At 34.6% G+C, this 72,089-nt stretch overlaps 4 protein-coding genes and 1 pseudogene across 4 annotated transcripts; 3 read left to right on the forward strand and 2 right to left on the reverse strand.

Annotated features, from left to right (window-relative positions):
* Positions 1-5,471: 5,471 nt before the first annotated feature.
* Positions 5,472-6,641, reverse strand: LOC125186753 (F-box protein At5g49610-like). The gene has a single exon (XM_089058243.1). It carries the CDS (start codon positions 6,639-6,641, stop codon positions 5,472-5,474), a length of 1,170 nt encoding a protein of 389 aa, XP_088914369.1.
* A 2,607-nt stretch (positions 6,642-9,248) lies between these two features.
* On the forward strand, positions 9,249-39,566 carry LOC125186046 (DNA sliding clamp PCNA-like). The gene is made up of 5 exons (XM_089059733.1): positions 9,249-9,567; positions 10,375-10,450; position 11,043; positions 39,046-39,121; positions 39,200-39,566. The coding sequence occupies exons 1-5, from the start codon at positions 9,249-9,251 to the stop codon at positions 39,499-39,501; spliced, it is 774 nt and encodes a 257-aa protein (XP_088915859.1). The 3' UTR covers positions 39,502-39,566.
* On the forward strand, positions 31,678-32,805 carry LOC148924194 (putative F-box protein At5g38810). Its single transcript, XM_089059732.1, has one exon. It carries the CDS (start codon positions 31,678-31,680, stop codon positions 32,803-32,805), a length of 1,128 nt encoding a protein of 375 aa, XP_088915858.1.
* A 799-nt stretch (positions 39,567-40,365) lies between the features above and the next one.
* Positions 40,366-41,508, reverse strand: LOC148924195 (putative F-box protein At3g16210; annotated as a pseudogene).
* An 18,452-nt stretch (positions 41,509-59,960) lies between these two features.
* On the forward strand, positions 59,961-61,088 carry LOC148924196 (putative F-box protein At5g38810). The gene has a single exon (XM_089058171.1). The coding sequence runs from the start codon at positions 59,961-59,963 to the stop codon at positions 61,086-61,088; it is 1,128 nt and encodes a 375-aa protein (XP_088914297.1).
* Positions 61,089-72,089: the final 11,001 nt, after the last annotated feature.

The following is a 72,089-nucleotide window of genomic DNA, read 5'->3' on the forward strand; positions in this document are numbered from 1 at the left end:
TTCTATTCTTGGCGTAGCGGTGACGTATAAGAGCGTGATAGGGTTGAACCATCTACAAAAGGAGGAAAAGGAACAAGTCAGCACTGTCACAAAAAGGTGGAAAAGAATGGAAAGTGTGTGATCTCAAATGGTGCTGCGAAAGTGTATAAAAGTCAAAAGGTGATGGTTCAAAGCGTCGCGTCCAAGGTTCTAGTTCTTAAGATAACTATTCGTGCGTTTTCCATTCGCGTTTCGTCGAATCCCCACATACACTAACGGCCTTCTACTAGTCATTCCACGTTTCTATTGTTGATACAAGCGTTGTGATCGTATAGCTAAGTCATGCTAGGTTCCAAAAGTCCAAGTCTAAGCATCGCAACAGTTCAACATAATTTCACGCAATCACATTCGCATTTCAAAAATTTTCACAAGTTCTCATACAACACTCAACAAATCACCATTCAAGAAGCATCGCTTTACATTCATAATATCTCCACACTCCTAGGAATCATCATTTAAGAAGCATCGCTTCACGAGTATATTATTTCCAAACCCCTAGGGATCATCATTTAAGAAGCATCGCTTCACAAGCACAACAATATTCTCAACACTTAAGGCATGCTTTCCACAAAAGAAAAGTATAACACCTTCCACCAAAATTTCCAAGATCATAAAGTTTCAAACATGGCAATATTTTGTACCTCTTTCTTCGTGGTTGAACGAGACGAGTTGCGGTGTTGAGCCTTTCGTATTTAGTTCATTAACAAAAGATTACAAGGACAACTTAGATTTTCGAAAAGACTCTTGGGTTCAGAGCGGAAAGAAACTGAGGCTCTGATACCAACTGTAACAGCCCGCCCTCCTAGGTACAATAAATGCGGCGGCTGCTACCCAAACGGCTCTGATACCATCTGTAACAGCCCGCCCTCCTAGGGTTTCATTTAAAGAGTGTTGACCAAAAGATTTGAAAGAACTATCAGAGTATTTAAAGCAATAACTTAACCTAAAAGCTTAAATGAGAAAGAGCAAGGGGTATCTTAAATAACGATCAAAGTCTCAAGAGTACGACATAATATCCAAGATAAAAACCACATGAAAAGGGCTAAGGCCTCAAATCGAAGTCAAGATGCAAATATCCCAAAAACAAATCCTAAAATGTATCAAAATTCAGCGGAAGACTGAGAAGTACTAAAGGTGATAGCGAGCAGTGCAGGTGCGGTGTGATGTCACTCGATCTAACAGGTCCAAGGGATCGTTGGGTGCACTCTATTCTTCTCAAAACCTAGACGATCTTGAGACTATCAGAAAGGGGTCGTTGGGTGCACTCTATTCTTCTCAAAACCTCAACCCACTATACTACAACTAGTACAGGGAAGTAAATGATCGATCCCACGAGGACGAAAGTGCTACGAAACTGCATTTGCGGACATTTTGGAAATGAAGGGTTGGTTGCTGCCACGCAATTTTTGTGGGTTGAGAACTTAACCTACTGGGTCTAACAGAATTGAAACGTACAGAGCATGCATGACTGGAAGAAACTTAACTAGAAAGACTTTCCAAATTTGGGTAAACAAGCATAAAGCGAAAAGCAAAGCAAATTTCCTTAAACTACCAGGTACTGGAAAAACATGCAGAAAAGTAAAAGGACAATTCAGACTGTACTGACATGATCTGGAGGAAATGCAGAAAAAGTGAAGTACATGCAGAAAGTAGCTGACATAAAGCAGATCTGTTTCTAACTACCAACAACTTCATCTTCTTTGGAAATCAAATGAGGATAGCAGAGGAAAAAAAACAGAGTAATAAGCATCATGAAAACAGAGCAAACTTCCGATTCAAGTGTAAAACAAGAATTTAAAGCCTAAACTAACAGATCTACACTACTGGACCTAAAGGATGCATAAACAGAAAGCAAATAGCCATAATCATGCACAGATCGTAAACAGCAAACATCAATATGCGAAACTCCAACTCAGATGCGCTAAATCTCAACAGCTCCGAACATCTCCAAACACAAATCCTCAACCTCCATCAACAAACAATAGACTTTAATTCCGAAAATCCAACAACAAACCAAAAAACGAAAGCTAAACATGAAAGATTAACACAAGCTTAGAGATATCCAACCAAAAGCAAACATGAACTTCCATAATAACTGCTAATAAGTCTGAATCCAGCAGATCTAAGTGAAAACAAGAGTTGCGAAACTTAAAAACCAACAAAGTACTAAACGAAAGCAAATGAAATTGTTTCTTCGCCTCCACGAGGCGGTGTTACACAGCAAAATGACAACGGCGACGATGAGAACCACGGTGGCCAGAGCTTTCCATATCCAAGTGTGCAGTAGACGAGATGGAAAAGATTAAATGTGGAACTAGAGCTAGGAAAAGCATTGAAAAGTGGCTGTTCATGCATGCCTTGCTCTTCAAGGTTGAGCTCTTTATATAGGTGAGGTTCTGATCCCTAGGGTATCCCTTGGTGAATTTACGCTCTTGCCCTTGAGTAAGACTCTTTTAAAATGATCTGCTCTTCCTCCATTCTGCTCCTGTCGCCCACTTTTGATTCTCCCAGGTCCGAGCGACGACTTCTGATTTTTGCTTCAATCCATCTCTTTTGCATCTGCCAGGTCAGGTAACAGCAACTCCTAGGCCTGGTAGATTTACTACGCACCTGAACTCAATAACGCACATTAGTGCCCCAAATGCACAGAATTTTAACCCTAAACCGATGCATGAAACGAGCCTTATCAAAGACGACCAAGAGAAAGAATAGCTATGTATGAAGACACAACTATGCTTGAAGTTCATAACCACCATCTTAATTAATTAACAAGCTCAACACCCGCCACCACTCGCCATCGTTCAACCTGCACATAAGGAAAACACATGCAGGGCTGAGTATTTTGAAATACTCAGTGAGCTCATTGCCAAAACATTTTATAAGTTATGCCACCCTTACCAAGTGAACTCGAGTTTTAAGCAGTTATAAGAGAATATTACGAGTATCACAAAATATATTTTCCATAGACTGGCCAGTCAAAATAACTCCCCATTTTCCTCAACAAAATCAGCAATCACAATCATTCCATGGTGCGACGAAAGTGTGGCCACACTTTTCGCCCACGAGATCGGCCGACTAGCAAGGACGGCTCCCGATCCCCTCGTGTACACAGCCTGGTAGGGCTTACGGCCCATACTCAGACCCGAATTCGTATAATCACATCCATAACCATATAGCCCAATGGAGCGAACTCACAAACTAGGCATCAGGCGCGCAATATCACAATTAAACATACATAGGCATGGCATAACAGTTAAACCACCCTTATAGCACCAAACAATACTTTTGACAAAATAAAAGAGAGTTTTAAGAGTAAAGTCCACCTCGACTGCTTAGTTTTCAAGTAGTTTCGCTTTTCCGTTATCCGGCTTCGCAACCAAAGTTTCACCTTTTAATCACATAGGCACATATCACAAATTAGGTTCAATACTACTCTTACTCATGCATGTCTCAATACTTTTTCCCTTTTCCCATCGATTTATCTTATCATTACTAATTAATCAAGATCATGTTTATCACACAAGAATATTTAGCCATCAAACACACACTACACAACACAACAACACACACACATACACGACACACACACACACACACACACGCACATGAACATATTCCCACATCCCTTTTATCCCACTTTCACTCAACCAAGATGCATGAGGGTTCAAGAAGACCGATTAATCGGTTAGAAGAAGAAGAAGAAGAAGAAGAAGAAGAAGAAGAAGAAGAAGAAGAAGAAGAAGAAGAAGAAGAAGAAGAAGAAGAAGAAGAAGAAGAAGAACTCATAAACAAAATACCTTTTTAGAGAAAAACGATCGGTAGAAACAAAGTAGAGACTTGGTTCTTCAAGAATCTTGGCGTTCAAACTCTAATTCTTCTCAAAGGATGACAAAAATATTGGAGTATAGTAGAAGAAAATTGAGGGAGAATGGAAGATGAGAGGGGGCGGAAATTATGGGGTAGGGGGCAAAAATATGGGGGCTAGGGTTAGGGGTTATGGCTCTTATTTATAGAGTCCAATGAGATCTTTAGAATATTTGGTAAGATGTTATTCTCCACAATTAAATAAATAAATATTGTGAAGTAGGGAAGAAGAATTAACAAAAATAGACTCTAGGGCAAAATCTCATGATTTTCGAAAATTAGGCTACTTAATTAGCCAAGATTTGGTTTTGGTATATTTTACGGAGTAGAATAAAATATCACGGAGCAAAATAAAAATAAGAATTCTCCCAACTTGGGATGGAAATAGGCGTCCCTATGCCTTTTTAAATAAGGCATGGATTTTGAATATTAACTAAAATAAGATAAGGCAAGATCTCTTGAAGTATGGAAAGATTTGGTAGAATAATTAAATTCTAGGTATGGAAGGAAATCAAATAAGGGATTAACTAAAATAAAATAAATTCCTTCCTTCCCACAATAGGTGATTTTCGAAAATCACCAAGGCAACAAGGGGGCTCGATTTTTCCTCTTTAAAATAAGGAATAATTGGGTCTTGGATTTAATTTGGATAAATATCCCAAGAATTAAATTAAATCCGAAAAAATAGAATTATTCCTCTAAAATCAAGGGGGTTCGAAAATCACAAGAATTGGGTGGCTAGTATTTATGGAAATTTTCTCTAATATTCTCACTCACCCTTAAACAAATAATTCATCTCATAAATTAATAAATCACATGCCACATCATAAAATCAATAAGTTTGACTTTTCAAACTTTCAACGCAAACCCTAGACTCAACTCGGCCATAGCATCACGGGAAATAAAAGCATTCTCGACTCCACGTCATCAATAATAAATTTTAGGGCTCTAAAATTAGGGTTCTAAATTCCGAGATGTTACAGCAATAGTATAAACGTTAAACAGCAATCTACAACAATCTATAGATTGCAATCTATAGATGTACAAAAATGTTCATGATCTTGATTACATATAATTTGAATTTTTCATTGTTTTTTCTTTATTTTTGCTAAATATTATATTGGGATTTCAAAGGTCATATGTAAATGTTCATAAGAAAATAACGATACAATTGAACACTAAAAGTAAGATTTACATTGCAACTTTTTTCACCCATATTCTTTTGTATTTTCTAAAACACGTGCAATTTTGAACTAGTAACGGAATTATAAATGAAAGGAACATGAAATAAAGAATGATGTGTAAATAATTTTAAAATTGATATCAATAGAAAGTTTTTGATGAAGGCATTCTAATTGTAAATAAAGATTTACAACAAAGATTAGAAATGTATAAACTAAAGTGAGAATGCAGAAGAATAAATATATAAACACATTACATCCCTTATATACACTAAATAAAGAAAAACGGCTTATTTAACTAAACAATGAATTAAAAATAGTTAGATAAATAAAAACAGTTCGCATAAGTAAATTACAAGTCTGTGATGAGGATACAAAAAGTACAAACTAAAATGATTTTACATTCTTCATACCAAAGTGTCTTTTGAGTGAGAGAAAAGTTGGAGTGAGGAGAATGGAATTAATATTCAAAGAATCATCATCCATCTTACCAAACAAACCAATTCTTGTAAGACTTTTCTTCTTTTTAGAGTAGTATAGAAAGTGCTCCTCATTCCATAACATCAACATGTCTCCATTCTGGTACACATTGATAGGCAGAAGACGTTTGTGTAAACCCTGACCATAATGAGGATGATCGATGAGGACACATAATTCGGGTCCTTGCCTGATTTTGACACTTACCTTGCACCAACTTTTCTCAACTAATTGATCATATTCCTTCAACAACCAGATCACGTGATAATAGTCACTTTTAACTTCTGGTTTGTCATCACAAAAACACAGACAATCTCCTAAAGTACACAACATTCCCTGGTTAACTTTGTTTCTCTTGAGACATTCAATTGGTGGAGAGAAGGTGCTAAAACATTCTGTCTCAAGATCAAAGCAGCAAATGAAAGGGGGCAACCGAAATTTTGAAACAAACCAGTAGAGATTGCCACTAACAAATGCAGCAACGGAGCTGTGACAACAATCAAACGAGGGGATAACACCTTCAACGCGTCTCCATGAAGATCCTGATTCAAGAGTGTATACATGGCATCCGTCGTAGGTAGGGTTGAGATAGACAATCTTATGTTGTCCACTTATTCTGCTCACTCCAATTCCATAACAATCTTCTCGAGGGCGAGTAAGACGGCAGCGGAGCTCAACAAATTCACGGGTGATAGGATTACATACATAAAGATGATCACGAAAAGGATTTTTTAGAAGAAGCAAACCATTGGAAGAACCTTGTATTGTTGATGCTTGGGGGAAATCAAACTTGGTGATTGGATTCAGCTTGCGCTTGGGCTTCTCTTCCAATTTAAAAACACTGAACCAATTTGAATTTGTAGACGGTATCGAGACCACTAGGGAAGGGGAGGATTTAGAAAGATGGGACTTGTTAAAATAGTCATTCTCAATGAGATTGAGCCATAGTTTGCAAACACATTTGCAAGTTGCAATATCTTCAAGAGGGAGTCTCAATAGGATATCGGTGAGGATCTCTAATGGTAGGTATTTGAAGAAATTTTGCTTCATTCTTCGATGAATTGAGCCTTTGGAGATCATATTCTAACTTTAAACCTAAAGAATAAACTACACATAAGCCGCCTAGATTACTAAAAACTAACACAGTCTAGCAAGTATGAAAAAAAATCAGAGATTAAACAGATAAGCATGCCATAGATTACACACCAAAATAAGTAAAAGCATACAGTTTACTTTTCCATGAATTATAGTTGTAACACTACTCATATGAAATTGTTTCTTTCTGTATAAACTGCACACCACTTCTCTCTAAGAAATTCACACCACCTCTCTTTTTTTTATTACTCTAGAAAATTTCGACTGTCAAATTATTCTCTACACCAATTTCACACTACCTCGAATTTGGACACTCCTATGGTGCCCTATTTATAAGATTTATGACTTGCCTTATATATAAATAGGGTTTATGATTTCTCAAAGAGATTCCTAATCGCCCAATATAATCATTAATTAATATTGCTCACAAAAAATTTATCCTCAAAAAATGCAGACAGATTGACTAAAAAACCTTACACAAAAGTAACAATTAAGCTTTTCTATAATTCAAAACCAGAAGTGATTATCATAAAAATTGGATCTTGGAAATAAGTGTAGGCCATATAAGGTAATAAACGAGAGGAGATTACCTTGGGCGGGCAAGAGAGAGAGCTTGAATTGGGAGAGAGAACTAAACTTGAATTTGGGAGTGTTAGTGCCAAAAAAATAGATTGTGAAACAAGTATTTTCCAAGATTATATTATAGATTGCATCAAAATTAGGTGGCTAAGTGGAAACATCCCAAGTGAATATTTTTTTTTTTTAATTTCTTGCTTCTCCTTTGTTGAATCGCAACCACAATATGTTGTGTAGGCTGAGGAAACAAACTGGTTCACAAAGTGTAGTAGTGCTATGGTAATGAATGTGACTATGTCTATATGAAATGTGAGTTGCAAGTTGAGTGAGCCTCACATTAAATAGCAACAAGTCTCATCCCAGCAAACAAAGATGGTAGTATTTCCCAAATCACAGATTTTTTTACCAACCTTGTGCTTTTTGGACAATCACATACCGTATATCCTCTTATGTAAAAGATGTACCCATTTTTGCTATTTTTTTGTCTAATTACAAAAAAAAAATGTATGCGTTGGAATAAGGAAATTAACTAATTGGAGAACAAGAAGGCAAGGAAGGAAGTTATGGCAAGAATAAAGAAGGAAATCAATTAAAGATTATGGAAATTCAAATAAAAAAGATATTAGTATAATTAGAATATATTTTTCATATATAGCTACATTTAGAGCCTATTAAAGGTGATGTAGCCATGGAGAGAATTAAAAAAAAAAATCATTCACAATGTAGTCTTTAAAGTTCTTCCCGTCTATTAATTTCTGCAAAGTATTTTATTTTCCGCATTTTACTTTCAACAGTATGTAACAAAAATTACAAGTAAGATATAAGATATTAATTAGTTTAAATTAATACAACATATAACTTAAATAAAAAAATTAAGAAATCTCATAACGTAACTAATTGATTCTTCCCATATTGAACTTCATCTAACATGGTAAAAATATGTTGTTATTTTCTTATCAGCATTTAACATAAGCAGATCCACGGGAAAGGATGCTCTCGAAGGGATGGAAGCAAACATCCGTAACAGAAGCGCAGTGGCCAGGAGAACAATCACTGGATCGGGAGGATGCCACCTTGCTCATCTATTTTATTTGTACATAGTGGGAAAATATGTACATTCAAACACCCAAAAATATATGACTCCCTATAAAAAAAATGAAACTGACCATTGTACAAAGTAAATCATGAATAACAAAAGACCATCTGTTACGAACTTGAATCCTTCGAGTGGATTCTAACTCCAACAAAATAACTAAATTATGGAAATTTAGAAAACTTGATAAACTAAAGAAAATGAACTTAATAAACTAATGAAAATGGAAATATACTTTTTTATTCTTCTCTGCTAAATGCCAAAGGATTACAAATATTTATAGAGCACAATATGCAATAACTAATATATTTATAGAGAACATTATGCAATAACTAATTGATGAAATGCAACATTATGCCACTAAATATACCACTAATCCACGTGGAAACTAACTGACTCTAAACCAAAACACGTTGTCTTCAACATTCATGTTTATATTTTAATTTAAATAATAATATCTATTTTAAAAGAGTATTTTCATAAATATCTCAAAACTCCCCTCTCTATATATTGTATAGATAGATAGATTGACAGCCAAATTATGGTTTAAAGTTATACTCCACGTATATTTAAAACTGATAAATTAATATATATGGAAAATATCCTAGCATCGAGCCACTCTTATTGATCTCAAATCTACAATATATATTTGTAGATAATATTAGTTGTAGATTATTTTCTTCAATAAGATCTTTATTAAGATATCTCCTATAATTTAATATTGGAATATTATAGTTTGAAATTAATTGTTTCATAATATTTATTGTCAAAGTACATTTTTGTTAACAATTTTCACATAAAGATATTGATTATAATTTTATTTAATTAACTTGTATTCTAAAAATTAATATTTTAAAATTATTTTAGTCTGTGCATGCTTACTACTATAAAAATCAAGGTTAATTCTTTTAATTCCATCGAAGATGTTGGAGCTACGGTTGGTGCAGGGGAGTGTGTTGAAGAAGGTTGTGGAATCGATCAAGGAGCTTGTAACCGATGCCAAGTTCGACTGCTCCCCCACCGGTTTCTCGCTGCAGGCTTTCGATTCCAGCCACTTGGCGCTGGTGTCGCTGCTGCTCCGCTCGGAGGGATTCCACCACTACCGCTGCGACCGAAACATCTCCATGGGGATGCACCTCGGCACCGTGGCTAAAATGCTCAAGTTCGCCGGACATGACGATATCATCACTTTGAAGGCCGACGACGCCAGCGACTCTGTCACTTTCATGTTCGAAAGCCCCAGTACGTTTCGTTTTATGATAAGTGAAATCCGGTCAAAAATCAAAGCAAATTTTGGATCATTAGATTGGATGGTATGGTAGTGATAATAATATCCGAGCTACATTATTAAACTAAAAGCATTACATTATTAGCCAAGCTACATTACTAGACTACACAATCTGTTACATTATTAGACTAAAATGTGCTATATTATTAGCCGAGCTACATTATTAGATTACACATCCTACATTATTAGATGACACGTGGCATTCATCTAACGGTTACATCACAAGATCCCGTGACTGATATTTATTTTGATTTTTGAAAGAATTTCACTTATTGATCTGATCACGTCCCTTTCTACCTATTTATTATTGATGTGGTTTAATTGATTGATGATTTACCCTATCGCTTAGATTTGCATATATGAATTGGCACATGTACTAAAATTTAGTATTGGATGGTATGGTTGTGATAATATTATTCGAGCTACATTATTAAACTAAAAGCATTACATTATTAGCCGAGCTACATTATTAGACTACACAATTTGTTACATTATTAGACTACACAATTTGTTACATTATTAGATGACACGTGGCATTCATCTAATGGTTACATCACAAGATCCAATGACTGATATTTGCTTTGATTTTTTACGGATATTGAATCTTATCACATCTCTTTCTACCTATTTATTATTGATGTGATTCAATTGATGAATGATTATGTTGATGATTTACCCTATCACTTAGATTTGCATATATGAATTGGCACTAAAATTTAGTCTGGATTTGATATGTATAATAAAATTGTGATGTTTTACAGGACAAGATAAGAGCTCAAAATTTGAGATGAAGCTGATGGACATTGAGAGTGAGCATCTAGGAACGCCAGAAGCTGAGTACCATGCTATTGTTCGCATGCCATCTGTTGAAACTACTTTAAAAGTACTACTCATATCCCACCAACTTTTTCAACTCACTTTCCATTATATTTCTTGAAACTTGTCAAAATTTGGAGGATGGAGGTAGTAACCAGTATTAAAAAATAAGAGACTATACAGATAAATTACTCACCAAAAACATAAAAGCATACAGTTTACTTTCCATGAATTATAGTTGTAAAAGATACCACATGAAATTGTTTCTTTCTATATGAAACTTTACCGTGATTAAACTGCAAATTCACACCAACTCTCTCTTTCTTCTTCTCTCCAGCAAATTTTGACTGTCTGTTTGTTCTCCACAGCCAATTCACACCAACTCGAATTTGGGTTCTCCTATGGAATTGGTGTCCTATTACTGATGTAAATAGGATTTATGAGAGATTCCTAATCGCGATTTTATTATAGAGTTAATTTTGGTCACAAAAAATTAAATTGGGAGTGGGGTGACTAAAAAATCTTATACCTAAATTAAATAGAAGTACAATTAAGCTTTTGTATAGTTCAAAACTAAAAGTCATTGTCATAAAAATTGGATATTGGAAATAAGTGTAGGCTAGATAAGGTACTAATCTAATGAATATGTTTATGAAGAACATAGGCATGCATATCAACAAAATTAAAATAAGAGGAGTATTTTGCTATATAATAAAAATTGACAGATTATGCAACAAAAACACAATACACCACATGATTCCTCGATGAAAAAAGATGGTAGTATTTCCCAAATCACAGATTTTTTACCAATCTTGTGCTTTATTGATAATCACATACCGTATTTCCTCTTATGTAAATGATGTACCCATTTATGCTATTTTTTGTCTAATTACAAAAAAATAATGTATGTAACAAAAATTACAAGATATAAGACAAAATTGAAAATTAATGAAAACCAGCGTGTAATATTGTTATAGTCTTGTCATAACTCCCCCGTTTCCTAAAAATAAAAACTTCAAACAACAGCATGGTTTTATTATAAAATTGGTAAAGTAAGAAAGAGAAAGAGAAAGAGAAGAGAAAAAATTGTGAAAGAAAATGAAAATAGAGAACTAAGGTTAGTGGATTATAGGTCCATTTTTTAAAATAAAAATTTTCTATTTTTAGGACACATACCAAACATAAAAATAATTTCTATTTTTTTAAAATGGATCGATTATTTTTTAAACTCGTAATGTCGTCAATAGATCCAATGTTGAGTCGTTATAGCTCATTAATGATTTACGCATTTTTTTTCGTTATTGCTTATGGTTTGACCTATAGAAATTTAAATACGTGTCATTATTTGATGGTTTATTATAACAAGATGTGCCCATGATTCCTACAGCCTCAACTATTTCTGGATCTTTCTCAATGTCAATCTCAATCAAATGGACGTGCTGGTCGAATTCATCTATGATCTGCCATATCGAGAGGTTATAGAAGTTTAATTTGGTTCATACAGAGTCAAATGGGTTGATGAAATTAAAAAAACTTCCATCGTAGTGATAACTCCTAACCTCCTACTCACTCCACTTAATCACATGTTTTTAGACTTTAACAATATATTTTTAATTAATATAATTTTTAAAATTAAATGGGAATCTTGTAAATTTCTCCAAAACTGCCCTTTTATATATTGTATAGATGTTTATGACTATGCTTCTTGTTAATTTAATAATTTGAGATTCAAATTTTATGCAAGTAGTAGTAATGTTGCTGTGGTTTGTGAATTTAGAATGTATAAAAGAAATTAAAAAATCTTTTTTTCATGCTCTTATTTATGTTAGTATGTTTTGAATGATTTTGTTATTAAAGTTCAAATTATATATCTCTGCTTATCATAACTAAATTTAAGTTATTATGCTAAATTAATTACTCCTTAGTAAATTAATCAAGTTCAGTTTATAAATAATTTATTTTAATTACTAAAAATTATTTGTATATGAATTATTGAATATTATACTAATCGATAGTACAATAAAATTATCGTGTCTTTCTATTGCGTAAAATTATTGAGATCGAAAATGATCACATCTCACGGTTAAAAATTCAATTAAGTATCATTTCGTGTCCCTATTTTTCAAAAAAATTAATAAATGACAATCTAATTAAGTAAGCTTATGGCTGGGTCGATACGATATACCGTATCAAAAATTTTGTTTCGTTATCATACCGAAAATATTGATATGAAAGAATTTCATATCGTTATTGTTTCGAAAGTTTCGGTATACCGAAATTTCGGTATGGAAAAATACTATACTATTATCGTTTCAAAACTTTGGTATATCGTAACGAACTTCGGTATACCGTTCTGAACGGTATATCGATATTTCGTACGATATACCGAAATTTTATACCATTTCGAATACCTGTATACCGACAAGTATAATTTCAAAACTGAGAAATAAAACCAAAATTAATATAATTTTAACATAATAAAATAAACTTTGTCCACATCTTTATAATCAAAATATATATAATTAAGTTATATGGATATATCTATGATTTAAACTTTTAATCTTAAAAAAATAAATTATATTATTATTATTATTATTATTATTATTATTATTATTATTATTATTATTATTATTATTATTATTATTATTATTATTATTATTATCATCAACATCATCATCGGTATAAACGATATGTATCGATAATTCGATATGTATTGATTTTCGATATATTTCGGTATACCGATAATATCGTATATTCGATATAAAACGATATATTGCGGTATAAAAAAATTCATATCGTTATCATATCGAAAACTTTCGATACGGTATTGTATCGTACCGAAAGTTTTGGTAATACCGAAAATTCGATATTTTTCGATATTTTTCAATACGATACGATCGATATACCGTTTTTTCGGTATATTTACTCAGCCCTAAGTAAGCTCTGTAATTTAAATTAGATATATTATTATTTTATATAATACTTATTCGATTTTGATTTATTACACATAGATGTGTGCTCCTTCTGAAAAGTACGATATTTTAAATTTTTAATTATGATTTATTAAAAATGGAGTGCATGAGGCATAAAAATTATAATCAATAAATATTCATAATGAAATTCTACAAATATTGCTACACGGAATATTGGAATATATGATTATAAAATTGTTTTACATATTTTAGATTTTTAATTATTTTATAGTTAATAGTTAGATTGAACTAAAATTAATTTTTGTTGCTATTATTATATAATTATGATTTGTCGGTTTAATTTGTAAAGTCTAAGTATTTCAAAATTTTTAATAAGGCGTGTTATATGTTTCGGGCTTTCTTTAATAACTACAACCTATTTTATATTTATATTATTATGTGAAATTATATGTTCTTCTATAAATTATTTAATTTTTTTTAATGATGCAAGTTTTGTTTGTCTTTTATATTTAGTTATGGTATTTGTTGTTATTTATTTCTATTATAGAAGAATAAAGTAAGATAAAAAAATTATTTTGGGCCAAATTAAAAATTAGGACACCTTCAAATGGAATCTCACTTTGAGCGTGGGGGGATTATTTCCGCACATATAAAATGTTTTATAAACTAAGTTGCTCTTCTAGTCTTCTTATTTTAATATGTTCTTGTATGAAATATATTCAGATAAATGACAAACTTGTATTTTAGTGTCATGATTGGTATGTTGATATGCTTAATTGTTGATTTTTTTATTTTTTTTTTCTCAAAATGGTTATTTCTAGCCAATTGCTATATGTTTTGGAGTTCACGTGTTTGTTGAGTGTTTTAGGCAAAAATAGGCGGAAATTGGGCGAAACAGGGTCCCACCCGACCGGGTGAGGTTTTGTGCAGAAAATCCACCCGCCCGGGTGGCATTTAGAAGCCGTAAAGTGGACAGAGATTTCAAGAGAAGACCCACCTGACCAGGTGATTTTCCAGTACAATAATTGTACCCGGCCGGGTGGCGCAGTTATACCTGCGACAGTCCGGAGAGTACCGAAGATTTGACACCCGGCCGGGTGAATTTCATGTACAATAATTCCACCCGGCCGGGTACGTAATTCTGGCAATTTTCTTATTGGAAACGCGATTTTTGGAAGAGGAGGATAAGAAAGAAGATATAGGGCAACTCTACTCATTCACCACCACCACCTAACACACATTCTCTCTTTCTGAAATACTCTTGGAAGAAGATTGAAGATTCAAGCTTCAATTCCTCCGCCAATTGTACTCTGTATCATCTTTTCCATTGTTTTCCTTAGTTTAGACTTGTTTTCTTCCATGATCATGAGTAGCTAAACATCTTTTATGTAGAATTCTTGGTGAAGATGCATTGATTCATAGTTTTAATCCAATGACTTCGTTTTTATCTAGCTCTTGTAATTGTTTGGTTGATTCATGTGCTTTTTCCTGTCAATTGCTTGATCACCAATTGGTAGTGTTAGGGTTTCTTAGAGTAATCGGGAGGTGAAATAATTAATCTTGAAAGAGGAATAATTCACACCTTTATTCAATAAAACTCGGGAGAGTTGAGATTCTGAGTGGGATCATTAATCTAATCGATCTATTGGGACTTAGGTCTAAGAATTAGAAGGAGACTTCAATTGTTACACTTAATCTGCGGATTTCTCACCTTGGGAAAGGGTTAAATTCATATTTGTGATTGATTCAACGATTCTAGAGACTTTAAATGGTAATTTAAGTTCAATTGGGCTAGGCTATGAGTTGTGCATCGGATCCTTGAATTCTGCATATTTCTTCATCTCTGTCTGCAACTTGCTTCTTTGTTTCTTTGTTTAAGTGTTTCTCTTTAATCTCTGATTTTATATGTTTTTAGTAGTTTTTAGTTTAAAACCAAAATTCTCGATCGTCTGGATAGTAGTTGAAATTTGTTCGTGGTACTTAGGTTTACACAAAATTGTCTCTGTGGGATACGATATACTCTTGCTTGCTGTTTGCTACGATAATCCTGTACACTTGCGGGAATTATTTTGGTAAAATAAAGTTGAGTCAATAAACAATAAACCTGATTTTTGTAAATTAAAGATAATTTATAATAAAAATACTAGAAATAAATAGAATATACTAGTATAAGACTAAAGTAGAGAATTCTAGAAGGAAAAGAAAAATGAAAATGTAGAACAAATACATATGGGTCTATATATATACATACCTATTGTAACTTTGTAGATGTTAAGTTTTGCAAGCTTAGTTTTTTTTAGTTTTTTAATTTAAATTATGATAAATAATGGTATAAGTGTTAATAATAATGGTATAAGTTGTAAATAAAATGATGTGTAGTAGGGGTAGTGTTGTTTGAAACTTTTTTAAATTAGAAAGTTCATACTCTTTAGGAACGAACGAAAAAAGAAATAGTTCATACTCTTCGGGGACGGATGGAGTATATTAAATTAGTTTTCGTAAAATTAATTGAACGGCTAGTTTTCGTGGGGCCTACTGCTTGACTCGCCAGCCTTCAATTTCGGCGGCGCGAGGCGGCATGGAGAAGGGTGACATTGAGGGCGACACGCCGCCGCGGCGTTCTGTTCCGACGACCTCTGCCTCCTCGTCGAAAAACACAGACATGAGAATTCTCACGATTGAATTCTTTGGATTCGATTCAGATTGAATTGAATTTTTGGATTGGCAAATGAATTGAATTTCTCACTGATAATCAATTTCTTGAATGCAATGCAACGGCTAGTTAGATTACAATTAAAATTAAAATTACTCCGCTTTTTATTTGTCTGCATGAGTACAATGTATAGCTATTTTTAATATTTTTAACACTCAATTGAACAATAGTGTTGCTTCTAATCACATTAATGATAGTAGTACTCTTTGTATTCAATGGTATATGTCATATTTTTATTTTTAAATTTGTTCCTTTAAAAATATTATAGTACCCCACATTTTCTTATGCAAAAAATCTCTCATATTATTATCATACAAAAATATATATTTTTTTCTATTAATATATAAAAATAATATCTTATAAAATCTTGTGTCATCTCTAAAAATATAACATCTACAAAGTAAAATCACTTTTGATTATTTATGCTTTCTTTTGTCTGAAGAAATTTAAAAGCCTCAAGAAACCAATTTCGATTAAAAGTAATAAGAAAAAACAAGCGGGCTGAGTACAAAAAATATAAAAACACACTTCTTTAAAAAAACGAAGAAGAAAATGAACTCCAAAATTTTAGTACAATCTGGCACGAAATCAGCCTTTTACACAATCACCAAAGCCTAATCAATCGAGCCCTATGATCCCGGCACAAATCGAGGCAGGAACCAAGGGCGGAGCCAGCATGTATGGAGCAGGGTCAAATGCCCCCCCTCATGCCTTCAACATTATTGCATTTTTACATAAAAATTCACAATTATATTAACAAAATATACTAAATGCCCCTCTAAAATGCATAAAATTTTTCTTCATAATAATCCCTCCGTCCACAATAAATAGTCTCATTTATGGACGGCACGGGTTTTAATGAGAAATTGGTAAAGTAAGAGAGAGGAGGAGAAAAAGTAGGTAAAGTAAGAAAGATATTGAGAAAAAAGTGAGTAAAGTATGAGAGAGAAACTTTCAATTTTTAGAACTAAGACTATTTTTTTGTGGACATACCAAAATGGCAAAATGAGTCTTTTTCGTGGACGGAGGGAGTATATTTTTGCCCCTTCACAAGTGAAATCCTAGCTCCGCCCCTGGCAGGAACCGTTCACTGTATGAATTGCTGGGAATTGGAGGGAGCGTTTCAACATTAAGAAAGCGTCAAGAAAATGACGAGAAAGTACAATCCTGACGTTTCACCACCGGAGAGAGTGGACAAGTGCACGAGGATATTTATTGTAGTAGTACTTCTACTAATTTAAATTGGTTAATTTTGATTTAATGTATAATGGTTAACAAATTGGGATTTCAAAGGACATCAAATATAAGAGCACGTCCGTGCCGCTGAGCAGCCCGTTGGCAAATTTGATTTTTTCTTTTTTTTAAAAAAAATATCGAAATTAATTAAAAAAATCATTTTGAAATAAAAAATATATTTTTCCTCTTCCCAATAAATTATATCCGTTTTCTACACACTTTTAATTTATTTATCAAGTTTTTTCCCCCAAAATTCAAATTGTCATCTATAAATACCCCCACTTCACAAGGATGGGCCGCCTAGGGTATATCTCATCCGCCAAGTAGTAGCCCATATTATGCTGGTTGTTGTTGGCGAAAAAACTGATGGTTGGACCGACGCCCTGGCACTGCTCGTTGAAAAGGGGCGACGAGTTGAGAACATTGCGGTCGTTGTTCGACCCGGCTACCCCAAAATACGCATACCAAATCCACAGCTGGTAATCAGCTACGACCTCGAGGATCATCGTGGGATTCTTTCCCTTATAGCCAGTCGTGTAGAACCCTTTCCAGGTGGCGGGACAGTTCTTCCACTCCCAATGCATACAGTCTATGCTGCCCAACATCCCCGGTAACTCATGCTTCTCCCCGTGCATCTGCATCAGATCCTGGCAGTCTTCGGGGGTAGGGATTCGAAGATACTGATCACGGAATATTTCAATGACGCCCTGACAGAAATACTTCAGACAATCCAGGGCAATCATCTCACCGATGTGGAGGTACTCGTCCCACATGTCTGTCGCGCCTCCGTAGGCCAACTGCCTGATTGCCGCAGTGCACTTTTGTATAGGTGTGTGCCAGCCGCATCGTACCTGAACCGGAACCACCTATATCGACGCTCTCAAGCTTCAACGATACACATAAATAGTGGTCTACTCATCCTAAAACGTCGCATGAAAAAGTTGGTCCCAAACCGCGGCTCCGGAGCGAAGTAGTCTTCATATAGCCGCTGATGTGCAGCGATGTGATCCCGATCAACCACAGCTCGGCGGTGGACAATGGGTCGAGGTACCGCCTGCTACTGCAGCTGCAAGGCCCTTTGTATCAGCCAAATTAACTCGCAGGACATATACGCATCCAACTCTTCGTTCAATCGCCGTTTGAACTCCTCAGCATCCTCATCACTACCACCACTGCTCATTTCGCGATATTGCTCTTGTATAGAAATTAAGATAGAGAGAAACTCGTTAACACAAGTGGTGCGAATGAAAATGACGTTAAAATTGCGTATATATAGAGTTTCGAACATTAAAAAATGGGCTAGCCGGTCGCTAGCCGATCGGGACGCTACAATGACGGCTAGCGGATCGGCGTGGGCTAGCCGATTCGCTCGCCGGTCCCAATGGTCGGCTAGCGGACCGGCCAGCGCGCGTGAAGCGGCTAGCCGGTCCGCTATCCGTCGTTGGAAATGCTCTAAAATACTTGAATCCAAACAATATTGGTTGTTTTATCAATTGACAATTTGTTGTAGATTATAATTAACTAGTGTTAACCCACGCGCTATGCGCGATTAGAATATTTTTGTACTATTATTTTGATATTATATTATAAATAAATAATATAAAATAAAATTAGTGACATTACCATTACATAAGATTAGAAAATATAAGAGTATATACTAAGAATATAAACAAAATATTAGGAGACTATAAAATAGTTGTAAAAAGATAAAACGACGAACTACAAAACAAATAAAACAATAATTTAAATATTAATAAAACTACACATTAGTAAATAGAATAATAATTCGCAAGTCATGAAAAAAATTAGTTCTTTCTATAAACAACCTTAAAATTACAATAATAAGAATAGCATAATAAAGAAAATAAAATAGTAAAACTAAAATCCAACAAAACACACATCATCTGAGCGTTGTAACTTCTCTCCTCTGCATACTTTAAACCGAAACTATCGTTGACTCTTTACCTCAGCCTTATTTTGCTCCTTAATCTCCAAATTGATTATTTATGTATGTACGCAAAAATTTTGATATTTTATGGCTTCATCTTCTTTGCTCCCTTTCGTCATTTTGTTGATTTTGAGTTTTTTCTTTGCATGAAACATGTGGAAGTAATAAAGTTGGCGAAGAACGTGCAATTTAATCTTCAAAATATTGTAGATAATCAGCTTCTGCGACTTCTTTATTTGAGGGAAAATAACTTCTATTATTATAGCTAAGATGGAATATATTCAAACAAAACTAAAAAAAATAAAACAAACTAATATTAAGAAAATTTAAATATGAACTAAAAAGCACTCAAATAGAGAATGATCCTCAAAATAAGATTTAAAAGTGCTATTTTCTTTTCACCTTCTCTTACATGACCTTCTCACCACAGCTACGCTGCCTCCGTCTTCATTAACCGTTGAAGAAGAGCTCTCATTGTTGACCGCTGGAGTTGAATCATTTGAGAAAGCATTTTTGAAATTTAACTAATGTTTGCACTGAAAAGATAATTTCACAATGAAAAGAACATGTATTTATAGACAAAAACTAAAGGCTAATAATGATTTCTAAAATCTTTTAAATTCCACTACACATTATAGAAACAAAAATGCATTTTCTAAGGTAAACAATGATAATTAAAATGAATATTCATTTATGATTTAAAAAGTCAAGAAACGCATATATTGAAAACTCCTCATAAATCGATAAATTGAGTGATTTAGCTATACTATAATCACATTATAATTAGCGGTTACATATATGTTACATTATACAATTATGAATGGTATTAACATTGATTTGACCATAGATTTGAAAAGTCATCAAATTAAATATTTTCCGTACTCCATCGGCAGTTACATATGTTTAAATTATTATTTTATTAATTGCATTTACTTTAGAGAGTCATTATTTATAAAAGTAAATTCATGAATATGTTTTGTAACATTTTATAACTATCACCCAAAACTTCTAAATATTCTAAACTATGCCCAAAACTAGGCTTTTATATTAGTATAGATGCAAAGCCAAGGGTTCTGAGATACTTAATTCAATTGTCACAACTCATATTAGAAAATTATTAAACCTTTTCAAGTTACATTCTTATTTAAAATGTCAATATAGGTGCTACTTCATTACCATCTTATCTTTTTTAATTCATCTCATTAAAATTGTTCATTTTTTATATTTGGAAATAAATTCATCTCTTATTTCTTTTCATTAAAATGTTTTTCATACTCACTTCGTCCCCGATTAATTGTCACTTTTTTCCATTTCGGTCAGTACCTCAATAATTGTCACACTTCATTTTTACCATAAATGGTAAGTAGGTCTCACATTCCACTAATTCACTTCACTCACATTTTATTATAAAATTAATATAAAAAGTGGGTCTCACATTCCACTAACTTTTTCAACAATTTTTCTTTATATTTTTTAAAATCTGTGCCCGATCAAAGAGTGATAATTAATCGGAGAACGGATGAAGTATTTTTCAACACAATTTTTTAATTTCCATATCCAAAATTTTGACTAAACTTAGTTTGGATCAATGGAAATACTTATAAAATATAAATAAGTAAATCTGTTAACTCTGTAGATACATATATTTGTATAGCAGATAATTAAGTATTCTTATTTTTTATTTGAGGGTAGAGAGAGCAGGTTCGGTCTTACTCATTTACAGATAACTAAATTGTATACACGTTTTTTCTTGAATAATCTAAAACATACAGGCTCATTTACTCCACTTTCTAGTGGGTGACAAGTAGCTGGGATAACATATACGCATAACTGCGATTAATATAAAAACAATTTTTAAGTGATGCAATATGGTTAATGTAATTTCACTACAAGGATGTTTAATTGTTTATTTTAATTATTTCGTAAAGGACCATGCCCGTTGACTCGCAAGTCGTAAAGCTCAATTATTTTTTGAAGTCCACAATTTAATAGCACTATGATTGCGACCCAAATCGTATATGATATGGTGACATATATTATTTAAATTTGAGTCACAAGTTAAGATACTCTGTCCATGAGTCTCATTTTTCCATTTTAGTCTGTCCATGAATAGGAGTCTCAGATCATTTTTATTATAAATGGTAATAGGGTATAACCTTCCACTAACTCATTCCACTCACATTTCATTTAAAACTAATATTCCCTCTATCCGCCATTAGGAGTCTCATTTCTTGACGGCACGGGTTTTAAGAAATGTTAAGAGCATCTCCAATGGCGGACGTTGCGGTAGTGAAGACGAAGGGCGGACACGCCAGTCCCATATGCCCATCGGATGGGCTCGGACGTCCGACCCACGGGTGGAAGGACGTCCACTGACGGAACCAGCTAAGGACAAGCCCCCGCTCCAGCGGGGGCTTGCCGGTGCCGTCCGCTGTTTTTATATAGAGTTTTTAAAGCAGAAGCGGTGGAGAATACAGGGAGATATGGGGCTGGGGAAGAGAGAGAGAGAATTAGGAGGAATACAGCAGGCACAATGTCATATCTACTTGGGATTCCCGTCAAAATAATTTATTTTATCATAAATTTATTATTACTAGTATTTTACTTTATGGAGTATTCAATTTTTTGACTCCGTACTAATTCATCATCTATTTATAGTGGGAGTATATTTTAATCTTTATTAGTAGTATTTTTTAAGAAGATTTAGTAAATCAAATATCTTTAGACTTTATTTACTATTCAATTCTTGCTGTATATATGTAGTAGAGTATGTTAGTACTATATTTATTTTTTGTATTTATAATTTATTAGTATTATGTATATACATAAACTACTAGTATTTTAATGATTTATTTTACATTATCTTTATAATTTTTTTTAATATAATACTCCCTGCATCCCACAAGAATATGTACTTTTGGGTGACACGAGTTTTAATGCATAATTGGTTAAATAAGATAGGAGTAGAAAGAACAAGTAATTAAAATATTGTTAGTAGAAATGAGTCTCACCTCATTAGTGAGAAAATAATTTCCAAATTGGAAAGTACATATTCTTATGCGACAGGCTAAAAAGAAAACAGTGTATATTCTTGTGGGACAGAGGGAGTAATATTTATTTCGAACATATAAATTGATAATTTTGGATATGTCTGGATAAAGGTTGGCCTCTTTCGCGAGATATTAGGCCGCACTATCGTAAAGTTTCAGCCCCGGCTTTTCTAAATTCTTGGTTCCGTCACTGAGAACGTCCGCCACTGTGGCGAGGGTTGGACGTCCCGGTCGGACGTCCGAGTTTTAATATTCAAAAGTAATGTTAAATATTGCATAGTACCTAAATGTAGAAAAAACATTAAATTAGAACTAGCTAGCAAAATGAATCACAACTTTGGAGTACTATTTAATAGTTTTGTTAGCAAAAATGGGCCTCGATCTTATTAATATGCTACTTCAACCAGAAATATAATAACCCTTTTTGTGGGCTTTTCACTGATTCAAGCCCATTTAGAATCCCCACATAACTCCGATTTCTGTATTTTTACTTTCCGAAGTAATTCCTGTTGGTCAAACACTCTCTCCGTCAATTTAATAAAGAGAGAACATTTTTTGTGATCCATGAACTTTGCCAAGTATTATTTTAGGTCTGTAAATTTTAAAAATATCATTTGAGATCCATTAATTATAGGATAATATCATTTGAAGTACTTTTTTACTATTTTCAAGTTTTTCTGGACGAAAATATCCTCAATATCTTTAAGGGTATATATTTTTAATAAACTTATCATATACTCATATTTTTTTATAAATATCTTTACTATATATTTTTTATGAATTTTCTAAATATAATTTGACCTTCAATATTATCACTTAATTTTGTGACATGCAAGAAAATATCCTTATTCAATTTTTTATTATTAAAGAAAAGTTTTTTATTCAACCTTCAATATTATCACTTAATTTTGAGACATGCAAGAAAATATCCTTATTCAATTTTTTATTATTAAAGAAATATTCTTTATTCAACTTTCAATATTATCACTTAATTTTGTGACATGCAAGAAAATATCCTTATTCAATTTTTTATTATTAAAGAAAAGTTCTTTATTCAATTTTAAAATTCTTTAATATAAAAAATTGAAGAAGCAATTTTACTTGCATGTCACAAAATTAAGTGATAATATTGAAGGTCAAATTATATTTATAAAAAGAGGGAACATCTTTTTTGGTCCACGATCTTTGCCAAAGTATCATTTTAGGTCCCGTGAACTTTGAAAATATCATTTCAGGTCCATCAACTATGAGTTAATATCATTTGAATTACTTTTTTACTATTTCAAGTTTTTTTGGACAAAAATAACGTATATACCTTAAAGGGTATATATTTTTAATAAACTTATCATATACTCATATTTTTTAATAAATATCTTTACTATATATTTTTGATGAATTTTCTAAATATAATTTGACCTTCAATATTATCACTTAATTTTGTGACATGCGAGATAAGATCCTTATTCAATTTTTTATTATTAAAGAAAAGTTCTTTATTCAATTTTAAAATTCTTTAATATAAAAAATTGAAGAAAAGCATAATTAAATGATAATATTGAAGGCCAAATTATATTAAGAAAATTCGTCAAAAATATATTGTAAAGATATTTATAAAAAATATGAGTATATGATAAGTTTATTAAAAATATATACTCTTTAAGTTATCGAGGGTATTTTCGTTCTATAAAACTTGGAAGTAGTAAAAAAGTAATTCAAATGATATTAACCCATAGTTGATGGACCTAAAATGATATTTTCAAAGTTCACGGACCTAAAATGATACTTTGACAAAGTTCGTAGACTAAAAAAGATGTTCCCTCTTTAATAAATGTATTTTTAAGGGTGGTTTAAGAAGACGATGATTAGTGAATTAAATGAAAAAAGAATTAAAAAAAAAAAGAATAAACTAGATAAATCAAGATGAAATAAAATGAGAAGAATTATGATTCAACCAACTATAGTATACCATATAAAGTACTAATAATTTAATATCTGAAGGTCCATTACAATTAAAAAACAAATAAATTTCGGAAGCATAGTATTATTAAAATTGGGATGTTGAAAACGTGAGTTTACCAGAACAATAGTTGCCTTGGTGGGTTCAAATAGTCCTTGTTCTTCCTTAACTAGAAATAGATAGATATTACTCGTTTTTTTTAACTTAGTGTCTTCATCACTACATAAATATTGCTCATGTATTTCATTATCAACTACTTATATAACTTATTTATAAAAATAAAAATAGAAGTCAGTACTATAAATTACTCCTATAATGATAAATTTATTATCTTTTAGAAGTATTTGTCTCTAATTTGGTTGTAACTAATGTTAGATTTCAATTGAAATGGCAATAAATTCGTTTTAAATAGGAATCCATACGAAATTCAATAATAGATCTGATTATATATTAATAAGGGATATTGACTTAGTTTAATCAAAGTGGTTGACTTATTTAATTAGTCCTTTAGTTTATTGGACCTAACTCGTTTTATTTAAACCTTCATATAAATTTATTTAGTCTTTTAGTTTATTGGACCTAACTCGTTTAAACCTTCGTATAAAGTCAGCTTAGAAAAATAAAAAATTAAAAAGGTCAGTTCGACCTGAAGATTAAAAAAAATCTTGGTGATAGTAATAATAAACCAAATTAATATCTGTCGGAAATAGGAGTATTTACTTCCTGCACGACCTATAAAGGTTTTCATGTGGTAAACAGATTAATTCCAGGTTTCTAGAACAGAATTTATTTTATTTTTTTTTATCGATTTTTAATGATGTTTGGGCCTTTGAATGATAAAATTCACAAATATTATTAGTGGGCTTTCCATATTTCTTGGACTCTAAAGTAACTAGAAAGTGGAGTATCTTGCATTAGGCCATTGATAAACATACATAATTGTACATTAATAAGCTCGCGAAATGTGGTTGCAGCCTTTGCACATGAGGAAATTTTCTAGCGGCCCCGATATCAGTCGTATCCTACACTGATGGCCGCATTTTCCGCCTAAAAATGCGACCTTAGTGCATTTCAGATTATTTTTACTTAATTTTAATACTTATTTTGTCTACAATACGGAGTATACTCTCCTCGCTTCCTTAATACTCAAACTTTTTTTTCTTGACTCACTTAATCTAATAACTCCTCCTACAATCTCGTGCAACTTAAGAATGTGAACATCTTAAATGGAACAAAGAGATATATTTTAAAAAATAAAGTAATATAGTATAGAAATATTATGTCAAAATATCATTTTTTCCAAACTATAAATATGACATACACCAACTCCATAGAAGATTCGAAAATTGTTGACGGTGTGAATTTACACGATGATTTGCGAATCAAATAACAAGAATAAATGGCAAGATTATTGAGGAGAGTAGTTGAGCTAAGAGAGGAATTATTATTGAACTCAAACTCAAGAGAGAATTACACAACTGAATCGGAATGAGAATTAACAAGCCTAACAAACTCAACTAATTGAAAACAAAGCTAACGGTTAGTTTCTAATCTGACGGCTCAGATTCAATCTAACACACTAATCATGATCTAACGGTTCATGAAGCTCCTGAGCTTAAGTCGAGCTCTCATTTTCATCTTGATGAAGTAAAATAGTTTGTTGATCCATTGGTTATTGAGCTATCATAAGCTAACAAACTCCACCTTGATTGCTCAGCCACCATCGCCTTTGAACCTGCACAAGTTCACCAAACTCATGCACAAATGAAACTTCTCCTTCGGCAAAGGTTTGGTCAGCATATCCACTGGGTTCTTCGAAGTATGCACCTTGAACACCTTCACCTTTCCCTTTTCAATCTCTTCTCTAATAAAATGCAGCACATCTATGTGCTTGCTCTTTTCATGGTAGACTTGATGCTTTGCAAGACTCAATGCACTCTGATTATCACACCCAATGCTTACTGCTTCCTGCGTCACACTAAAGTCTCCCAGCATACCCTTGAGCCAAAAGCTCTCTTTTACAGCTGAAGTAAGAGCTATAAACTCAGCCTCTGTGGTAGATAAAACCACCACACTCTGCAAGTTCGACATACAACTTACTGCAGAGTCATACATGGTGAATATGTAGCCTGTTTGAGACCTTCTTGTATCAATGGTACCAGCAAAGTCTGAGTCACAAAAGCCCATCAATACATCTCCTTCATGATTGCCAGCACCACTGAACAAAATCCCATAATCATTTGCACCTTTCAAGTATCTTAGCAGCCACTTCAAAGCTGCCCAATGTTTCTTGCCATGATCTGACATATATCTTGAAGTCACACTCATAGCCTGTGAGATATTTGGCCGTGTGCTTACCATAACATACATTATGCTTCCAACAATGTTAGCATATGGAATCCTTTTCATTTCTTGAGCCTTAGCTTCATTTTGTGGTCTTTGATCAGCAGATAGCTTGAAGTGGATAGCAAATGGAGTTGAAACCTCTCTGATGTTCTCTACCTTAAACCTTTTCAGCATTCTGGAGATATAGTCAGATTGAGTCAGCCAAAGTTGCCTATCCATTCTATTCCTCATAATATTCATGCCCAATATTCTTTTAGCTGCACCAAGATCCTTCATTTCTAATGCAGACCTCAGATCATCCTTCACCTCTTGCACATCTATCATATTCTTTCTAGCCACTAACATATCATCAACATAAAGTAGAAGGTAAGCCACATGAACTCCTTCTTCTTGATGTAAACACATCCATCATATTTGGATCTTACAGAGCCATTTTTAAGCACATGTGCATCAAAAGTCTTGTGCCATTGCCTACTGGCCTGCTTAAGGCCATAGATGCTCTTTTTGAGCAAACACACCTTCCCCTCATCTCCAGGCTTGATAAAGCCCTCTGGTTGAGACATATAGATAGTCTCTTCTAGAGTTCCATGTAGAAAATTAGTATTAACATCAAGCTGCTTTAACTCTCAATCATTCTTTGCCACTAATGCTAGCAACATTCTAATAGAAGTATGTTTAACAACTGGGGAAAACACCCCTGTAAAATCAATCCCCTCTTCTTATATGAAACCTCTAGCCACCAATCTTGCTTTGAATCTGATCAAGTCATCTGCAGATGACTCAATCTTTTTCTTGAATATCCACTTGCAGCTGATGGCCTTTCTTCCATCTAGTTTCTCTACAAGAATCCAAGTCCAATTTTTAATAAGAGACTCTATTTCTTCTATCATAGCCTACATCCACCTCTCCCATTCCTTGCTATTCATAGCCTCTCTGTAGCTAGCTGGCTCAGAATACTCCACCTCCTCGGCCACACAGAGAGCATAGAACAACATCTCAGAATCAGCAAACTTTGCAGGCACCTTTTAATTAGTTTTGCTATATCTCTTGCTAGTATCCAATCTTGCAGATCATTTGGGCCTTCTTGAGGTGGCCTATCTGTACCAACACCTTCTGCATCAACGTCTGAACCACCAGACTCCACCTCAGATTCACTAGCCTCAGGTTCTTGATTGCTTGACCTCTGATCAATTGATACACTTGAACTCTGCATAACAGGCATCTCATCCTCAGAGAACACATCTCGGCTGATAAAGATCTTTCCATCTCCTTGCTCTATTGACCAGAGTCTATACCCTTTTACCCCGGTTTGGTACCCCAACATGATACACCTCATTGCCCTTGCATCAAGCTTCCCTTGCTTTAAGTGAGCAAAGGCTTTGCAGCCAAAAGTCCTAAGTTGACTGTATTCTCCATATCTGCCATACCACTTCATGTCAAGAGTCTCACCATTTATGCTAGAAGAGGGACACATATTCAGCAATTTCACAGCAGTAGAGGCTGCCTCAGCCCAAAACTTCTTCTCCACACCAGAAGCTAACATCATGCACCTAACTCTCTCTAATATAGTTCTATTAGGTCTTTCAGCAACACTACTTTGTTGTGGGTTCAAGGGCACGGTTCTATGCCTCTTGATCCATTTCAGCTTGCATTAATTATCAAACTCCTTGGATAAGAATTCTAGACCATTATCTGTCCTAAGGCACTTAAGAGTGGTGCCCTTTTCCCTTTCAACCTCAGTGCACCATTGAGTGAAAAACTTAAAAGCCTCAGATTTCTCTTTCAGGATATATATCCAACACTTTCTTGAGAAATCATCTATAATACTCATGTAATATCTACCACCCACAATAGAATTCACAGATGCTGGCCCCCATAAATCACTATGAGCATATTCTAGAGGAGCCAAGGAGGTGTGTTTACCTGGTGGATAAGACAGCTTCTTGGACTTGCCAAGAATACATTCATCACATGAAGTGCTGGTGTTGTCTTCTGGAGAATAGATTATCCCTTTCTTGATCAGCTCCCTCACACTTCCCTCCGCAGGATGACCAAGCCTTCTATGCCAGAGGCTCACACTCTCAAACTTTACAATATTCACCTCTCCATCAGAGAGCTTAAGAACAAAAGTTGTCAAGTAGTATAGGCTGTCTCTCCTCTCAGCAACCATCGTCACATTGTTGCCTCTTTATTATCATTTTTCCATCTGCAGATGAGAAGGTACAACCCTTTCTCTCAAGCAAACCAAGAGACACCAAATTCCATTTGACTTCTGGGATATATCTCACTTCATGCAACACCTTGACCGATCCATCTTGCATTCTCAATCTGATAGATCCAATTCCCTCAACATGGCAGACCACATTGTTTCCAAGAACCACAGTACCAGTGCTTTCATGGATCCTCTCGAACCAATTCAGATTGGATGTGATATGAAACGAGCATCCAGAGTCCATAATCCAAGAACATCCATCCTTCACCTCCATGATATTGAGTGCATCTGGAGCCTCATTTTCTTCAACACAATCTGTGGTATTCACAGACTTTCCACCAACACTTGCTTGCTTCTTCTTCCAAGCATAGCAATCTTTCTTTAAATGTCCCGAATTTTTACACCAATGACATGAGCGAGTCTCCTTTTGATTAGAGGAGGAGGCCTTCGAAGTCTTTGCCTCCCTTTTAACAAACTTCTTCCCCTTATATTTCTTGATATTTAGACTCTCTGGAACCACTACCTCTTGGATCTTTGCACCATTCTTGTGCAAATCTTTAGCCCTCAAAGCAGACTGCACTTCCAATAGCGTGATTTTCTTCTCACGCCCATACATCATCGCATCACAAAGTTGATCATAGGACTTAGGCAATGCGTTGAGAAGCAGAATGGCCTTATCTTCATCTCCAATCGAAATACCGCTTTGGAGCTTTGTTGAAGTCCTCCAGTTGCTCCAAAGCATTCTTCTCCTCCAAGAAATGATAGGAATAAAGTCGCTGCTTCATATAAAGGCGATTGGCAAGGGATTTGGTCATATAGAGATCCTCCAACTTTGAAAGTATACCAGCCACGGTGGTCTCCTTTGACACTTCTCGGAGCACCTTATCGCCTAAACTCAGAACAACAGCACTGTGCGCCTTCGCTTCAATTTCGGCCTTCTTCGCGGCTGCTTTTTCATCAAGATCGACCTTCGGCTTGTCCTTGCTCTCAACTTCCAATGGCGATGAGAGCCCTTGTTGAATCAGCAATGCCTTCATCTTTACACGCCAAAGACCGAAGTCGTTCTTGCCCGTGAATTTCTCAGGTTCAAATCTAGAAGCCATCTCCGATTCCGCAAATCAACAACAGAGAATACCGATCCCAACCTCAAAGCTTCAACTTTCGCAGTGACGGCGCCAATTGTGAATTAACACGATGATTTGTGAATCGAATAACAAGAATAAACGGCAAGATTATCGAGGAGAGTAGTTGAGCTAAGAGAGGAATTATAATTGAACTCAAACTCAAGAGAGAATTACACAACTGAATCGGAATGAGAATTAACAAGCCTAACAAACTCAACTAATTGAAAAACAAAGCTAACGGCTAGTTTCTAATCTGACGGCTCAGATTCAATCTAACACACTAATCATGATCTAACGGTTCCTGAAGCTCCTGAGCTTAAGTCGAGCTATAAGCTTCATCTTGATGAAGTAAAATAGTTTGTTGATCCATTGGTGATTGAGCTATCATAAGCTAACAGAAGAGAAAGAAAGAGAGAAAACTAAGTGGAGAAAGTTGGATATAGTATCTCTTTTGTCACAAGAGAAACTTTTTATACTACTATTTACTATAATTATATACTAATATAATAAAATCTAAAAAAACAAAAAGTTTTAAAATAAAAAAAAAATTGATATATAGCTTAATGTGTCTCACAATTGGAGCAGTATGATTCTGACCGATAAAACTAGAAAACACGCATAAGAGAAAAACAAAAAAAATGAAGTAGCCAATTAAATGGATTTAAATCCATGTTTCAAATTCATATTCACGTAATCACGTTATCAAACAAAATCCACGTTATTTATATTCTCTGTTATTTAACCAAATCTTTGTAATTCACAATCTACATAATTCGTATATATTCACTTTTTATGAGGCAAAACTTATTATTACGATATAATGTGTCTGTGTGCATTATTATACAAATATTATGAAATAAAAAAAATATTCTATTTTTAATTCAATATATCCTCATAGGGATGTAATCAATTGCTAACTAATTAGCAATCAAGAACTAAGACCAATTTTGAACCATTAGATTAGAAGATCTAGTGGTGGATATAATGCCATGTGGAAAAATTTAAATGAGTATTAAATAAAATTGAAGGGTATTAATGTCAATTCTCTCTTATTAAAACTTTAAATTTACATAACTCACTCGATTTATGTTATTTTTTAGCAAAAAATATATCAAATTAAAGGTAATTTTATAAGGATTCTAACGATATCTCACTTGCATATGTTCCGACGACGTTCGGATGATGAAATTTAATGATTTTTGTTTCAGTTTTCGTAACATATTTTTTATCAACAAATACATAAAAAAACCTCAATATTATGCATGTAAAATCTCAACATTATGTATGTGAAATCTCAACATTATTCACGTGAAATCTCAATAAAACTGTATTGAGATTTTGTCTACTATTTATTGAGATTCGTAAGATTTAATCTCAACCACTCATTTTAAGATCCAAGGGTGGAGATTTGGTCTTGATTTTTGATTGTGATGCTAAAAGCATTAGAAGATGACCCTATCCTCATAAATATAATCATGGAGTAGTATTTATTTCCACACGTTTGGATCATTGTCCACAATATTGAGTTCGCACAATTATACGCTTGAATATCGGATTTCGCATTGCAAGGCTTATTATTTTGACTAGGCTTTTTTTTTGATAAAGTATTACTACTATTTGGGATCTGTGTTTTTTTAGATTATCTCTCAAGAATTCGCAATCTATGCTCATATATTGTTTACTCTTTTTGTGATTATAGGTTGGAAGCTAGAAAACGATCAATCCAAAAATGAAGAAAGATTTGTTCAAATGCCTACCACCAGAAATCTTCACTGAGATCCTATTAAGACTCTCTCTTCAAAATATTGCAATTTGCAAATGCGTTAGTAAACCATGGCTCAGTCTCATTGAGAGTGAAGTTTTTCTCAAGTCTCATCTTTTGAAATCCAACCCTGCCCTACTTGTCTCGATGCCAGCTACAAATTCAAATTGGTTCAATCTTTTCAAATTGGAAGAAGATGTTTTTGAATATGAGGAAGAGCAAAATCCAATCATCAAGTTTGATTTCCCTCAGGCATCAACTATACAAGGTTCTGTCAATGGTTTGCTTCTTCTAAAAAATCCTTTTAGTGATCATCTTTACGTATGTAATCCAATCACCCGTGAATTTGTTGAGCTCCGTGGATCTCTTACTCATCGAAGGGGAGATTGTTATGGATTTGGAGTGAGCAAAATAAGCAGACAACATAAGGTTGTCTATTTTAATCCTAAATATGGATGTCATGTATACACTCTTGAAACGGGATCTTTGTGGAGACGCGTTGAAGTTGCTACCCCCTCGTTTTATCGTTGTTTCGGTTCCGGGGGTGCATTTGTTAGTGGAAACCTTCATTGGTTAGTTTCAAATCGGTTGGATCATCCCTTTGTTTGTTGCTTTGATCTTGAAACAGAACGTTTTAGCACCTTCTCCGCGCCTCCTCATGAAAGAATAGGATTCCAGGGGAAGTTGTATACTTTGGGGGATTGCCTGTGTTTTTGCGATGATTATCCTTATATCAGTAGTAATGTCATCTGGTTGTTGACGAAATATGAACAAGCCGAGAAATGTTGGAGTGAGATGCAACTCATTCTAAAAGAACCTTTTTTTGGTTTCTTTGTCTATAATGATAATTTTTATTATGATGCACATGCGTGGAAACATCTTCAATATCTCAAAGTTTACAGAAATGGTGACATGCTAATGTTATGGTATGAGAAGCGCTTTTTTTACTACTCCAAAGAAACGAGTAATGTTACAGAAATTGGTTTATTTGGGAAAATGGATGATGATTGTTACCATATCAACGCCATTCTTCTCACTCCAAGTTTCCTTTCACTCAAAAGAAGTTTAGGATTGGAAAATGTAATCTCGTTTTGATTTGTACATTTTTTTTTTCCTTATCAACAAGGGTTGAAAAAAATCTACCTAATGGCTTATGTTGAGCTATAATGGCCCCCTTTTGATAATTTTGCAATTGAACGAGGGTGGGAGTTGCATTCAATTCAATGTTTTGTTTACAAAAAAAGTCACCTATTTCTTATTCAAAATTGTGTCGTCCATCTAGAGTTGTCAAGTGGGCCGGGCCGGCCCAGGCCACCCAGGCCGGCCTATATTGAGGTCTAGGTCAGCCCAGGCTCATTTGCCATGTGGGTCCAGGTTGGGCTTTGTTTGAATTTTTTGTTTATGAATTTTAAAGATATTTAAATTGTATTAGATGTAAAAATAAAATATATAACTTGTATTTTCATCTCATTAATCAAATCTAAATTTAAATAATGTATTTAAGTTCATTTATCATTTTGTATTACCAATATTTTTATGTTATTTATTCTATTTAAAAGTGAGTGTATAACTAAAGGAATAACTAATATCGTTAGTTATGTTAGTAGATGGTGACATAAGAGTTGATATTGTATTTTTAAAACTATAAGTATATGAAATAACTAAAAAATATAAAGAACTCTATAATTATTCATCAAATATTAAGGTTTGAATACGTAATATTAAAGTTAAATTTCAGAATCATCTTTTTTACATCCTGAATAAAAAAAATAAGAAAATAAATTAGATGTAGTCAAATTTGAATGTTGCATTCATGATTTAGTTGGAAATTTTTGTTGATATTAAACTATCACTGTTTGAGTCCATTCGGGACATCAAAAAAATTGAATTGATATAGACAAATTTAACATGTCTCATTCACAAGATGACATGCGTAAATAGAAAAATATATACTAATATTATTGATTAATCACCTAATTACAATTAAAAAAAAAAACTAAAAATAGAAAGTGTGCCTCTGATGGGCCCGAGCCTGGGCTGATCCTGGGCCTAAGTTTATAAAATGGTCCAATTGAAGCCCATCTCAACTAATGCGCTCAGTCCAGGCCCGCTTTGTTTCACTAGTGGGCTGGGCCTGGGCCGCCCAAGTTGACAACTCTACTTCCACCTGCAATTACTTTTCATGAGCGAAGGGAGTATAATACTCGAGGGTAAATTTTCTAAGGTAAGAAATAGCAAATCTAAAACGATTCATAGTACATAAAAGTTCCTATCTAGAGTTAGTCTTAAAGGATTAAATTGAAGCTAGTAAAATTGGCCTATGTACGAATTGTCCCTGAATACAATAATTGCAATATCAATAAATCAAAAGTAATGTTTATATTGCATAGTACCTAAATGTAGAAAAACTGAAAAAACATTAAATTATAGAACTATAGAATTAGCTACAATGGCAAAATGAATCACAACTTTGGAGCAATAGTACTAGTTTTTTTTAGTAAAAAAGGGCCTCGATCTTTTTAATGGGCTACTTCTACTAGAAATATAATAACCCTTTTTGTGGGCTTTTCACTGATCAAGCCCATTTAGAATCCCCACATAACTCCGATTTCTGTATTTTTACTTGCCAAATAATTTCTCTTGGTCAAATAGTTAATGTATTTTTAAGGGTGGTTTAAGAAGATGATGATTAGTGAATTAAATGGAAAAAGAATAAAACAAGAAAAGGAATAAACTAGATAAATCAAGATGAAATAAAATTTGAAGAATTAACGTGAAACAAATAAATTATTTGTAATGGGATAGCTAAAGAGGAAAATATGATTCAACCAACTACATAGTATATACCATATAAAGTAGTAATAATTTAATATCTCATGAAGATAATTGTATGTACATTACAATTAAAAAACAAATAAATTTCGGAAGCATAGTAGTATTAAAATTGGGATGTTGAAAACATGAGATTACCAGAACAATAGTTGCCTTGGTGGGTTCAAATAGTCCATGTTCTACCTTAACTAGCAATTGATAGATATTACTCGGTTATTTTTAACTTTGTGTCTTCATCACTACTTAAATATTGCTCATGTATATTTTATACGCACTATTTCATTATATACTTATATAACTTATTTATAAAAATAAAAATAGAAGTTAGTAGTATAAATTACTACATTGCATTAAAGAAAATATACATACCAATTTTACTTTATCCTTAAGTACCGCACTATGATTTCATTAAGATGTACTCCGTATAATGAAACCTTAATCTAATTATAAAAAAATACTCCCTCCATCCCGGATAATTCGGATCACTTTGACCAGACACGGGTTTTAAGAATTGTAATGAAAAGTGGGTTGAAAAAGTCAGTGGAATGTGGATGTTACATTTATATATTAGTTTTATAATAAAATGTGAGTAAGAATGAGTTAGTGGAATATTGGGTCAACTACCAAAAATGGTAAAAATGAAATGGGACAAATTATGTGGGACACACCAAAATGAAAAACTGGGACGAATTATCTGAGATGGAGGGAGTAGTACTAGTAATAGTATATACTTACTAGAGAAGTTTGAAAATGAAATATGTTGTGGTATGCAGTGATTAGCAGTTTGAAAATAGGAGTAGGTCGCTGTCATATGTAAAAGCAGTGTTAGCAGTTCTACCATGTTTTTGTGCGTGTGAAAGGTGATAGACGTCAGGCAAGCACGTGCGAGAGGGTCTATAAATAGGGCTGGATTTGATGAATCGGAGTTCATTCTTGCAAACAAAAATGGATAGAAAGGAAGTAGAGAAGTTCTTCGAAATCGAGCGGGAGGAAGTAGTCGGAAGAGGGCGGTGAAGAAAGAGGGAGAGGGAAGCGATCGTCCGAGGAGATCAAAGAAAGGCAAAGAGGCTGTTGCGGAGGAAGAGAGGAGGCCGGATCCGCCACGACCGCGGCTGGAGTGTGATCTCGGTGCCCGAGTTGATCGGCTCCGACACAAGTTGAAGGAGACGATGTTGCCGATTTCTGACGCACAGCACGATTTCCGGCCCGGGCTCGCTGTTCCTCAATGACTCGAGTACCTACTTCTTCTTAAAAGGGGTGAAGCCGGAGGAGAAAGCTGCGCAGGGACTGCCGGCGGTGGTGTACGACGCCGACGAGGCCGGGGGCAATCAGAAGCGGCACGCGGCTGTGGTAAGGCTGTGGAAGGGCAAGTTCGTGGTCGTCGAGGGTGCATGGACCGAGCTCATCCCGGGGAGGCCCGTGGACTGCGACTTCGTCGAGCTATAGCGCGGACCCGGCCGTGACAGGTTCGAAATGCCCGTCTTCTTTCGACATTTCGTGTGAAGCATGCATTGCATATAGCACTATGGATTTATGTAAATACTACTCCCTCCGTCAATGGACTGCTAAAGTGGGACGGAGGGAGTAATAATATAATTATGATGCATACTATGGATACAAAGACTTTATGTAAATATTATGATGCATATATTGGTTGTTGATTGTTTTAGTAGTGGTCGATATTTTAGTTCATACTCGAATGTAAGTATTACTCTTATGATTGTAGTAAATGGGGAGTAGTAAAACAGTAAAAGTAAGCTTTCATCTCGTTTTGGCTATTTCATATTTTGATGTATTAATCATGACAGTTAACTGTTGACTAATCATGTTCATACCTATATTTATATGTTTAGAAATTTACATTCCATTTTTCTGCGATTTTGGGCTCCATGGGCTTATAGTGATATACGTAGTAGTTAATCATCCCTTTTTCTTCCACAGTAATCATTTAATATTTAAAGATATAAGGTTTGTGTTAAAATGACAACCCCTCTTAAAATGACAACGTGACAACGCTTATACAGTAATATTATAAACGCTACACAGCAATATCCAACACGTTAGACAACAAGATTGCTGTCTAACGTGTTGGATATTGCTGTTCAAGAAAAATTGTTGTTTAAAGGCTACAAAATTGCTGCTCGTCTTTTTTGGTTTTTTTTTTTTTTTTTGCCACGTGGCAGCTTATTATTCGTCCACGTGTACAAATGATTGGCTAGAAATGGTGGTATGGTGTTATTTTAAGGGGTGGTGGCACCCTAACATGCCCCTATACTATTATGTACTACATTATATTAAAATAAATTAAATTTGAAACCATTAAAGGTTGGATGTTGCAAACATGTACTTACCATAAAAATAGTTGTGTTCATGGGTTCCAAATTGAGTCCATACCTTAACTAGCAATAGATAGATATCACTCGGTTTTTACTTTATCAAGCTAGTACGTAGCTCTCATATATACATAAGTATTTTTAGACTTAAATTGCATGTTATTAATTTCCTTTGTGTGGGTAGGAAGGTTAATTAATACATTATCATCTTGTTATAGATGAGAGTAACTTAACATACACACACAACAAGCGTGGCACCTAAATATTTTGTTTGAAAATAAACATAATCACGTTTAAACATTTTTTAAAATGTTTCGAAAGTTTTCCTGATTTTCCAAGATAAGAAATAGCAAAGCTAAAACGATTCATACTATATAAAATTTCCTCTCAAGGGTTAGTCTTAAGGGAAAGAATTGAAGCTAGTAAAATGAGCTAATATCACTTATTTCATGAAAAGTTCATCCTAAATAACTATTCAAGCCCTAATACTTTGTCATCACTTTCTTCTCACCCTATCTGTATGAAACCTAAAGTCCCCCGCTACCAATTACGAAATTCGATTCGATTCGATTCGGCATTTAAATTTCTATTAACTTGTTGATAAATAGGACGTCCCCTACTGTGCCAATTACGAAGTGTGATTCTGAATTTTAATTTCTATCAACTTGTCGAATAATAGAACATTTATGCCATGTACGAGAAGACCAGTACTAGGTGAGGTCGGTTGGAATGCGGCACCAAACCCACGCTGGAGCGGCGACTTGGCCTACGTAGAAATCGTGCCTGAATGGAATGATTGCAATATCGATAAATCAAAAGTAACGTTAAATATTATATACACCTAAATAACTAAAATGTCAAAATGAATCACAAAACTTTGGCGAATGAAAAATTTTAAATGATATTCGCTTTGTTAGTAAAAATGGGCCTCAATCATATTAATGGGCTACTTCAACTATAAATATAACAACCCTTTTTCGTGGGCCTTACACTGGTCAAGCCCATTTAGAGTCCCACAGAACTCAGATTTCTGTATTTTTTTTAAAAAATTAATTGTGAATTTGTGATACAACCATTCTATAGTGGAAGAACTTGGACAAAAAAATTGAACGGAGAAAGGGCGCTAAAACTGAAAAATAGAAAGAAATATAAAATTGAAAGTATAAATTGAACGAAATAGTGTAATGGGCGAGATATCTAAATTGAAAGTAAAAAAAATTTATGATAAGTGAAATCCTGTTAAAAATCAAAGTAAATTTTGGATCATTAGATTGAATGGTATGGTAGTGATAATAATATCCTAGCTACATTATTAAACTAAAGCATTACTCCCTCCGTCCTATTGAAGATGACCCACTTTCCTTTTTAGTTTGTCCCAACCAAGATGACCCATTACTTAAAATGGAAACACATTTATCTCTATTTCATTCTCTCTCTTACTTTACTATCTCCTCTTAACATACAAAAATTAACTGCATAAAATCCCGTGTCATCCAAGGAAGGGGTCATCTTCCTTGGGACGGATGAATTACATTATTAGCCGATCTACATTATTAGACTACACAATCTACATTATTAGACTAAAATGTGTTATATTATTAGCCGAGCTACATTATTAGACTACACATCCTACATTATTGGATGACACATCCTACATTATTAGATGACACGTGGCATTCATCTAATGGTTGCATCACAAGATCCAGTGACTGATATTTGCTTTGATTTTTGAAAGAATTTCACTTATTGATCTGATCACACCCCTTTCTACCTATTTATTATTGATGTGATTTAATTGATTGATGATTTACCCTATCTCTTAGATTTGCATATATGAATTGGCACATGTATTAAAATTTAGTATTAGATGGTATGGTCGTGATATTAATATCCGAGCTACATTATTAAACTAAAAGCATTATATTATTAGCCGAGCTACATTATTAGACTACACATCCTACATTATTAGATGACATGTGACATTCATCTAACGGTTACATCACAAGATCCATTGACTGATATTTGCTTTGATTTTTGACAGATATTGAATCTTATCACATCTCTTTCTACCTATTTAGTGATTTAATTGATGAATGATTATGTTGATGATTTACCCTATGACTTAGATTTGCATATATGAATTGGCACTAAAATTTAGTCTGGATTTGAGTACCATGCTATTGTTCGCATGCCATCAGTTGAGTTCTCTTGGATTTGCAAACATCTTAGTAGCATTGGTGACACAGGTGAATCAAGTGTATTAAGAGATATGGTGACTTACTGCTACAAGACTCATTCCTACTACCTCTGTTTGTTTCTTGCAGTTGTCATCTCTGTTACAAACGAAAACGAAGGTGTGGAGTTCTCATCCACGGGTGATATTGTAACTGCAAACAGTGTGTATAAGCACAACACCACTGTTGACGGCGAGGTGAATGTTGAGATGAATGAGCCAGTATCTCTCAGATTTGCTCTTAGGTATCTCAACTCCTTCACTAAGGCCTCCCCATTGTCTACCACTGTCACTTTAAGTTTGTCCTCGGAGCTCCCATTGGTGGTCGAGTATAAGATTGCAGAGATGGGCTACATACGCTTCTACTTGCCTCCCAAGATTGACGAAGATTGAGGAGTATGATCCGTTCCCGTTCCTTTATAGTTTAGTCATTTTTTCATTTTGACAAGTTCTCGAGTCATTTTCATATATAGTAGTAACTTTTTTCTCTTTCTTATTTTGTTCCATCTATTTTATTCATTTTTTACTTTATTCTCATTTCTATTTGATGTAGAATTGCAGAATTGCCTTTAAGTACTAGACGACAAAGCCAACATCCAGGGAAAGTAAAATCAGCAATAAAAGCTTGGCCACTCTTTTTTCTTCTTTTTCTTCTTTTTCTTATATATATACATATATTTTGGCTTAAGGCTAAAGATTTTATTCGGTTCTTGGTATATAAGCGCCCCTATTAGGACAGATTCCGCAAGGAAAAGATACAACATTTTGTAGGAAAATCATCATTGTTTATCCATCTCTATATCAGAATTATTAAGGTGATTGCAAAATTTAAGGTTGCATGAACATGTGCAAAAATGTTCATGATCTTGTTTTTATATCTTTGTTGGTGATCTAAAGAGTCTTACCTTGATCAAACTATATTTACTTTACTTATTACTTATAACCAGAGGCTCTCCTAAGACCTAACTTTGGTTTAGTAAATGTTTCAACTGAGTTATAGCCTTAAATACTAGTTAAAGTTAAATAGGATAAATGAAGACAATTATGTTTATCAAGCTTTTCATTGGTATTGAATTGATATGTTACATAACTTACATTTCAAGAATCACTCCAATTTTATAGAAATTGTTTTCAACGTGAAAACGGAAGGTATCAACATAAATGGAATCTTCATAAGATTTCGACATTGCTAAACAATAAACAATCAATTAATAATAGTTAAATAAATAAAAATAGTCAACATAAGTACTATACAAATTAAAATGAAGTTACATTTTGCATACCAAAGCCTCTTTTGAGTGAGAGAAAACTTGGAGTGAGAAGAATAGAATTGATGTACAAACAATCATCGTCCATTTCACCAAACAAACCAATTTCTTTAAGACTTCTCTTCTGTTTGGAGTAGTATAAAAAGTGCTGCTTGTTATATAACATCAACATGTCCCCATTACAATAAACTTTGATAGGCTGAAGACGTTTGTGGTAACCATGACCATCGTAACGATGATGTCTGAAGACACTTATATAAGGTCCTCGCCTGATGTTGGCACGTACCTCGCACCAACCTTTCTCGACTTCTTCATAGTCCTTCAACAACCATATCACATTATCGTACTCAAGCTCATCTGCTAGTTCGTCGTCGCAAAAACACAGACAATCCCCCAAGTATATAACATTCCCTTGGGATTAAATTCATCCGCGATGAATTTAAGGGGTACAGGAAATGTGCTAAAACATTCTGTTTCAAGATCAAAGCAACAAACATAAGGAAACTTCTTCCACCCATTTGAAACCAACCAATAGAGATTGCCACTAGCAAATGCACCAACAGAGCTCAAACAACGATCAGAGGAGGGGATGGCAGCTTTAACACCCCCACATGGACTCAGATTCAAGAGTGTATACATGACATTCGCCGTATTTAGAGTTAAAATAGACAACCTTATGCTGCCCACTTATTCTGCTCACTCCAATTCCATAACAATCTTCTCTAGGGCGAGTAAGACGGCCACTAAGCCCAACAAATTCACGGGTGATAGGATTACATACATAAAGATGATTACGAAATGGATTTTTTAGAAGAAGTAGACCGTTGGCAGAACCCTGTATTTTTGTTGCTTGGGGGAAATCAAACATGTTGATTGAAAATTGCTTGTGCTTGTGTGTAAGCTTCTCTTTCAATTTGAAAACATTGAACCAATTTGAATTTGTAGTCAGCATTGAGACCACTAGGGCAGGGGAGGATTTAGAAAGATGGGACTTGTTAAAATAGTCCGTCTCGATGAGATTGAGCCACGGTTTGCAAACACATTTGCAAGTTGCAATGTCATCAAGAGAAAGTCTCAATAGGATATCGGTGAGGATCTCTGATGGTAGATATTTGAAGAAATCTTGCTTCATTCTTCGATGAATTGACCCTTTGAACCTAAACAATAAACTATACATAAGCCGCCTAGATTACAAAATACTACTACCTCCGTCCCTCAAATTTTGACACAGTTTACCATTTCGGTCCGTCCCTTAAAATTTGACACACTTCACTTTTACTATTTTTGGTAGTGGACCACATATTCCACTAACTCATTCCTACTCACATTTTATTATAAAACTAGTACTTTAAAATTAGGACCTATATCCCACCAACTTTTTCAACTCACTTTCCATTATATTTCTTAAAACCCGTGCCGGATCAAAGTGTGTCAAAATTTGGGGGACGAAGGTAGTAACAAGTATTAAAAAATCAGAGACTATACAGATAAATTACGCACCAAAAACATAAAAGCATACAGTTTACTTTTCCATGAATTATAGTTGTAAAAGACAACACATGAAATTGTTTCTTTCTATATGAAACATTACCGTGATTAAATTGCAAATTCACACCAACTCTCTCTTTCTTCTCTGCAGCAAATTTCGACTGGCTGGTTTGTTCTCCACATCCAATTCACACCAACTCGAATTTGGGTTCTCCTATGGAATTGGTGTCCTATTACTGATGTAAATAGGATTTATGAGAGATTCCTAATCGCGATTTTATTATAGAGTTAATTTTGGTCACAAAAAATTAAATTGGGAGTGGGGTGACTAAAAAATCTTATACTACCTAATTTAAATAGAAGTACAATTAAGCTTTTGTATAGTTCAAAACTAAAAGTCATTGTCATAAAAATTGGATATTGGAAATAAGTGTAGGCTAGATATGGTAATAAACTAGAGGAGAGATTACCTTGGGCGAGAGAGAGCTTGAATTTGGAAAACAACATTCCCAAAAACAACTAATGCTTTTTGCATCAAAATTAGGAAACATCCCAAGTGAGTATTTTTATTTTTTTATTTAATTTTTAATTTATTGCTTCTCCTTTTGTTAAATTGCAACCACAAAAACAAACTGGTTCACAAGGTGTAGTACTAATCTAATGAATGTGGCTATATATGTTTATGAAGAACATAGGCATGCTCTGTATTACACTCAACTAATAATTTACATATCAACAAAATTAAAATAAGAGGAGTATTTTGCTATATAATAAAAATTGACAGATTATGCAACAAAAACACAATACACCACATGATTCCTCGATGAAAAAAGATGGTAGTATTTCCCAAATCACAGATTTTTTACCAATCTTGTGCTTTATTGATAATCACATACCGTATTTCCTCTTATGTAAAAGATGTACCCATTTATGCTATTTTTTGTCTAATTACAAAAAAAAAATGTATGTAACAAAAATTACAAGTAAGATATAAGACAAAATTGAAAATTAATGAAAACCAGCGTGTAATATTGTTATAGTCTCGTCATAACTCCACCCGTTTCCTAAAAATAAAAACTTCAAACAACAGCATGGTTTTATTATAAAATTGGTAAAGTAAGAAAGAGAAAGAGAAGAGAAAAAATTGTGAAAGAAAATCAAAATAGTGAACTAATGTTAGTGGATTATAGGTTCATTTTTAAAAATAAAAACTTTCTATTTTTAGGACACATACCAAACATAAAAATAATTTCTATTTTTTTTAAAATGGAGAGATTATTTTTTAACTCGTAATGTTGTCAATAGATCCAATGTTGAATCGTTATAGCTCATTAATGATTTACGCATTTTTTTTTTGTTATTGCTTATGGTTTGACCTATAGAAATTTAAATACGTGTTATTATTTGATGGTTTATTATAACAAGATGTGCTCATGATTCCTGCAGCCTCAGCTATTTCTGGATCTTCCTCGATGTCAATCTCGACCAAATGGACGTGCTGGTTGAATTCATCTATGACCTGCCATATCGAGAGATTATAGCAGTTTAATTTGGTATGCAGAGTGAAATGGGTTGATGAAATTAAAAAAACTTCCATCGTAGTGATATACTCCTAACCTCCCACTCACTCCACTTAATCACATGTTTTTAGGCTTTAATAATATATTTTTAATTTAATATAATTTTTAAAATTAAATGGCAATCTTGTAAATTTCTCCAAAACCGCCTTTTTATATATTGTATAGATGTTTATGACTATGCTTCTTGTTAATTTAATAATTTGAGATTCAAATTTTATGCAAGTAGTAGTAATGTTGCTGTGGTTTGTGAATTTAGAATGTATAAAAGAAATAAAAAAAATCTTTTTTTCATGCTCTTATTTATGTTAGTATGTTTTGAATGATTTTGTTATTAAAGTTCAAATTATATATCTCTGCTTATCATAACTAAATTTAAGTTATTATGCTAAATTAATTACTCCTTAGTAAATTAATCAAGTTCAGTTTATAAATAATTTATTTTAATTACTAAAAATTATTTGTATATGAATTATTGAATATTATACTAATCGATAGTACAATAAAATTATCGTGTCTTTCTATTGCGTAAAATTATTGAGATCGAAAATGATCACATCTCACGGTTAAAAATTCAATTAAGTATCATTTCGTGTCCCTATTTTTCAAAAAAATTAATAAATGACAATCTAATTAAGTAAGCTTAGGGCTGGGCCGATACGATATACCGTATCAAAAATTTTGTTTCGTTATCATACCGAAAATATCGATATGAAAGAATTTCATATCGTTATTGTTTCGAAAGTTTCGGTATACCGAAATTTCGGTATGGAAAAATACTATACCATTATCGTTTCAAAACTTTGGTATATCGTAACGAACTTCGGTATACCGTTCTGAACGGTATATCGATATTTCGTACGATATACCGAAATTTTATACCATTTCGAATGCCTGTATACCAACAAGTATAATTTCAAAACTGAGAAATAAAACCAAAATTAATATAATTTATTATTATTATTATTATTATTATTATCATTATTATTATTATTATCATCATCATCATCATCGGTATAAACGATATGTATCGATAATTCGATATGTATTGATTTTCGATATATTTCGGTATACCGATAATATCGTATATTCGATATAAAACGATATATCGCGGTATAAAAAAATTCATATCGTTATCATATCGAAAACTTTCGATACGGTATTGTATCGTACCGAAAGTTTTGGTATACCGAAAATTCGATATTTTTCGATATTTTTCAATACGATACGATCGATATACCGTTTTTTCGGTATATTTACCCAGCCCTAAGTAAGCTCTGTAATTTAAATTAGATATATTATTATTTTATATAATACTTATTCGATTTCGATTTATTACACATAGATGTGTGCTCCTTCTGAAAAGTATGATATTTTTTAAATTTTTAATTATGATTTATTAAAAATGGAGTGCATGAGGCATAAAAATTATAATCAATAAATATTCATAATGAAATTCTACAAATATTGCTACACGGAATATTGGAATATATGATTATAATATTGTTTTACATATTTTAGATTTTTAATTATATATTATAGTTAATAGTTAGATTGAACTAAAATTAATTTTTGTTGCTATTATTATATAATTATGATTTGTCGGTTTAATTTGTAAAGTCTAAGTATTTCAAAAATTTTAATAAGGCGTGTTATATGTTTCGGGCTTTCTTTAATAACTACAACCTATTTTATATTTATATTATTATGTGAAATTATATGTTCTTCTATAAATTATTTAATTTTTTTTAATGATGCAAGTTTTGTTTGTCTTTTATATTTAGTTATGGTATTTGTTGTTATTTATTTCTATTATAGAAGAATAAAGTAAGATAAAAAATTATTTTGGGCCAAATTAAAAATTAGGACACCTTCAAATGGAATCTCACTTTGAGCGTGGGGGGATTATTTCCACACATAAAAAATGTTTTATAAACTAAGTTTGCTCTTCTAGTCTTCTTATTTTAATATGTTCTTTGTATGAAATATATTCAAATAAATGACAAACTTGTATTTTAGTGTCGTGATTGGTATGTTGATATGTTTAATTGTTGATTTTTTTTTTTCAAAATGGTTATTTCCAGCCAATTCCTATATATTTTGGAGTTCACGTGTTTGTTGAGTGTTTTAGGCAAAAATAGGCGGAAATTGGGCGAAACAGGGTCCCACCCGACCGGGTGAGGTTTTGTGCAGAAAATCCACCCGCCCGGGTGGCATTTAGAAGCTGTAAAGTGGACAGAGATTTCAAGAGAAGACCCACCTGACCAGGTGATTTTTCCAGTACAATAATTGTACCCGGCCGGGTGAATTTCATGTTCAATAATTCCACCCGGCCGGGTACGTAATTTTGGCGATTTTCTTATTGGAAACGCGATTTTTGGAAGATGAGGATAAGAAAGAAGATTTAGGGCAACTCTACTCATTCACCACCGCCGCCTAACACACATTCTCTCTCTCTGAAATACTCTTGGAAGAAGATTGGAGATTCAAGCTTCAATTCCTCCGCCAATTGTACTCCGTATCATGTTTTCCATTGTTTTCCTTAGTTTAGACTTGTTTTCTTCTATGATCATGAGTAGCTAAACATCTTTTATGTAGAATTCTTGGTGAAGATGCATTGATTCATAGTTTTAATCCAATGACTTCGTTTTTATCTAGCTCTTGTAATTGTTTGGTTGATTCATGTGCTTTTTCCTGTCAATTGCTTGATCACCAATTGGTAGTGTTAGGGTTTCTTAGAGTAATCGGGAGGTGAAATAATTAATCTTGAAAGAGGAATAATTCACACCTTTATTCAATAAAACTCGGGAGAGTTGAGATTCTGAGTGGGATCATTAATCTAATCGATCTATTGGGACTTAGGTCTAAGAATTAGAAGGGGACTTCAATTGTTACACTTAATCTGCGGATTTCTCACTTTGGGAAATGGTTAAATTCATATTTGTGATTGATTCAACGATTCTAGAGACTTTAAATGGTAATTTAAGTTCAATTGGGCTAGGCTATGAGTTGTGCATCGGATCCTTGAATTCTGCATATTTCTTCATCTCTGTCTGCAACTTGCTTCTTTGTTTCTTTGTTTAAGCGTTTCTCTTTAATCTCTGATTTTATATGTTTTTAGTAGTTTTTAGTTTAAAACCAAAATTCTCGATCGTCTGGATAGTAGTTGAAATTTGTTCGTGGTACTTAGGTTTACACTAAATTGTCTCTGTGGGATACGATATACTCTTGCTTGCTGTTTGCTACGATAATCTCGTACACTTGCGGGTATTATTTTGGTAAAATAAAGTTGAGTCAATAAACAATAAACCTGATTTTTGTAAATTAAAGATAATTTATAATAAAAATACTAGAAATAAATAGAATATACTAGTATAAGACAAAAGTAGAGAATTCTAGAAGGAAAAGAAAAATGAAAATGTAGAACAAATACATATGGGTCTATATATATACATACCTATTGTAACTTTGTAGATGTTAAGTTTTGCGAGCTTAGTTTTTTTTAGTTTTTTAATTTAAATTATGATAAATAATGGTATAAGTGTTAATAATAATGGTATAAGTTGTAAATAAAATGATGTGTAGTAGGGGTAGTGTTGTTTGAATTTTTTTTAAATTAGAAAGTTCATACTCTTTAGGAACGGACGAAAAAAGAAATAGTTCATACTTTTTTGGGATGGATGGAGTATATTAAATTAGTTTTCGTAAAATTAATTGAACGGCTAGTTTTCGTGGGGACTACTGCTTGACTCGCCAGCCTTCAATTTCGGCGGCGCGAGGCGGCATGGAGAAGGGTGACGTTGAGGGCGACATGCTGCCGCGGCGTTCTGTTCCGACGACCTCTGCCTCCTCGTCGAAAAACACAGACATGAGAATTCTCACGATTGAATTCTTTGGATTCGATTCAGATTGGATTGAATTTTTGGATTGGCGAATGAATTGAATTTCTCACTGATACTCAATTTCTTGAATGCAATGCAACGGCTAATGCAACGGCTAGTTAGATTACAATTAAAATTAAAATTAAAATTACTCCGCTTTTTATTTGCCTGCATGAGTACAATGTATAGCTATTTTTAATATTTTTAACACTCAATTGAACAATAGTGTTGCTTCTAATCACATTAATGATAGTAGTTCAATTAGTGTTGCTTCTAATCACATTAATGATAGTAGTACTCTTTGTATTCAATGGTATATGTCATATTTTTATTTTTAAATATGCAAAAAATCTCTCATATTATTATCATACAAAAATGTATATTTTTTTCTATTAATATATAAAAATAATATCTTATATAATCTTGTGTCATCTCTAAAAATATAACATCTATTTTAGAATGTACAAAGTAAAATCACTTTTGATTATTTATGCTTTCTTTTGTCTGAAGAAATTTAAAAGCCTCAAGAAACCAATTTCGATTAAAAGTAATAAGAAAAAACAAGCGCGCTGAATACAAAAAATATAAAAACACACTTCTTTAAAAAAACGAAGAAGAAAATGAACTCCAAAATTTTAGTACAATCTGGCACGAAATCAGCCTTTTACACAATCGCCAAAGCCTAATCAATCGAGCCCTATGATCCCAGCCCAAATCGAGGCGGGAACCAAGGGCGGAGCCAGCATGTATGGAGCAGGGTCAAATGCCCCCCCTCATGCCTTCAACATTATTGCATTTTTACATATAAATTCACAATTATATTAACAAAATATACTAAATGCCCCTCTAAAATGCATAAATTTTTTCTTCATAATAATCCCTCCGTCCACAATAAATAGTCTCATTTATAGACGGCACGGGTTTTAATGAGAAATTGGTAAAGTAAGAGAGAGGAGGAGAAAAAGTAGGTAAAGTAAGAGAGATATTGAGAAAAAGTGAGTAAAGTATGAGAAAGAAACTTTCAATTTTTAGAACTAAGACTATTTTTTGTGGACATACCAAAATGGCAAAATGAGACTTTTTCGTGGACGGAGGGAGTATATTTTGCCCCTTCACAAGTGAAATCCTAGCTCCGCTCCTAGCAGGAACCGTTCACTGTATGAATTGCTGGGAATTGGAGGGAGCGTTTCGACATTAAGAAAGCGTCAAGAAAATGACGAGAAAGTACAATCTTGACGTTTCACCACCGGAGAGAGTGGACGAGTGCACGAGGATATTTATTGTAGTAGTACTTCTACTAATTTAAATTGGTTAATTTTGATTTAATGTATAATGGTTAACAAATTGGGATTTCAAAGGACATCAAATATAAGAGCACATCAGTGCCGCTGAGCAGCCTTACGTGGCGCCACGCGATTGGCCAACGGCATAGCCGTTGGCAAATTTGATTTTTTCTTTTTTTAAAAAAAATATCGAAATTAATTAAAAAAATCGTTTTTAAATAAAAAATATATTTTCCCACTTCCCAATAAATTGTATCCGTTTTCTACACACTTTTAATTTATTTTTCAAGTTTTTTCCCCAAAAATTCAAATTGTCGTCTATAAATATCCCCACTTCACAAGGACGGGCCACCTAGGGTATATCTCATCCGCCAAGTAGTAGCCCATATTATGTTGGTTGTTGTTGGCGAAAAAACTTATGGCCGGACCGACGCCCTGGCACTGCTCGTTGAAAAGGGGCGACGAGTTGAGGACGTTGCGGTCGTTGTTCGACCCGGCTACCCCAAAATACGCATGCCAAATCCACAGCCGATAATCAGCTACGACCTCGAGGATCATCGTGGGATTCTTTCCCTTATAGCCAGTCGTGTAGAACCCTTTCCAGGCGGCGAGACAATTCTTCCACTCCCAATGCATACAGTCTATGCTGCCCAACATCCCCGGTAACCCATGCTTCTCCCCGTGCATCTGCATCAGATCCTGACAGTCTTCGGGGGTAGGGATTCAAAGATACTGATCACGGAATATTTCAATGACGCCCTGACAGAAATACTTCAGACAATCCAGGGCAATCATCTCACCGATGTGGAGGTACTCGTCCCACATGTCTGTCGCGCCTCCGTAGGCCAACTGCCTGATTGCCGCAGTGCACTTTTGTATAGGTGTGTGCCAGCCGCATCGTACCTGAACCGGAACCACCTATATCGACGCTCTAAAGCTTCAACGATACGCATAAATAGTGGTCTACTCATCCTAAAACGTCGCATGAAAAAGTTGGTCCCAAACCGCGGCTCCGGAGCGAAGTAGTCTTCATATAGCCGCTGATGTGCAGCGACGTGATCCCGATCAATCACAGCTCGGCGGTGGACAATGGGTCGAGGTACCGCCTGCTGCTGCAGCTGCAAGGCCCTTTGTATCAGCCGAATTAACTCGCAGGACGTATACGCATCCAACTCTTCGTTCAATCGCCGTTTGAACTCCTCAGCATCCTCATCACTACTACCACTGCTAATTTCGCAATATTGCTCTTGTATAGAAATTAAGATAGAGAGAAACTCGTTAACACAAGTGGTGCGAATAAAAATGACGTTAAAATTGCGTATATATAGAGTTTCGAACATTAAAAAATGGGCTAGCCGGTCGCTAGCCGATCGGGACGCTACAATGGCGGCCAGCGGATCGGCGTGGGCTAGCCGATTCGCTCGCCGATTTCACGCTCACCGGTCCCAATGGTCAGCTAGTGGACCGGCCAGCGCGCGCGAAGCAGCTAGCCGGTCCGCTAGCCGTAATTGGAAATGCTCTAAAATACTTGAATCCAAACAATATTGGTTGTTTTATCAATTGACAATTTGTTGTAGATTATAATTAATGCAAAGCCAAGGGTTCTGAGATACTTAATTCAATTGTCACAACTCATATTAGAAAATTATTAAACCTTTTCAAGTTACATTCTTATTTAAAATGTCAATATAGGTGCTACTTCATTCAAGATGACCATCCTATATTCATCTCATTAAAATTGTTCATTTTTTATATTTGGAAATAAATTCATCTCTTATTTCTTTTCATTAAAATGTTTTTCATACTCACTCCGTCCCCGATTAATTGTCACTTTTTTCCATTTCAGTCAATACCTCAATAATTGTCACACTTTATTTTTACCATAAATGGTAAGTAGGTCCCACATTCCACCAATTCACTTCACTCACATTTTATTATAAAATTAATATAAAAAGTGGGTCTCACATTTCACTAACTTTTTCAACAACTTTTCTTTATATTTTTTAAAATCTGTGCCCGATCAAAGAGTGATAATTAATCGGAGAACGGATGAAGTATTTTTCAACACAATTTTTTAATTTTCATATCCAAAATTTTGACTAAACTTAGTTTGGATCAATGAAATACTTATAAAATATAAATAAGTAAATCTGTTAACTCTGTCGATACATATATTTGTATAGCAGATAATTAAGTATTATTATTTTTTATTTGAGGGTAGAGAGAGCAGGTTCGGTCTTACTCATTTACAGATATAACTAAATTGTATACACGTTTTTTCTTGAATAATCTAAAACATACAGGCTCATTTACTCCACTTTCTAGTGGGTGACAAGTAGCTGGGATAACATATACGCATAACTGCGATTAATATAAAAACAATTTTTAAGTGATGCAATATGGTTAATGTAATTTCACTACAAGGATGTTTAATTGTTTATTTTAATTATTTCGTAAAGGACCATGCCCGTTGAATCGCAAGTCGTAAAGCTCAATTATTTTTTGAAGTCCACAATTTAATAGTACTATGATTGCGACCCAAATCGTATATGATATGGTGACATATATTATTTAAATTTGAGTCACAAATTAAGATACTCCGTCCATGAGTCCCATTTTTCCATTTTAGTCCGTCCATAAATAGGAGTCCCAGATCATTTTTATTATAAATGGTAATAGGGTATAACCTTCCACTAACTTATTCCACTCACATTTCATTTAAAACTAATATTCCCTCTATCCGCCATTAGGAGTCTCATTTCTTGACGGCACGGATTTTAAGAAATGTTAAGAGTATCTCCAATGGCGGACGTTGCGGTAGGACGTCGCAGACGCCCGCCGTAGTGAAGACGAAGGGCGGACACGCCCGTCCCATATGCCCGTCGGATGGGCTCGGACGTCCGACCCACGGGTGGGAGGACGTCCGCCACTGTGGCGAGGGTCGGACGTCCGAGTTTTAATATTCAAAAAAAAAAAAAAAAAACTATAAATAGGGCTCATTGAAATTTTAATTTCGTAAATAGAATAATTGTGAATTTTAATTTTATTGCGGGAAGTCCTAGTGGATGTCCTAGTGGGAAGTTCTAGTAATGTGGCAGTAAAATGGAAAGTCCTAATGAAGACGTGACATAAAGTTTTTGTGGGAAGTCCTAGTTAAAGTAAACTTGGCCTATGTAGGAATTGTCATTGAATACAAAAATTGCAACATCAATAAATCAAAAGTAATGTTAAATATTGCATAGTACCTAAATGCAGAAAAAACATTAAATTAGAACTAGCTAGCAAAATGAATCACAACTTTGGAGTATTTAATAGTTTTGTTAGTAAAAATGGGCCTCGATCTTATTAATATGCTACTTCAACTAGAAATATAATAACCCTCTTTGTGGGCTTTTTCACTGATTCAAGCCCATTTAGAATCCCCACATAACTCCGATTTCTGTATTTTTACTTTCCGAAGTAATTCCTGTTGGTCAAACACTCTCTCCGTCCAATTTAATAAAGAAGGAACATCTTTTGTGGTCCATGAACTTTGCCAAGTATTGTTTTAGTCCGTAAATTTTAAAAATATCATTTGAGATCCATCAATTATAGGATAATATCATTTGAAGTCCTTTTTTACTATTTTCAAGTTTTTCTGGACGAAAATACCCTCAATATCTTTAAGGGTATATATTTTTAATAAACTTATCATATACTCATATTTTTTTATAAATATCTTTACTATATATTTTTTATGAATTTTTTAAATATAATTTGACCTTCAATATTATCATTTAATTTTGTGACATGCAAGAAAATATCCTTATTCAATTTTTTATTATTAAAGAAAAGTTTTTTATTCAACCTTCAATATTATCACTTAATTTTGAGACATGCAAGAAAATATCCTTATTCAATTTTTTATTATTAAAGAAAAATTCTTTATTCAACTTTCAATATTATCACTTAATTTTGTGACACGCAAGAAAATATCCTTATTCAATTTTTTATTATTAAAGAAAAGTTCTTTATTCAATTTTAAAATTCTTTAATATAAAAAATTGAGTGATAATATTGAAGGTCAAATTATATTTATAAAAAGAGGGAACATCTTTTTGGGTCCACGAACTTTGCCAAAGTATCATTTTAGGTCCCGTGAACTTTGAAAATATCATTTCAGGTCCATCAACTATGAGTTAATATCATTGAATTACTTTTTTACTATTTCAAGTTTTTTGGGACAAAAATACCCTTGATACCTTAAAGGGTATATATTTTTAATAAACTTATCATATACTCATATTTTTTTATAAATATCTTTACTATATATTTTTGATGAATTTTCTAAATATAATTTGACCTTCAATATTATCACTTAATTTTGTGACATGCAAGATAAGATCTAGGGGTGGCAAATCGTGCGTGTCGGGTTGTTATCGTGTCGACACGATAACGACACGAACACGATAACAACAAACACGAACACGACCCGTTAAGAAAACCTCAAACACGAACACGAACACGACCCGCTACCCTCAGACACGAACACGACACGAACACGACACGAACCCATTAACGACACGAATTGTTTCGGGTCAACACGACACGAACCCATTAATGACACGAAAATAAGTATTGAAAAATGAAAATAATAAGAATAATAATATTAAAATATTATGTGTTAATAAGAATAATAATATTAAAATATTATTTGTTAACGGATAACACGAACACGCCACGAACACGCATTGTTAACGGATAACACGAACCCGACACGAACACGACACGAAATTTTCGTGTCCTTAATGGGTTGACCCGATAAGGACACGAACACGATAAGCTCTGACCCAAACCCATTAATTTCGTGCCGATTCGTGTCGTGTTATCGTGTCGTGTCAAAAATTGTCAGCCCTAATAAGATCCTTATTCAATTTTTTATTATTATAGAAAAGTTCTTTATTTAATTTTAAAATTCTTTAATATAAAAAATTGAAGAAAAGCATAATTAAATGATAATATTGAAGGTCAAATTATATTTAGAAAATTCGTCAAAAATATATTGTAAAGATATTTATAAAAAATATGAGTATATGATAAGTTTATTAAAAATATATACCCTTTAAGTTATCGAGGGTATTTTCGTCCTATAAAACTTAGAAGTAGTAAAAAAGTACTTCAAATGATATTAATCCATAGTTGATGGACCTGAAATGATATTTTCAAAGTTCACGGACCTAAAATGATACTTTGGCAAAGTTCGTAGACTAAAAAAGATGTTCCCTCTTTAATAAATGTATTTTTAAGGGTGGTTTAAGAAGACGATGATCAGTGAATTAAATGAAAAAAGAATTTAAAAAAAAGGAATAAACTAGATAAATCAAGATGAAATAAAATGAGAAGAATTATGATTCAACCAACTATAGTATACCATATAAAGTACTAATAATTTAATATCTGAAGGTCCATTACAATTAAAAAACAAATAAATTTCGGAAGCATAGTATTATTAAAATTGGGATGTTGAAAACACGAGTTTACCAGAACAATAGTTGCCTTGGTGGGTTCAAATAGTCCTTGTTCTTCCTTAACTAGAAATAGATAGATATTACTCGTTTTTTTTAACTTAGTGTCTTCATCACTACTTAAATATTGCTCATGTATTTCATTATCAACTACTTATATAACTTATTTATAAAAATAAAAATAGAAGTCAGTAGTATAAATTACTCCAATAATGATAAATTTATTCTCTTTTAGAAGTATTTGTCTCTAATTTGGTTGTAACTAATGTCAGATTTCAATTGAAATGGCAATAAATTCGTTTTAAATAGGAATCCATACGAAATTCAATAATATAGATCTGAATATACATTTATAAGGGATATTGACTTAGTTTAATAAAAGTGGTTGACTTATTAAATTAGTCCTTTAGTTTATTGGACCTAACTCGTTTTATTTAAACCTTCATATAAATTTATTTAGTCTTTTAGTTTATTGGACCTAACTCGTTTTATTTAAACCTTCGTATAAAATCAGCTTAGAAAAAATAAAAATAAAAAAGTCAGTTCGACCTGAAGATTAAAAAAAATCTTGGTGATAGTAATAATAAACCAAATTAATATCTGTCGGAAATAGGAGTATTTACTTCCTGCACGACCTATAAAGGTTTTCATGTGGTAAACAGATTAATTCCAGGTTTCTAGAACAGAATTTATTTTATTTTTATTTTATCGATTTTTAATGATGTTTGGGCCTTGAATGATAAAATTCACAAATATTACTAGTGCGCTTTTCATATTTCTTGGACTCTAAAAGTAGCTAGAAAGTGGAGTATCTTGCATTAGGCAGTGATAAACGTATATAATTGTACATTAATAAGCTCGCGAAATGTGGTTGTAGCCTTTGCCCCCGATATCAGTCGTATCCTACACCGATGGCCGCATTTTCCGCCTAAAAATGCGACCTTAATGCATTTCAGATTTTTTTACTTAATTTTAATACTTATTTTGTCTATCATAATAACACGGAGTATACTCTCCTCGCTTTCCTTAATACTCAATTTTTTTTTCTTGACTCACTTAATCTATAACTCCTCCTACAATCTCGTGCAACTTAAGAATATGAACATCTTAAATGGAACGAAGAGAGTATATATTTTAAAAAATAAAGTAATATAGTATAGAAATATTATGTCAAAATATCATTTTTTCCAAACTATAAATATGACATACACCAACTCCATAGGAGATTCAAAAATTGTTGAAGGTGTGAATTAACACGATGATTTGCGAATCGAATAACAAGAATAAACGGCAAGATTATTGAGGAGAGTAGTTGAGCTAAGAGAGGAATTATTATTGAACTCAAACTCAAGAGAGAATTACACAACTGAATCGGAACGAGAATTAACAAGCCTAACAAACTCAACTAATTGAAAACAAAGCTAACGGCTGATCTAACGGTTCCTAAAGCTCCTGAGCTTAAGTCGAGCTCTCAGCTTCATCTTGATGAAGTAAAATAGTTTGTTGTTCCATTGGTGATTGAGCTATCATAAGCTAACAAACTCCACCTTGATTGCTCAACCACCATCGCCTTTGAACCTGCACAAGTTCACCAAACTCATGCACAAATGAAACTTCTCCTTTGGCAAAGGTTTGGTCAGCATATCCGCTGGGTTCTTCGAAGTATGCACCTTGAACACCTTCACCTTTCCCTTCTCAATCTCTTCTCTGATAAAATGCAGCACATCTATGTACTTGCTCTTTTCATGGTAGACTTGATGCTTTGCAAGACTCAATGCACTCTGATTATCACACCCAATGCTTACTGCCTCCTGCCTCACACTAAAGTCTCCCAGCATACCCTTGAGCCAAAAGCTCTCTTTTACAGCTGAAGTAAGAGCTATAAACTCAGCCTCTGTGGTAGATAAAGCCACCACACTCTGCAAGTTCGACATCCAACTTACTGCAGAGTCATACATGGTGAATATGTAGCATGTTTGAGACCTTCTTGTATCAATGCTACCAGCAAAGTTTGAGTCACAAAAGCCCATCAATACATCTCCTTCATGATTGCCAGCACCACTGAACAAAATCCCATAATCATTTGCACCTTTCAAGTATATTAGCAGTCACTTCAAAGCTGCCCAATGTTCCTTGCCATGATCTGACATATATCTTGAAGTCACACACATAGCCTGTGAGATATCTGGCCGTGTGCTTATCATAACATACATTATGCTTCCAACAATGTTAGCATATGGAATCCTTTTCATTTCTTGAGCCTTAGCTTCATTTTGTGGTCTTTGATCAGCAGATAGTTTGGAGTGGATAGCAAATGGAGTTGAAACCTCTCTGATGGTCTCCGCTTTAAACCTTTTTAGGATTCTGGAGATATAGTCAGATTGAGTCAACCAAAGTTGCCTAACCCTTCTGTTCCTCATAATATTCATGCCCAGTATTCTTTTAGCTGCACCAAGATCCTTCATTTCTAATGCAGACCTCAGATCATCCTTCACCTCCTGCACATCTATCATATTCTTTCTAGTCACTAACATATCATCAACATAAAGTAGAAGATAAGCCACAAGAACTCCTTCTTCTTGATGTAAACACATCCATCATATTTGGATCTTACAAAGCCATTTTTAAGCACATGTGCATCAAAAGTCTTGTGCCATTGCCTACTGGCCTGCTTAAGGCCATAGATGCTCTTTTTGAGCAAACACACCTCCCCCTCATCTCCAGGCTTGATAAAGCCCTCTGGTTGAGACATATAGATGGTCTCTTCTAGAGTTCCATGTAGAAAAGCATTCTTAACATTAATCTGCTTTAACTCCCAATCATTCCTTGCCACTAATGCTAGCAACATTCTAATAGAAGCATGTTTAACAACTGGGGAAAACACCTCTGTAAAATCAATCCCCTCTTTTTGTGCGAAACCTCTAGCCACCAATCTTGCTTTGAATCTGAACAAGTCATCTGCAGATGACTTAATAAGAGACTCTATTTCTTCTATCATAGCCTGCATCCACCTCTCCCATTCCTTGTTATTCATAGCCTCTCTGTAGCTGGCTGGCTCAGAATACTCCACCTCCTCAGCCACACAGAGAGCATAGAACAACATCTCAGAATCAGCAAACTTTGCAGGCACCTTTTAATTCGTTTTGCTATATCTCTTGCTAGCATCCAATCTTGCATATCATTAGGGCCTTCTTGAGGTGGCCTATCTGTACCAACACCTTCTGTATCAACATCTGAACCACCAGACTTCACCTCAGATTCACTAGCCTCAGGTTCTTGATTGCTTGACCTCTGATCAATTGATACTCTTGAAGAGGATCAATTGATACTCTTGAACTCTGCATAAGAGGCATCTCATCCTCAGAGAACACATCTCGACTGATAAAGATCTTTCTATCTCCTTGCTCTATTGACCAGAGTCTATACCCTTTCACCCCGGTTTGGTACCCCAACATGATACACCTCACTGCCCTTGCATCAAGCTTCCCTTGCTTTAAGTGAGCAAAGGCTTTGCAGCCAAAAGTCCTAAAGATTATCAAACTCCTTGGATAAGAATTCTAGACCATTATCTGTCCTAAGGCACTTAAGAGTGGTGCCCTTTTCCCTTTCAACCTCAGTGCACCATTGAGTGAAACACTTAAAAGCCTCAGATTTCTCTTTCAGGATATATATCCAACACTTTCTTGAGAAATCATCTATAATACTCATGTAATGTCTACCACCCCCAATAGAATTCACAGATGCTGGCCCCCATAAATCACTATGAGCATATTCTAGAGGAGCCAAGGAGGTGTGTTTACCTGGTGGATAAGGCAGCTTCTTGGACTTGCCAAGAATACATTCATCACATGAAGTGCTGGTGTTGTCTTCTGGTGCATAGATTATCCCTTTCTTGATCAGCTCCCTCACACTTCCCTCCGCAGGATGACCAAGCCTTCTATGCCAGAGGCTCACACTCTCCATCAGAGAGCTTAAGAACAGAAGCTGTCAAGTGGTATAGGCTGCCTCTCCTCTCAACAACCATCATCACCTTGTTGCCACTCTTTATTGTCATTTTTCCATCTGCAGATGAGAAAGTGTGCAACCCTTTATCAAGCAAACCAAGAGACACCAAATTTCTTTTGACTTCTGGGATATATCTCACTTCACGCAACACCTTGACCGATCCATCTTGCATTCTCAATCTGATAGATCCAATTCCCTCAACATGGCAGACCACATTGTTGCCAAGAACCACAGTATCAGTGTTTTCATGGATCCTCTCGAACCAATTCAGATTGGATATGATATGAAACGAGCATCAAGAGTCCATAATCCAAGAACATCCATCCTTCACCTCCATGATATTGAGTGCATCTGGAGCCTCATTTTCTTCAACACAATCTGTGGTATTCACAGACTTTCCACCAACACTTGCTTGCTTCTTCTTCCAAGGATAGCAATCTTTCTTTAAATGTCCCGAACTTTTACACCAATGACATGAGCGAGTCTCTTTTTGATCAGAGGAGGAGGCCTTCGAAGTCTTTGCCTCCCTTTTAACAAACTTTTTCCCCTTATATTTCTTGATATTTAGACTCTCTGGAACCACTACCTCTTGGATCTTTGCACCATTCTTGTGCAAATCTTTAGCCCTCAAAGTAGACTGCACTTCAAATAGCGTGATTTTCTTCTCACGCCCATACATCATCGCATCACAAAGTTGATCATAGGACTTAGGCAATGCGTTGAGAAGCAGAATGGATCTTCATCTCCAATCGAAATACCGCTTTGGAGCTTTGTTGAAGTCCTCCAGTTGCTCCAAAGCATTCTTCTCCTCCAAGAAACGATAGGAATAAAGTCGTTGCTTCATATAAAGGCGATTGGCAAGGGATTTGGTCATATAGAGATCCTCCAACTTTGAAAGTATACCAGCCGCGGTGGTCTCCTTCGACACTTCTCGGAGCACCTTATCGCCTAAACTCAGAACAACAGCACTGTGCGCCTTCGCTTCAATTTCGGCCTTCTTCGCGGCCGCTTTTTCATCAAGATCGACCTTCGGCTTGTCCTTGCTCTCAACTTCCAACGCCGATGAGAGCCCTTGTTGATCAGCAATGCCTTCATCTCTACACGCCAAAGACCGAAGTCGTTCTTGCCCGTGAATTTCTCAGCTTCAAATCTAGAAGCCATCTCCGATTCCGCAAATCAACAACAGAGAATACCGATCCCAGCCTCAAAGCTTAATTGATACATAAAAAAAATTGATATATAGCTTAATTGTGGCTCACAATTGGAGCAGTATGATTCTGACCGATAAAACTAGAAAACACGCATAAGAGAAAAACAAAAAAAATGAAGTAGCCAATTAAATGGATTTAAATCCATGTTTCAAATTCATATTCATGTTATCAAACCAAATCCACGTTATTTATATTCTATGTTATTTAACCAAATCTTTGTAATTCACAATTTACATAATTGTAATTCGTATATATTCACTTATTATGAGGCAAAACTTATTATTACGATATAATGTGTCTGTGTGCATTATTATACAAAATATTATGAAATAAAAAAAATATTCTATTTTTAATTCATTATATCCTCATAAATATAATCATGGAGTAGTATTTATTTCCACACGTTTGGATCATTGTCTACAATATTGAGTTCGCACAATTATACGCTTGAATATCGGATTTCGCATTGAAAGGCTTATTGTCTTGACTAGGCCTTTTTTTTTGATAAAGTATTACTACTATTTGGGATCTGTGTTTTTTTAGATTATCTCTCAAGAATTCGCAATCTATGCTCATATATATTGTTTACTCTTTTTGTGATTAGAGGTTAAAGTTAGAAAACGATCAATCCAAAAATGAAGAAAGATTTGTTCAAATGCCTCCCACCAGAAATCTTCACTGAGATCCTATTAAGACTCTCTCTTCAAAATATTGCAATTTGCAAATGCGTTAGTAAACCATGGCTCAGTCTCATTGAGAGTGAAGTTTTTCTCAAGGCTCATCTTTTGAAATCCAACCCCGCCCTACTTGTCTCGATGCCCGCTACAAATTCAAATTGGTTCAATCTTTTCAAATTGGAAGAAGATGTTTTTGAATATGAGAAAAAGCAAGATCCAATCACCAAGTTTGATTTCCCTCAGGCATCAACAATACAGGGTTCTATCAATGGTTTGCTTCTTCTAAAAAATCCTTTTAGTGATCATCTTTACGTATGCAATCCAATCACCCGGGAATTTGTTGAGCTCCGTGGATCTCTTACTCACCGTAGGGGAGATTGTTATGGATTTGGAGTGAGCAAAATAAGCGGACAACATAAGGTTGTCTATTTTAATCCTAAATATGGATGTCATGTATACACTCTTGAAACGGGATCTTTGTGGAGACGCGTTGAAGTTGCTACCCCCTCGTTTTATCGTTGTTTCGGTTCCGGGGGTGCATTTGTTAGTGGCAACCTTCATTGGTTAGTTTCAAATCGGTTGGATCATCCTTTTGTTTGTTGCTTTGATCTTGAAACAGAACGTTTTAGCACCTTCTCCGCGCCTCCTCGTGAAAGAATAGGATTCCAGGGGAAGTTGTATACTTTGGGGGATTGCCTGTGTTTTTGCGATGATTATCCATATATCAGTAATAATGTCATCTGGTTGTTGACGAAATATGAACAGGCTGAGAAATGTTGGAGTGAGATGCAACTCATTCTAAAAGAACCTTTTTTTGGTTTCTTTGTCTATAATGATAATTTTTATGATGATGCACATGCGTGGAAACATCTTCAATATCTCAAAGTTTACAGAAATGGTGACATGCTAATGTTATGGTATGAGAAACGCTTTTTTTACTACTCCAAAGAAACGAGTAATGTTGCAGAAATTGGTTTATTTGGGAAAATGGATAATGATTGTTACTATATCAATGCCATTCTTCTCACTCCAAGTTTCCTTTCACTCAAAAGAAATTTAGGATTGGAAAATGTAATCTCGTTTTGATTTGTACATTTTTTTTTTTCCTTATCAACAAGGGTTGAAAGGAATCTCCTAAGGGCGGTAGTAGAGGCTGTTGTTCGACATCGAGAGAGGGGAAATAAAGTGGTGGTGGTCTTCCCTTCTCTAAAAATGGAGAGAAGGGAAGTAGAGAAGTTGTTCGACATCGAAGCTCGAGCGGGCGGAAGTAGTCGGAAAAGGGCGGTGAAGAAAGAGGGAGAGGGAAGCGATCAAAGAAAGGCAAAGAGGCTGTTGCGGAGGAAGAAAGGAGGCCGGATCCGCCACGACCACGGCTGGAGTGTGATCTCGGTGCCCGAGTTGATCGGCTCCGACACAAGTTGAAGGAGACGATGCATTGCCGATTTCTGACGCACAGCACGATTTCCGGCCCCGGCTCGCTGTTCCTCAATGACTCGAGTACCTACTTCTTCTTAAAAGGGGTGAAGCCAGAGGAGAAAGCTGCGTTGGGCAGCCCGCAGGGACTGCCGGCGGTGGTGTACGACGCCGACGAGGCCGGGGGCAATCAGAAGCGGCACGCGGCGGTGGTGCGGCTGTGGAAGGGCAAGTTCGTGGTCCTCGAGGGTGCATGGACCGAGCTGATCCCAGGGAGGCCCGTGGACTGCGACTTCGTCGAGCTATGGCGCGGACCCGGCCGTGACAGGTTCGAAATGCCCGTCTTCTTTCGACGTTTCGTGTGAAGCATGCATTGCATATAGTACTATGGATTTATGTAAATACTACTCCCTCCGTCAATGGGACTGCTAAAGTGGGACGGAGGGAGTAATAATATAATTATGATGCATACTATGGATACAAAGACTTTATGTAAATATTATGATGCATATATTGGTTGTTGATTGTTTTAGTAGTGGTCGATATTTTAGTTCATACTCGAATGTAAGTATTACTCTTATGATTGTAGTAAATGGTAGTAAAACAGTAAAAGTAAGCTTTCATCTCGTTTTGGCTATTTCATATTTTGATGTATTGATCATGACAGTTAACTGTTGACTAATGATGTTCATACCTATATTTATTTGTTTAGAAATTTACATTCCATTTTTCTGCGATTTTGGGCTCCATGGGCTGATAGTGATATACGTAGTAGTTAATCATCCCTTTTTCTTCCACAGTAATCATTTAATATTTGAAGATATAAGGTTTGTGTTAAAATGACAATCCCTCTTAAAATGACAACGTGACAACGCTTATATAGCAACATTATAAACGCTACACAGCAATATCCAACACGTTAGACAGCAAGATTGCTGTCTAACGTGTTGGATATTGCTGTTCAAGAATAATTGTTGTTTAAAGGCTACAAAATTGCTGCCCGTCTTTTTTGAGGTTTTTTTTTTTTTTTTGCCACGTGGCAGCTTATTATTCGTCCACGTGTACAAATGATTGGCTAGAAATAGTGGTATGGTGTTATTTTAAGGGATGGTGGCACCCTAACATGCCCCTATACTATTATGTACTACATTATATTAAAATAAATTAAATTTGAAACCATTAACATGCCCCTATACTATTATGTACTCCCTCTGTCCCATAAAAGTTGAGAGAAAACTTTTGGGCACGGAGATTAAGAATTTATATTAAATAAACAGGAGAGATGAAAAAAGTAGGAAAGATAAGAGAGAAAAGTAAATGATGGAATAAAATAAGAGTGATTAGATGTTTTGTCTTTAGTTAAAAAAGGAAATGACTCAACTTTGTTGGGACGGACTAAAAAGGAATACGACTCAACTTTTATGGGACGGAGGGAGTACTACATTATATTAAAATAAATTAAATTTGAAACCATTAAAGGTTGGATGTTGAAAACATGTACTTACCATAAAAATAGTTGTGTTCATGGGTTCCAAATAGAGTCCATACCTTAACTAGCAATAGATAGATATTACTCGGTTTTTACTTTATCAAGCTAGTACGTAGCTCTCATATATACATAAGTATTTTTAGACTTAAATTGCATGTTATTAATTTCCTTTGTGTGGGTAGGAAGGTTAATTAATACATTATCATCTTGTTATAGATGAGAGTAACTTAACATACACACACAACAAGCGTGGCACCTAAATATTTTGTTTGAAAATAAACATAATCACGTTTAAACATTTTTAAAAATGTTTCGAAAGTTTTCCTGATTTTCCAAGATAAGAAATAGCAAAGCTAAAACGATTCATACTATATAAAATTTCCTCTCTAGGGTTAGTCTTAAAGGAAAGAATTGAAGCTAGTAAAATGAGCTAATATCACTTATTTCATGAAAAGTTCATCCTAAATAACTATTCAAGCCCTAATACTTTGTCATCACTTTCTTCTCACCCTATCTGTATGAAACCTAAAGTCCCCCGCTACCAATTACGAAATTCGATTCGATTCGATTCGGCATTTAAATTTCTATTAACTTGTTGATAAATAGAACGTCCCCTACTATGCCAATTACGAAGTTTGATTCTGAATTTAAATTTCTATCAACTTGTCGAATAATAGAACGTTTATGCCATGTACGAGAAGACTAGTACTAGGTGAGGTCGGTTGGAATGCGGCACCAAACCCATGCTGGAGCGGCGACTTGGCCTACGTAGAAATCGTCCCTGAATGGAATGATTGCAATATCGATAAATCAAAAGTAACGTTAAATATTATATACACCTAAATAACTAAAATGTCAAAATGAATCACAAAACTTTGGCGAATGAAAAAATTTAAATGATATGTCTATTAGCTTTGTTAGTAAAAATGGGCCCCAATCATATTAATGGGCTACTTCAACTATAAATATAATAACCCTTTTTCGTGGGCCTCAAACTGGTCAAGCCCATTTAGAGTCCTACAGAACTCAGATTTCTGTATTTTTTTAAAAAAAAAATAATTGTGAATTTGTGATACTACCATTCCATAGTGGAAGAAATTGGACAAATAAATTGAACGGAGAAAGGGCGCTAAAAATGAAAAATAGAAAGAAATATAAAATTGAAAGTATAAATTGAACGAAATAGTGTAATGGGCGAGATATCTAAATTGAAAGTAAAAAAAATTTATATCGAAAATGAGAATATATTGGCTTTTTAGTAGCTCAGAGTTAGAGTTTATATTCACACGGTAAATGGTTGAAAGGAACCAACTGAATTCAAGCGATAATATCACTTTACGTCGTGAATTATGGAGTAGTTTTGTTTGATTGATTTATTATAGTTCAAATTATGGTAAATTGCCAGATAAATTATATAAAAAAATAATAAAATTTTGATTCGTTCTACACTTTTTAAAATCGCGTATATATGGATTAAACAAACGCTAATGTATACAAGAAAAAAAATTGAAAGCATATTTCTAATATTTAAGCTATCAATTTATAATGTCCATGACCTTAATTATGGCGTTTAAGTGTTAAATAACATATCAATATGCCTCGTTGACTATTGAGGAGTATCTCTTTATACTACAATAGTAACATGATGATGGTTTGATACATATAATGTGGTTTTGATAAATTAGAACCTATGGATTTAAGAGTTCAAATATAATTGTATTTTTCCATTATAAAACAACAACTAAGTATCTTGGTGATATTTACTCTACTATCTTGGCTCGGGAGTCTATTTGTAATGGACTAATATTAATATTAGTAAAATATTTTGATGGAGTAGTATATTTAGCTTGGTTTCTAACGAAAATACACATTTTAAAATGAGAATTAAGTAGTAGGAGTAAAATAATTCCATAATATATATATGGAGTAGTATCAATTAATGGATGATGCTGTGATTTAGGGAGATAAATTAAATGAGGCAATTATTACCACTACTATTATTTTTTATTTTTTTTTTCAAGTCTAGCTACTCAAGGTTTTTTGTGTTAACTATGCGCCACTCCATAGTCTATAATCAATTTCCAAATTTTGTGGGTAAATGTTACTCACTATATTAGAAATGGGCCACTCACCCCTTAAAAGGCCTCATAAGGGGAGGGTTATCCGCACTTATATAGAGAAGCTAGGATCATCACCAAGCCGATGTGGGACAAGATATTAGAATTTTAACACGCTATAACATCCCAAAATAGTGCCTAGTCATAAATCATTTTTCTCGACATGCAATTTATCAACTAAGGGCAAAATTCTTAGAAATCATGGATGGAATTAATTAATAGTAGTATGAGTAAAACTATATAGTACAAAGTTAATAAGTTAAGAAAAGTATAAAATGATGAAAATAATTTTTGGTAACTAAATAGAACGTTTTTTTAAAAATAAAATTGCTTAAATAACGATTAAGCACGGTTTTCAAAAGCAGTTTGTTATTAAACTAGAAATAAATAATAGTACTCGCTTATAAATGTTACAATCCCCCGTCCCTAAAAATTTGTCACTTAATTTTTTTTTTGTCCGTCCCAAAAATTTGTCACCTTTCACTTATCATGTTTTTTAGTGGACCTCATATTTCACTTATCATTTCCGTCCGTCCCCAAAAATCTGATGCATTCACGTATCATTACAAAGTGAACAACAGTAATGAGCTCGAAACTATTTTTTTTGTGTGATGGGCTCGGAATCTTCAGCAGTAATGCATGCCCCTTTCCTTGTCCAATTGGTGCACCACATTCACCTCCATAATCAAATCTAGAAAATAATTGGTAAGAATTTAGACAAATTATTTGAATGAAAAAAGGGGGATAAAACGAAAAATCAAAAGAAAGAGGAAAAGAAACGCAGCTTACTAGTGAGACGAAGTACAAAAATTGAAAGTATAAATTGAACAAAATAGTGTAATGGGCGAGAGATATCTTAATTTAAAAAGTATAAATGTTTTTACTATATATCAAAAATAAGAATATATTTGCATTTATTGTTTGGAGTAACTCATAGTTAAATTGTCGGATGGAACCAACTGAATTCAAGTGATATCACTTTATGTCGTGAATTATAGTTCAAACTAGGGTAAATTGCCAAATAAATTATAAAAAATAATTAAAATTTGATTTGTTCTACACTTTTAAAAATCTGGCTTATTAGTCGTAGACTCATAAAGCTTATTATGATTTTGCCCATATGTAGTTTTTTGGTAATGTGCCCATATGTAGTTTATTTTGGGCTAAATGTTAAAATAAGTAAGTTTTTAGAGGCCAAGAGCGTCCACTGTAGGTGGACACTATTTGGTGGATAATTTTTTTTTTCTATAGCCACTTTTTATTTATCCACGGCCACAATAAAACGTGTCCGTAGCAATAGTGGACACTTTTGTTAGCCACATTTCACTTTATGCTTTGTATATTTTATTCAATTATCTTAAAATGGGTGTGGAGTGAAAAACAAATGGGTGGGGTATTTAAATAAGCCAAAAAAAATAATTACTCGAATTAAAAAAAAAAAAAAAAAGGGCAGAAACGGCGACCGTCGCGGCGAAACCACCGCACAATAGATAGGCGCGGTGGCCGCCGCGATTCTCTCTCCTCCGGCCCGTCCTCGCCGCAATCGCGGTGAATGTCCGTCCGCCCCATCAAATTCGTCCGCCCCCGGGGCGGACGCCTCATCCGCTATAGCCCGCCGCGGCTAAGCCGCGAACGGGGCGGCCGGCGCGCCGCCCCTATAATGGATGCTCTAAACAATTCATACGTAGGTTTAGCCCGGAAATCGTTTTCATAAATATTTGGGCACAAAAATTATGAATATTACTACCTCCGTCTCCCAAATTTTGACACATTTTACTATTTTGGTCCGTCCCTGAAAATTTGACATACTTCATTTTTTACCATTTTTCGTAGTGGACCACATATTCCACTAACTCATTCCTACTCACATTTTATTATAAACTAATACTCCCTCCGTCCCGCTTTAGCAGTCCCGTTGACTTTTCTGCACTCGTTTTATAAAAATGATAATAAATAGTTAAAGTGGAAAAATAATAAAGTAAAAAAAAGAATAATATAGATAAGACTCTTCTCTATATTATTGTCTTTTTTACTTTATTATTTCTCTACTTTAACTATTTATTATCATTTTTACAAAACGAGTGCAAAAAAGTCAATGGGACTGCTAAAGCGGGACAGAGGGAGTACTTTAAAAGTAGGACTCACATCCCACCCACTTTTTCAACTCCTTTTCATTAAATTTTTTAAAACTCGTGTCGGGTCAAAGTGTGTCAAAATTTGAGGGACCGAGTTAGTAATATATTAAGTACTCCCTCCGTCCCACATTTGGAGTCACTTATTGTTATGGCTCGGATTTTAAGAAAGAGTTGAAGTGTGTAATAAATGAAGTGAGATGTTGGAGTGTGTAATAAATGAATTGAGATGGTAGAGTGTGTAATAAATGAAGTGAGATGGTGAAGTTGGTTGAAGGTGGGTCCCTTTTGACTTTTGATTTTTGTTTTGATTTATTTTAATGTAGATAATGGCATTTTTATGTAATTTTGATGAAAAATGGGGTAAAATTGTATGACCAAATATGGAAAATTCTAAAAGTGACTCTTAAACTGGGACGGACTTTTATGACAAAAAGTGACTCTTAATCTGGGACGGAGGGAGCAGAATCTTAAGTTATGCTCATATAATTCTGTTTAAATCGAGTCGTCCAAGAAATTGAAAACGGCCTACTAACATGGAGTATTAAATTCTATAGGTTATTGGTTTTTTATCAAGTTTTCATAGTTTTTAAAAAATGATTAAATTTATAGTAACTCCGTATCAATTATATTCCAAGTAACTTGATTTATCATAACAATAGTATCAATTTATCAACATGTGGAACCGTGGCATGCATGAAATATGGCTTATATACATGACGTAGGATCCTGATTCTGGAATTTGACACGTGTGAGGCGACAAATTATTGCGGGCTTTGGGATTGTGTAAACGGCTGATTTCGGGCCGGATTGTAAATTTTGGAGATCATTTTTTTCGATTTTTTTTAGTACTATGAGAACAAACTGTGTTTCAACTTTCAATTTTCATTTTTATGTTGAGTTCGTATGATTTGACACGCCATAGGTAGGGGTGGCAAATGGGTAGCGGGTAATAGGTAATTTCCATCTCGACCCGCTACCCGCCGGGTATTGAGTACCCGCTACCCGATGATAACGGGAAACGGGGCGGGATCGGGTAGTGTGTTTTAGAATTTTGCGGATAGCGGGTATATCCGCTACCCGCGTGGGTATACCCGTTAGTCCCGATAATACCCGTTATTATTAGTATTAGCCATATTCCACTTTTAATACTCCATCCTTTTCATATTAACAGAGGTGTTTCAAATAGTTAAAGTGGATGAAAAAAAGTAAATAGTTAAATAATAATAGCCATATACGCACTCATTTTGAAAAATTAAAAATAAATATTTAGAACGGAGCAAAAATAAAGTAAGAGAAATAATAATGTGGAGAGGAATATTTATATTATTATATTTCCAAAATTAGTGAAGAAAATTAAATGTCTTTATTAAGGCGGAGTAGTGGAAGTACTTTATACTTCATAGTATAATCTAAGAGTTCTTTTAAAATATTTTCATATTCCAACGAACATACAATTGAAAACTCACAGGAACTAGCTATAGAGTATCCCTTCACTTTTATTCTCAGTCTATTCAACGTTTACCATCGATATCAATAAAGTAAATTAGGGACCATTGACTGTTATTATGGTTTTCAAATTTTTTATTAGGATTTCGGGTCGGGTACGGTACCCGCAATGTCGAGTACGGGATACCCGACACGGGTATCGGGTAATCCCGGTATGTCGCGGGGCGGGTATTGGGACAATAAATTTTGCTACAATCGGATACGGGTACCCGACTTGTCGGGTGCGGGTACCCACGGGTAACCCGCTTCGCCACCCCTAGCCATAGGTGATAATTGTTTTTATTTGGCTACGACAGCAGGGCTTGTTTGCATTTTTATTTTTTTTTAGAAATTGGTTCTCGAGGCGATTAATTTTCTTCTACTCCCTCCGTCGTGAATAGGAGTCCCGTTTGTTGGACATGTTGTTCGAAGATCTTGCTTTATTTATATTCAATTATGTAATTTTGAACATATGATGATAAATAATGTCCAACAAACGAGACTCCTATTCGCGGACGGAGGGAGTATATATAAGTGGGACCCCTATTCCACTAACTTTTTTCCACCTACTTTTCTTAACATTTCTTAAAACATGTGCCGTCAAGAAATGGGACTTCCAATGGCGGACGGAGGGAGTATTAGTTTTAAATAAAATGTGAGTGAAATGAGTTAGTGGAAGGTTATACCCTATTACCATTTATAGTAAAAATGATCTGGGACTCCTATTCATGGACGGACTAAAATGGAAAAATGGGACTTGTGGACAGAGTATCTTAATTTGTGACTCAAATTTTATCATATACGATTTGGGTCGCAATCATAGTACTATTAAATTGTGTTGAAAAATACTTCCTCCGTTCCCCGATTAATTATCACTCTTTGACCGGGCATGGATTTTAAGAAATGTAAAGAAAAGTTGGTTGAAAAAGTTAGTGGAATGTGAGACCCACTTTTTATATTGGTTTTATAATAAAATGTGAGTGAAGTGAGTTAGTAAAATATGGGACCTACTTACCATTTATGGTAAAAATGAAGTGTGACAATTATTGAGGTACTGACCGAAATGGAAAAAAATGACAATTAATCGGGGACGGAATGAGTATGAAAAACATTTTAATGAAAATAAATAAGAGATGAATTTATTTCCAAATATAAAAAATGGACAATTTTAATGAGATGAATTAAAAAAGATAAGATGGACATCTTGAATGAAGTAGCACATATATTGACATTTTAAATAAGAATGTAACTTGAAAAGGTTTAATAATTTTCTAATATGAGTTGTGACGATTGAATTAAGTATCTCAGAACCTTTGGCTTTGCAATAATTATAATCTACAACAAATTGCCAATTGATAAAACAACAAATATTGTTTGGATTCAAGTATTTTAGAGCATCTCCAATGATGGCTAGCGGACCGGCTAGCTGTTCTGCGCGCGTTGGCCGGTCCGCTAGCCGACCATTGGGACTGGCGAGCGCGAAATCGGCTAGTCCACACCGATCCGCTGGCCGCCATTGTAGCGTCCCGATCGGCTAGCGACCGACTAGCCCATTTTTTAATGTTCGAAACTCTATATATACGCAGTTTTAACGTCATTTTCATTCGCACCACTTGTGTTAATGAGTTTCTCTCTATCTTAATTTCTGTACAAGAGCAATATCACGAAATGAACGGCGATTGAACGAAGAGTTGGATTCGTATATGTCCCGCGAGATAAATAGGCTGATACAAAGGGCCTTGCAGCCGCAGCAGCAGGCGGCACCTCGACCCATTGTCCACCGCCGAGCTGTGGTTGATCGGGATCACATCACTGCACATCAGCGGCTATATGATGACTACTTCGCTCCGGAGCCGCGATTTGGGACCAACTTTTTCAGGCGACGTTTTAGGATGAGTAGACCACTATTTATGCGTATCGTTGAAGCTTTAGAGCGTCGATAAAGGTGTTTTCGGTTCAGGTACGATGCGGTTGGCAGACACGGTCACACACCTATACAAAAGTGCACTGCGGCAATCAGGCAGTTGGCCTACGGAGGCACGGCAGACATGTAGGATGAGTACCTCTACATCGGTGAGACGACTGTCCTGGATTGTCTGAAGTATTTCTGTCAAGACGTCATTGAAATATTCCGTGATGAGTATCTTCGAAGACCTGCCCCCGAAGACTGCCAGGATCTGATGCAGATGCACGGGGAGAAGCATGGGTTCCCGGGGATGTTGGGCAGCATAGACTGTATGCATTGGGAGTAAAAGAACTGTCCCCAGGAAAGGGTTCTACACGACCGGCTATAAGGGAAAGAATCCCACAATGATCCTCGAGGTCGTAGCTGATTACCGGCTGTGGATTTTGCATGCGTATTTTGGGGTAGCCGGGTCGAACAACGACCACAACGTCCTCAGCTCGTCGCCCCTTTTCAACGAGCACTGCCAGGGCGTCGGTCCGACCATCAGTTTTTTCGCCAACAACAACCAGCATAATATGCACTACTACTTGGCGGATGAGATATACCCTAGGTGGCCCGTCCTTATGAAGACGATAAGATGCGCAGCTAATGAAAGGAAGGCCTACTTTGCGGAACGGCAGGAGTCGGCGCGCAAGGACGTGGAGCGGGCATTTGGTGTGCTCCAGTCTCGATGGACGGCAGTTAGGGATCCAACACGTTTGTGGCATGTCGACTGCATTGCATGTCGACTGCATTGTTGATATAATGTACGCATGTATTATCATTCACAACATGATAGTCGAAGATGAAGGTGTACAACTGACTAGTTGGCCAATGACGATGCTGATGCAGCCGGTCCAAGCCACGGCGTGGCTACCCCCAACATACGACATGGGGTACCTCACGATGAAGCCGACCGTCTCAAGGCACATGCCGACATGCGCCAAGTGGATGCTCATATTCAACTCCAAAAGGATTTAATTAAATAGTTGTGGGCGCGGAAGACTGCAAGGAGATAGATTTTTTTTAATTATGTAATTTTTTTAGGATGTACTTTTTTTGAAATTTAAATAAAATTATCGCATTTTCCCGTATCTGTGTCGTAAATTTAATTCCGTATTTTGCGTGATTGTAATTTATTTGTTTTTTATAATTTTGTTGGCCTATGGCTAGGCTATTACTTATCCAGTTTCTTGTTCTGATGATGTGACATGAGGAATTTCTTGTCGTGATGATGTGATAGAAGGAGTTTTTACCTGGACTATTACCAGCCTATGGCTGGCCTAAAGCTATTTGAGATGCTCTTACTGGCACAAATCGACAGCGAAATAAAGATCAATGTGTAGTAACTAGTAACTAGGTACTCCCTCCGTCCCACAAAAGATGTCACACTTGTGGGACGGCACGGGATTTTAGGAGGTTTTGTTTTGTGTGTTAAATGGAGAGAGAAAATATAATTTTTATATTCATGTGAGAGAGAACTTTTTCTAAAAAAGGAAAATG

This window comes from Salvia hispanica, chromosome 5 (assembly GCF_029641045.1).
Source record: "Salvia hispanica isolate PSC_SH4W2 chromosome 5, Shi_PSC_v1, whole genome shotgun sequence".
NCBI lineage: Eukaryota > Viridiplantae > Streptophyta > Magnoliopsida > Lamiales > Lamiaceae > Salvia > Salvia hispanica.

What these genes read in the sequence shown, in the direction of transcription:
- LOC125186046 (XM_089059733.1), top strand. Translation starts at nt 9,249, where the DNA reads ATGTTGGAGCTACGGTTGGTGCAGGGGAGTGTGTTGAAGAAGGTTGTG. An exon ending in TTTCATGTTCGAAAGCCCCA is followed by an intron (nt 9,568 to 10,374) that starts GTACGTTTCGTT and finishes GATGTTTTACAG; the next exon opens with GACAAGATAAGAGCTCAAAA. An exon ending in TAGTAGCATTGGTGACACAG is followed by an intron (nt 39,122 to 39,199) that starts GTGAATCAAGTG and finishes TGTTTCTTGCAG; the next exon opens with TTGTCATCTCTGTTACAAAC.
- LOC148924194 (XM_089059732.1), top strand. Translation starts at nt 31,678, where the DNA reads ATGAAGAAAGATTTGTTCAAATGCCTACCACCAGAAATCTTCACTGAG.
- LOC125186753 (XM_089058243.1), bottom strand. Translation starts at nt 6,641, where the DNA reads ATGATCTCCAAAGGCTCAATTCATCGAAGAATGAAGCAAAATTTCTTC.
- LOC148924196 (XM_089058171.1), top strand. Translation starts at nt 59,961, where the DNA reads ATGAAGAAAGATTTGTTCAAATGCCTCCCACCAGAAATCTTCACTGAG.